Consider the following 72089-nt stretch of genomic DNA (forward strand, 5'->3'; position numbering starts at 1 on the left):
ATTTTAAAATAATCTTATCTGTTTTCAGTGGGTAATCTTTTTATTCCCAAAGTATGACAATATATATTAAGGAAACATCTAAAACATAGGGCCTAGCAAACAGGAACAGCTCGTTATATTTTAATTCCTGCCCTATTTACATTGAGTTATTACTCCCTCAACCGTCATAAATCTCCACCTTGTAAGCTTATCTATGATTCAAGATACCACCTAAGTATTGTAATTCTTATGTAGTTGTGTTTATAATATTGGTCTAGAAACTGGGGTCAAAGTATCTTTTAAGATTAATGTCTTTATCTTGAGATTAAGGTAGAGAAACTGAACTGACTAGTAAATGCTCCTTGTTTCTGTACATTTCCCTCAGAAAAACATTTTCCTTACATTATATTCTTGGTTTCTGACATCACGCCCTATAAATTTTTTTCCAGGCTTGTCTAATTTGAAAAAGTCTCAGTTGTTTCAAAGCTTTCCATCCCTGCCACCAAGCTTGCATGCCAATTTATTTATCTTATTTGTTTTAATTTGTGACCCCGTATTAGTTAACTGAAAAACTAATTCCTCTTCCAGTGAGGTCGACTCACGATTACATCACGTTCTTACTTCCAGTCGCACCGTCCACATTCAGTTAGTCATCCACAGGGACATTAGTCAGGCCCCAGTCAGGAGACACAATCCACTCTGATCACACTATTGGAAAAGTTAAGGAATTGTTAACTAGGAATTGGAGAACTGAAAAGGCAAAAAGGCGTACATTATGGCACTATAGAAGTAGTGACTGCAGGAAATAGGGCTGAAGGAAGACTAGCAAGAGGTTTGTATTATTAGCAATTGGAGGAGATGCCTGGCAGCACAGGGATTCGGAGCTCTCGAGTCAGGGGCCTGAACGTCACCTGCTCAACGGAAAGGCCAGTCCAGCCTTCTGAGGAGCTGGAGCTGGCTGGCTGGTAGCTACCAAAAGGAAATGGGGTAAGACTGATTCTGGAAGCATGAGGAAACTGCAAACTGAAATTACCTGCTATTGCTATAACAAAAGACCCTGCCAGGCTGAAGCGGCCCAGCTGGGGTGATGGGTGCTACAGGAAAACGGAGCCAACAGACAGGACAAGGGCCTTCTCTACGTCTCCGGTTTCTCACCACAGCCCCTGCTTCGTGGAACCTAACAGGTGGAAAACAAGGAACATATTTTTCAGAAGCCTAATCCTGCATCATAAAACAGAATCTTGAAGAGCAGGTTTGAAAATAAGAGACAATAAGACAAGAGGTTCTGAAATATTTAGAGACATGTGAGAATTTCGTTGTTGTATAAAAGTATACAGTATGGATGCTTCTTATAACAGCACATCTGAACTTTATTACCTTCTTAACAAAAGCAGTAATGGAATAGAAAAGACTTTTATCTGATGAATTCAGTTGTCCTTCATAAATAAACCATGATTACTCCAAAGTCTGATTGAAAATCTATTCAGAAGCTGTTCAAGAGGGATAGAAATAAATATTTAATCAGCAAAAGACAAATTCCAGTTTAAAAAATACACATAGTCATAGAACTAAAATGATCTAACTTATTGATAGATTTCACTCTAAATAAGAAAAATAATATACGTCAATATTTACATCAAGTCATGAATTTCTATAGATTTATTGTGTATAGGTGTTTTTAGCTATTAAAATCTAGGATATTTAAGTTATAAAAATGTATAAAGGAACAGCACTTTAGGAAATTATTATTATTATGTCACAGTTATAAAACTTTATTAAGAAATATATCAAATGTTCAAACTATGAAAGAAATTTGCATATATTTCTACATATATCTTATAGTATTATAATTGTATATTTATTTTTGCATAATTAAATGCTCTTGGAATAGAGAGTACACAGAAATTCATATATGCAGTTCATAAATTGACAATGAGTAAAAATAAATTGAAAATTTGAGACTATCTTTGTAATAAAACCAGAATCTAAATCAGTTTAATTCAAGCATACTTATAAAGAAATATTATTAAAATTTAATCTTATTTGGAAAACTATGAGCATGTTATCTTTCAGGCGCCGCACCTAAAATCATTTAGAATTTATATCTCCCCATCTTCTGTATATTAAAATTGACTTAATGCATCCTACTGCATTTTGTTGCTTTTGATACTTATCCCTTTTCTCATCTCAGATGAACACAAGTTTCTTAAGATTTTAAACAGAATTCTTTTTTTCTCAAGAGTGAACATTTCTCATTATCTATTGCAGTCTTTCAGATCACTGAGAAAAGGAATAGACTTACTAAAATTCTGGAGCAGGTATCCAAACAAACCCGAAAGCTTATTTTAAAAAGTTGTAATAAAGGATTTTAAATAGTAATTGTTGTACTGAATGACAATGCTTTCATCATTTAAATTCAGCTAGACCCCACACAGGTGCCAGGTAGCATGAGAGATTAATAACTTGTACACCAGCATATTTTATTCATGGTTATAGCCACTACACTTTCAAAATCTCAAATTCAGAGACTATAAATCTCTAAAGATGTGATAAATGCAAAAGGTGTAGAAAATAGGCCAGAGTTCTAGAATGAGGTTTTGACATTCACACGTGCTACTGCGGCATCACATACGGGAAGCCATATGTCATCCTTCTTTTACAGAGTGAAGACTTCTTTTCAACATATAATTATTTATATGTGTTAAATAAATAATGCCCTCTTCTACTTCACAGGCTGATATTCTCTTGCTCTTTGAATGGGGAGTTTATAAATGGCGTATCTCTATTCACACATAGCTTATTAAGGAAAGAGGGGTAGAATCATTCCCTCTTCCACAAGAAGCTTGGGTCTAAACTCCAACGCTGTAGATTCCCACATAGATCTTATTCTCGTCCCTGGGGCCTTACACCAGCAATCACAAGGATCTGGAAACACCCAGTGTAGCTAAAAGAATGCGCTGTATTATCTGTTGTGCCAGTAATGGCAACCAAAACTAAGCCTAGGTAGCGAGAGTAGAATTGCACTATTGTCTTTTTGCTGCAGGGCATACTTCCATGTGGTTCTTTCTTGGGAAAGCTCTACCCAGCCAATCCTACTTATACTTTAGGGTTTAATAGTGGACTTTGAATTTGAGTTTTATTTTTTAGAGTATAGAAATAGCTCACTGGAAGAGATGGAAATAGTGATAAATAGAATAATCCTTTTGTATAACTGCTGTGGAGGCTCTACCTAAAAGCTAGGGACTATCATCCACTCCAATCTCTAATATACAACATATTTCAAGACATATATTTATTTACCATGGAGGAAATTTATCAGAGACCGCTTTAGAGCATGAATGGAAAACTTGGGCATGCCAACTCAGGTTTCATGAGGTCCACTGTCCACTATTTCCTCAGTGCACTTCTCTATGTTTGGCAGTAAGCTAGCTGTCAGATTACCTAGCATGGCCTTGGCTGAGACAACTGGAGGAACTCCGTTCAATTGCATGTGCCTCCATCTACAACAGCCTAGGCCAGACATGTCTGGTAGCTCTGGTGAAGAACAAAAGTGAGCAGGCCAAATTTTGCTAAAGAGAAGGCAGAAATACATGTGTAGTTTTTAAATTTCTATCACGTTTGCTGAGACCCCATTGGACAAAGTGAATCACATGGCCAAGATGAGTGTCAGAGTAGAAGGAGACTATAACATTATAGGTCAAAGGGTGCAGATATAGGGAGGTCATTAATTCAGCTAATTCCCACAATTATTCTACCATTACTGGTGATTTTGATTTTTCTACACAAATAATGCATACAATCAGTTCAAAATTGTCCTAAAATAGGACTTCACTGTTTCTACTACTACTGTCTTTTCCATATGAAAATAGTACCTGCAGATGCCACAGCAAAAGTATTCTGAGTATCAGACTAAGACCAAGAAAACATTAATTTACTTTTCTACAGATTAAGATTAAACTTCCCAGCCTTTTGAGCATGAAGAGACATGCACTTACAACAACAGAGGTTGACTTTAATGACTATCTTCCTCAGCTAGAAGAGAAAGATCTGCAGCTACTTTGAGTAGTATAAAGGGTGCTGTGGCACAGCACTTATCAGAGCCACTGAATTCACTGACTGTCCTATCTACCCATAACATGGAACATATAGAGATATTTCATAAACTATTTTTAGTGTTTAACCTCTAAAGATGTAAAATTATAAGTAGACATACTTGACATATTTGAAAGAATTGGGAAATTCACAAATCAGTATAAATTGAGACGAGTAGAATGCTGTGAATGTATCAGTTGTTCAGTGATCAAACTAGGAAAGAGAAGTGGTATAAATGTTGGGAGAGAGATTGTTTGAAAAAAGTTCTTCTCACTGTATATTCCTGATTTTAAAAATAATTCAAATGGATGAAAATAAAGCAGTAAAGATCAGGAGTGTGTATATTGTGTTAAGTAAAATCTATTTTTAATCTTAATGTATCTGTTTCTTTTATGTTTTTAATGCTGCTACTGTAAAATGTAAACTTACATATGCAGGTTACATTATATTTGATTGAACACCAATCTATATATTTAGAGATAATTTCTCCTAGTTCTTATGATATCAGTTTTAAACACAGATAAGTTTATCATGCTGAATATTTTGGTAATATACAGATAAAGACTATCTCTTTGACCAAACTTTAGTTAGGCTCCTCTGAGCCTTATTCTTGACTAGGCTCTAACTTTGATCTTTCATGTCTATCTTTGATCTTGGCAAGCTCAATTAGCAAGATTCTTGCTAAGTTATCCCCCTACCCTTGATATTTGATCAAGTTCTGCATCCTCCACTCTTAATGTCTAAGTCCTTGGACTGCCTTTAGCAAGAATCATGTTAAGCCAATTCAACAAGATTATCTCGAACCTTGATGTCTCCTTTTTAGTAATTTTCCATTTGCTCTCCTCATTGGCTATAAATCCCCAGATATCTTTGCTACATTTGTAATTGAACTTAGCTCTTTCATTTACTGCAATAATAATAATAAAATCTATCCTATTACCTTTTACTAGTGTCCAATTCTGTTTCTTTTTGACAATAGCTAACATAGAATAACATAGTTTTATGCGGAGGAGGATTAGTAAGATTACTAAAGAAATCTTGGGCACATTTGTTTTTGAACATCTATTATATTAAACATTCAGTGTCTGGCTAGTTTAATGAAACCAATAGATCAGCTACTTGCCAAAGTTTAGTAGTATTGAGAGCATTGTGACTATATATAAAATGCATCAAATACCGTACTACTAAATACCACCTTAAAAGTTCATTTGTCTTCTGTAAGAGAGAATGTGAGAATTATAATGTAGGGTGTAAACCATGTGTACTAGGTCTTTATTGCTACTGTAACAAATTACCACAAATATGGCAGCTTGAACACAAACTTATTATCTGAAAGTTCTGCAGTTCAGAAGACTGAAATGAGTGGTGGCAAAAATGAGAGTGTTGGCCACGCTTTGTTCCTTTCTAGCGGATCTGGAAATAAACCATTTCTTTGTCCTTCCAGCATCTGCAGGACATATTCCTTGACTTATGGTCTGCTTTATACATCTTCAAAGCCAGCAGTGTCAGACAGAGTCTGTCTCATGCTTCATTCTTTCTGGTTTTGTTTTCTGATTCCCTTCTACTTTGTAAGGACCTAGTTAATCAGGATAATGTTCTCAAGATCAGCTGATTAGAAACTTCTACCCTTTCTGCAAACTTAATTCCCTTTTCCTATGTAATATACCATATTCACAGGTCTCAGGAATTAGGAGATAGACATGTATCATGGTCATTATTCTGCCTATCACACTATTATAATTTTATAAATCCATGACAATAAGAAATCATTTTATCAAAAAGAAACCTGCACTCAAATTTTTATTGCAGCATAATTCATAATTGCAGAGATGTGGAATCAACCCAAGTTTCCATCAATTCATGAGTAGATGTAACAAAATATGGTATATGTATGCCATGGAGTACTTCTCAGCCATAAAAAGGTATTAATTAATGCATTTTGCAACAATTTGGATGGAACTGGAGACCATTATCCTAAGTGAAGTATCTCAAGAATGGAAAAAAAAAATAAAACACTACATGCACTCACTAATAAACTGGAACTAACCAAAGAGCACACATGTGCACAGAGGGAATTAAAATTCACTGGAAATCAAACAAGGGGGAGGGCAAGGAGTGGATGGGTAGAACATACCCATTGGGTACAATGAATACTATTTGGGTGATGGGCACACCTATAGCTGTTATTCAAGCATTACAAAAGTGATTCATGTAATCAAAAATATTTCTACCACCTTAATATGTTGAAGTAATACTAAAAAAGAGAGACAGCTATAGACAATTAAACATATTAATTGTCTATAATTCCAAAATTATTTTCTTCAAAACAAGTTTATTAAAGTAATTACATGACAAATATCCTGTAACAGCTCTGTAGATAGAGTATGTATGGGGTATAGTGGCATGAGAGAAAAGAGATTACATCTGTTGATGTGGATCAAAATTGGCTGTATCAAGTGTAGGTTTGCTAAAAAATCAACTTGTGAAAGGAAGATTAATTGGAGAAAAGGTATACTAATATATTTAATGTGTATACATGTGAGCTTCAGAATGAAGACCCCAAAGACATGGGGAAAATTGTCCTTTTTCATGCTTAGGGTCAAGAAAGTATGTGCAACTATGTAGAAATTTGATTGCACAAAAAGCGTATGACCTAATGCTGATAGACTGAGTAGGAAAAACTAGCAAGGCCTGTCTGAATAGATTCTTCTTGGCCTCTCTGAGCATGCATTCCTTCCTTCTGTGTGTGGGGCAGGAACCTCTCTAGAATAGGGGTTCTATGCCCTACAGTCAAACAAGGTAGGCCAGATAATTTCTTTATGGCCAGTTATTACACAGAAAGGCACAGGGAAAGTTAGAGTACTATTTTCAGGTTTTAAGTCTGGCTTTGGGGCAAAGGGGTTCTGGCTTCTATGATTCTACGATTATATATCCCAAATGGATTGACAGATTGTGGCATTCTAAAACCATCAGGTGTTATTATTAGTTCTATTTTCAAACTTTGCTTCTATTCTAGTGAATTAATAAGTATTTCCTATGTGAATTGGTCTAACAATAGTATTATATCACTGAACTGAAAAGTGAACAGGAAGCAGAGCGAGGGCAAGTCACTTTTCATATTTTTGGAAAATGTAAAATCTGCATAGTAATCTTTATGATACAGGTTAAATTAAAGAGCCAAAAATGATAGCAGGAATATGGCCCTCTGATTCACTACTGAGCTGCCAGTGACCATTACTCTAATAGGTAGAACCAAATACTAATAGTAGGTCTTAAAAATTGTGAATTAATTAATTTGAAGAAATTGTGGAAGGATAATGTGAGAGAGTATCATGCAAAAATTCAGATTAGGAACATATTTCCATATGTAAATTAATACAGAACACAAAAATAATTTATGAAGGGGACTCACATATAAGAGGCATGAAGGTATCACTTCTTGCAATTATTTATTATTTCACATAAAGGTCCTCAAAATATCTTTCTTGTGTTAGGGCTCAGAAAACAATACCTTAAAATGAAGGCCTCAAAACAGCCTCAGAAGCAAAAGTTTTTCTCTGACCTTCTCCTGACCTCCTGTCTCTGAGGCCCATTCTCCTCAGAGGTTAGCTACAGACCCAGAATTCCTCCTCCCCAAGGTGAGTCATAGAAGCCAGAACCCTTTTGCCCCAAAGCCAGACTTAAAACCTGAAAATAGTACTCTAACTTTCCCTGTGCCTTTCTGTGTAATAACTGGCCATAAAGAAATTATCTGGCCTACCTTGTTTGACTGTAGGGCATAGAACCCCTATTCTAGAGAGGTTCCTGCCCCACACACAGAAGGAAGGAATGCATGCTCAGAGAGGCCAAGAAGAATCTATACAGACAGGCCTTGCTAGTTTTTCCTACTCAGTCTATTAGCATTAGGTCATACGCTTTTTGTGCAATCAAATTTCTACATAGCTGCGCAGATTTTCTTGACCCTAAGCATGAAAAAGGACAATTTTCCCTGTATCTTTGGGGTCTTCATTCTGAAAGCTTCTGTGTATACATGCTAAATAAATTAATATGCTTTTCCTCAAGTAATTTATATCTTAGCAACAATTTTTTAGTGAACTTTCAGAGGGTCAAAGGTCCTCTTAACTCCTACAACACATATATAATCTAATTTTACCCTAATTACCTCTTTACAAACCAAATCACCAATTTGAGGTACTGTGTATTAAGACTTCAACATATGAATTAGTGGGACATCCATAATTTATTCTGTAATGTATAGTTTTTCAAACCAAAGGAGAAAACATTATTGCCCGGGCACAAAGAGGGTGAAATTTCTTAAACTGAGACCACAGCATATAATTCTTACTTCTCATAAAATACACACACACACTGTTGAAGTGAATTCTGGAGAAATAGTCAGTAGCAGGATTGAGAGAAGAATAAAGATCATTGAAATCTTTAGAGACTAATATACTGAATATAAAACTATCTGAAGGTTAGTACCTTGCTAATAATGAGATTTTCTATTGAACTAATGATACTAATACTGTTACTTAGAAAAAAATTTCACTGAACTAAGAGGGAGAAAATCAATTTACTCTAAGAAGGCCAGCCTAAAGTTTGTGTTTTTCAGAAGCACTCCACAGAGCAAGAACAGGAACAGAAGACAAGAACACAGGGAGGCCAACACTGTCAAATGAGATTCTAAAGTTAAAACAAAGAAGAATGTAGATGTGGAAGTTGAGGGCATTTTTCTGTTGATATACAGATACTGCTTTTCACTCTCCCAGGATCTGCAAGATGCCAGTTTCTGCATGTTCCATCTCTATCAAATGCTCAGATTAAAGCTTTGTTGTGCTGAATTTTCTTGCCATCTATCTTTCCAAGGATACTTACAAGCTTTCTTAGGATCTTTATAGGTGTTCCACGGGTTTGATCTACACTTTCCCTATCTATTGCTATTTTAATGACTTTGTAGCACTGTTTCTAGAGGGCCTATTTGTGCTGAAGATCCCCTTTAGTTACACATTCCCTCTTTCTCAACATTCTACTCTTCAAATTAAAGTCCTGCAGGGACTAAGCTGTACTGACACATGCTCTTCAAAGGGAATGAAAAATAAAGGGGCTTGACATAACACTATTGAATCTAAATATCTAGAATAAAGCCATTAATTAACATTGGGTATTAGACATTTTAATGTAAAAATAAACTAGATTTTTAAAAAAATTTAAAGACACTCTATCACTAATGTAAATTAAAAACATTATAATAAAGCAAAAAGATGTAATGTGCTTACCTCTTGTTGGGTTCCTATGACCAAAGTATGTCACCAGATATTGAAAGAAGCAAGTAGAAATAGGTATATAGACCAAGAGCAAGATGCCATGTTCTAAAACTGTTACAATACCCCTCTGGACTTCCCATCTACCTGAGGAAAATGTTGCTGGACATGCTAAAGTCATATCTTCTATTTAGAAAGGAATATCCCATGTATTCTGTCTTGTGTTACTTTTTTCTTCATCTAGACATTCTTCCTGAGTGACCTCATTCCATATCTTGGCTTCAAATGCTATTTGTATGCTAATAACTCCAAAATTATATCTCCATGTCTTCTGCCCATAAATCATGATTTACGTATCCAATTGTCAATCTGACATAAACAGCTGGAAGACTAGTAAACATCTCAAAATTAAAATAAGCAATGGAGAACTGGTGATTATCTTGTCTACATTTATACTCTAAGTATTATTCCTTACAGTAAATGGACAACCATGCATCCAGTTGTCCAATTCAGAAATCTAGGTTATAACTTTTATTCTTCTCTGCCATTCACCCCCATATTTAATTTATTAATGTGTCTATCTCTAAACAACATTACAAATTCAGTCAGATCTTTTCATCTATATTGTAACAGAAAAATTGCACCAGGCCAGTTAAACAAGCAAGGAAAGCTTTATTCAAGACTAGAGGAATAAGGATGTGCTACATTTACTTTCCATAGTTCTAAAAAAGGTCTATGGGACTAGGTCATTTGTGTTTGCTAATTGTTTCTTATCAAAGCAAGCTTCTTAACCTCCCATAGAGAAACAACACTCTTATCTTTCTTGATGATTACATTTCAAAGATGGCTCTCAGCTCCTTAATGATTTACATCTCAAAGGGGCAAAAAGAGAATTCACCACTGTCAGTTTCCTAATTTAGTCAAGCTTAGAAAACGGGCATCTTGGCCAATAGTATGAGCACTCTAACTGAGGTACTCATCACTGCTTGCCTGAACTTCTGAAATGTCTTTGCAAATAGTTTTCCTTCTTCCTCTCTTGCCTTCCTTACTCATCACAGATGAATAAAAATGGGATTTTTTTCTGTATAGAATTTTTTCCTAAGAATAAAATAGATATTTATAATGAATATTTAACCTTATTTAATAAATAGTTGCCAACGTGAGCTTATAATAATATAAATAAAATTATATCAATCCCATGATTAAAATTATCATAACATTTAGAGGAAAATACAAATTGTTAATGCATATTTACTAAGCCAAAATGATCTATTTCTTTGTGTGTTTCTCGGTCACCCACTTTTATTTTTACCTAGAGCATCACAGTATTCCCATGGTTGAGCCTTTAAATTAGCTCTGAGCTTGGTTTGTGGTGCTCTTTTGCCTTGTACCAGTTATTGTTATTCTTTATCTCCTCCAAATCCATCCTTCTATACTCTGTTATGCTCTTCCATGCAACAGTGGACTTGAGCCACTGCAAGCTACATTTCTCTTTTTCCAAGTGGATTTTTATTTTGTTTTTGACAATAACAATTATTATATGGATGCTAGAGGGCTGAAGAAAAGATACACACTGTTACTGTTGCCCTCCTATTCATATCAGTTGTTGCTTCAGAATGATTCTTAACTCTAGTTTTCTGGTAGCAGTTTGACTTTATTCCTCACCCCTAGTTTCTAGCTTATTTTCACACCTGCAAATCCAGCTTCTTCTCTACTTGCCATAGGCAGCATTTCTAGGAATGGTCTCTATCCTATGTTAAATAGTGACTGCTCCCAAATATATAGAAGTCCTAACCCTTGGTGTCCGTGTGGTCTTATTTAGAAATACAATACTTCCAGGTATAAGATGAAAGTTAACGTACGGTCACACTGGAACAGGGAGGGACCTTAGTACAATTTTACTGGTGTCCTTATAAGAAGAGGAGAGAAGACACAGAGACAGATAGGCGAGGAGGAGAGACTGAACCAGGTGAAGACACAGACAAACAAAGGGAAGATAGCCATGTGATGACACCGGTAGAGATGAGAGTTATGCAACTATGGAGAAGTGGCATCAAGGATTTCCAGTAACACCAGAACTAAGAGAAAGGTATGGCACAGACTCATACTCAGAGCTTTCCGGAAGGAGCTAGCTAACCTTATCAACATTTCAATTTTGGACTTCTTATCTCTACAATTGTAAGAGAATAAATTTCTGTTGTTTTAAATCATCCAGTTCCAGATACTTCAGTATTTCTGGTACAGCCCTTGGAAACTAACACAGTCCCCATGAGTCTCTGCCTCATAATTTTAAAACTTATAAATGTGATATATTTTGTGATTAATTATATTATATTTGTAATTACAAAATTTCTAAGACTTCTCATATCATTTAATATATGCTAAACAATGTACTTATTGTCATTGTTAACTTATATCCTGCAATTGTGTCACATCATGTGGCAGAGTTGACCTTAAAAGGGACAGATTATCTGGGTGGACCAGATCTAATCACAGAAATAATCTAATCTAATCACAGAAATCCTAAAAAACAGAGAATTTCCTCTGGCTAGTGACAGAAGAGGATGCCAGGAGAGGAAGGTAGAAAGATTCAAAGAATAAGGATTTGCCCTGCCATTGATAGATTGAGGGGGGCAAGTGATAAGGAATGTGGGGGGCATTTAGAAGTTGAAAGGAGTCCCTAACTGACAGCCATCAAGGAAACGGGCCTCAGACTGGAAGGGAAAGTGTGGCAAAGGGTTACCTTTTATGTCATCTCAACAGAAATTTAGGGCAGGTCAGATTCAGCTTCTGTAACACAGTTAGTTGCTGAAAGATCAATTTCCCTATCAACAACCTGAATGAGCTTGGAAGGCCTCAGAGCTTGGAAGAGACTCTTTCCTGGAACCACTAGATAAGAAGCTGGCCGGACTGCATTTTGATTTTGACTTTATAAGACCCTGAGCAGAATATACGCTGAGCCTGTTCAAACTTCTGACTTACAGGACTGTAAGATAATAAAGAAGTGGTGTTTCAAGCCACTAAGTTGGTGGTAGTTTGTTATGCAGAAAAAGGAAATTAATATACACCCCCCAGAGGTACCAAGAGCAGATATCCTACCCTTAGAGGTCTGAGTCCTAGCTCTGAGAGCCCCTTCCTCTGAGCTCCTCTGGTACCAGCATCAGTTGTGCAGTTCTTCCTCCTCAGTGTCTGTCAGCAGTTCTGAGAGTTACCATGTTTTCTTTGTTTCCCTAGCCTTAAGGGCTGTAGTTGCTTGTCAAAATTATATTCTCTTTGTTAGCTCAGTGTTTCCTTTTTGCTTTTACTCTTCACCAATGCCTGTTTAAACAATTCCTTTTCCATTTAACACTTCTTTCTGTTAAAAAATGATTGTGGTTTCTGTGTGCCTGTCTGGATCCAAACTGATACACCCTGATCTTCACATAGTTGGCTTCTTTTTAACAGCCTGTTAAACAAAAATGATATCTAACCTAAAGTAACAACTCAGTCACTCTCTACCATAGGACCTTTTTGAATTATCTTATCATCTTATTCTCTATTGAATATTTTGCTTGTTTTGGAGTTGGTTGATTGGTTTTATATTTCTATCTTCTCATAAAATGAAGGCTATATAGGAGCAGAAATGTTGCTTATTCGAATGCAGCTGCTTTTGTTTATGCATGCTGTAATTAATGGTAGTGTGGCAAAGGGATACCTTTTATTTCATCTCAACAGAAATTTAGGGCAGGTCAGATTCAGCTTCTGTAACACAGTTAGGCTTGCTGAAAGATCAATTTTGATCCCAGAGCAAGACAAAAATGGGGTCAAATGGTGGATCCTGAATTTCTCTAGCTTAGCATTTACCAAAGTATGCTTTGTAGGGGTGAGGAGAAACTTGCTTTTTCCCCCCAAAAGTTTTCTGAAAGACTAACTAACAATTAAGGCAGATTAATAACAGAAATGTTTATTTACCAATACCATGCACATGGGGAGAATCACATAGGGATTACCCAATATCTCAGTGGAGTTTAGATATTTTTATACATGCCTTTTAGAGGGAAGGGGGGAATGAGGAGTATAGGTAGATAAGGGGTTGCTAGGGAGGATCCATTGAGCTAACAAGGATAGGAAGGAAAATCACTTGCCCCCTTTCATCTTTTGATCAGGGCAGTCTGGTTTATGCAGCTAGAGGGAAAGCCCCCTTCCAGCGCCTTTTGATTGTGAATGGCCTTTAATTCAAAATACTCTTTATACCAAGAAGTCATATTTTGGGATAAAATTTCCTGAGCTCCTTCATTCACCCTGTCTGGAACTTCTCCAGAAGTTTCATGCATTAAAGGCTGAGAAGGGACGGAAGCTGGGGAAGGGGTGGCAAAAGCGGAAACTCATCTCCCATAGAAGGAAGTCAATAGACAACGTCTGCAACTGTGAAATCAAGACGTCACAATGGAAGCATGGCATTTAGAGAAATGCCAGGGAAAAAATCAGTTAGAGGAGCTGGAAATGGTTGTTTTTGGACTGCGGGAGATGAACAGAAGGAATAATGGAAGAAGCATAGTTTTATAGCAAACCATATAGAGCTATCTGACTGCCTGAACTTTGTACATCTAGAACATGGATAAAAATCAAACCTTAAACAAGCAAAATAAAAGCAGCCTTATGAATCTCAGTGTTGTTTTTATCTTAAGTCACATTGCTAGAGAAAATACAGAAATCTCAGTTAAATTCAAATTTCAGATAAAAATAAAAAAATTTCTTAGTATAAATTATGTCCCAAATATTACATGGGACATACTTATCTGAATTTCAAATTTAACTGACATTCTGTATTATTGTCTGCTATATCTGGCACCCCTAATCATGAGAATACTGCATCGTTAGATACAAAAAAAAAAGCTGAGTCAGTAGTTGTGTAGAGCTAGATCAGGTTAGTAGTCAAGTAACAAGGGATCTGAAAATGGAGACAAGATCATAGATTAAAATGAGAATAAATAAGTAGAAAAGGACACATATAAGTACATTTCCCCATTCCCCCTTAAACCAGTCTCCTATTCTTGGAAATAGGTCTTCATTAATCTGCTGGAAAATATTTATCTTGTCTTTTAAGAAGTGTAAATTACCATCTCTACTCTTCCTGAGTGGCTAGCGTTTTTGCCAATAATCATGCAAGCTCCTTCCTGTTGGGCTGTCAGGGCATCCAGGAGGCAGCAGTTTTCAAATACAACAGAGGCTGGGCTGTTGGCTTCTAACTGAAGTGCTCCAAATGCTTGTATAGTGACTTCAAACTCTTGTTCTACTACCCTGGAGAGTTTTCAAACTGTCTTTTCAATCTCATGAGTTCCAAATGCCACGCAAGGAGTCCTGAGCACCAAAAAGAACTTAGAATTTTTACATACAAGTGGATTTTTTTACAATATTACATCTAGTATGTTAGCTTGGTACCACTTTATGAGCAAAAGAGCCCAAGTTTGTAATTTGGTTGGTATTTAAAGGGGAATAACTGAGGGTACTCCCTATCAGAGGGTATCAGATAACCAAGTCCACAGGGGCTTGACCAACTAGGTGGGAACCACTTGTATACTTTGTCACCACACACAATAAAAGGACCAGTGTAATGTACAAATGGCATTGGGCTGGAACTCGTGACCTCCAAGTCTGGAGTTTGCTGTGCCTCTTCTTTCTCATTCATACTTCCACGTCTCCAGTGTCCATGTGTCCCTGCCAGTCTATGGGAGCAGAGCAGGTTATGAGAGATTTGATATTAAAGGCCTTTGGTCTAGTTCTGGCAGTGATAGGGCTTGATTTTGTCAGCTAAGCAAGTCAGTCCAGACTTTTGGTCTGTCCATATGTAATCTTTAGTGTCTGGGAACTTAACAAGGAGAGTGAGTAAACCACTACAAGTTGCACAGGAATAGCTTGTGAACCATTTGCAACATCTGGTGATTAGTGTCAGTACCATCTAAGAGGTGTAAGAATGCTGTCTGTGGAATCAAACCACACAGTTGGATCACAATACTGTCCTAGCATATCACCCAGAAAAGATCCAGCATCATCTCTGTTTTCAATGTAGGGGTAAAAATTCCTTTCCAGTGACAATCCTTGAGCAAAAGACAAGTTTCTGAGTTTCCACAGAGGTCTTTCTGTGTCCAGTTCACTCACCAACAGGAGAAAGAAGCAAGGTGTTTCTTCTCTGGTTGTGGATGCTACATCTTGTCACGCATGCATCTTCTGGACTGGTTCCACCAGGGACTCAAACTGGCAGAAAAAAATAATGAGTTCAGGTTCCTTTCCTTTGCATGATCTACATGTTGGCATAACCCCCAATTAGGCTGATTACTCAGTCCGGCCAGGGATTGAAAGACTGGTGCAAAGGGATTCCGGGTCTGTGCCTGATCTGCTGGAAAAACAATAGGGTTGGTAACAGTAAGGCATAGTTTGAAAGAGTCAAAGAGGATGATTAAAGGGAGAATGGGCTAGTTGAGACACTCTCCACTCAGCTTTCAACATGCAGTCCTGGAAGAGGGAGGCTTAAAAGAAGAAATGTTTAAAAAGGACCATTGGGAGGATTTAAAAGAAAAAAAGGAATTTATAGATAAAACACGGGGTTTCTTGATCTGTGATCTTGGGAAAAGGCTGTCTGCTTCCTGAAGACATCTGGATCAGGAGCCTGGGAGCTGACCCTGGCAATCCTTTCTTTCAGGTCACCTGTTAGGGTTGTCCTCCAATTGTCTCAGTGTAGTTTGGCATGGCTCGTGTGAATCCAGGAGGATTTTGCTTATGGAAGCATAGGTAGCTAACAGTACTTTATAAGGGTGTTCCCAGTGAGGAGATGCACATGTCTTCTTGTAAAACTTTGATGTTTACACACTCTCTTGTGTACAGGAGGACGAGGCCTGTCAGTTGGCAGAGGCCATGCTCCCTTCACCTGTCCATGCTGTGCTCCAAGCATTTTAGTTAGTGTTGGTATGTAGCTATTCATGGTATTGAATTGTTCACTTAAATCCCCATAGTGTTGAGTCAGTCCAGGATAGAAGGTATATAGGTGTCAGTAGGCATGGGAGGACAGACCACTATTTCAAAAGCGGTTAAATCATGTCTCCTAATTGGACCATTCTGGATTTTTATAAGGGCCAAAGGTAATGTTTCTGGCCATTTAAGTTCAGTATATTGGCAGACTTTTCTCAAAGTCCTTTGTATTTCTAGATTTTTACATTCCACTTGCTCTAAGGATTGGGGATGATATGAAGCATGAAATTTTAATTAGTACCCCAGAGCCTTTATAAACAAGTGATTAAAAATGAGTCCCTTGATGTGACTTAATCCCTAAAGGAGTACCAAAACAACGGATAATCTCAGTTACTAATTTCTTTACCACTGTTGTAGCATGGGCACACCTACTTGGGTAGTATTTAGTCTATCCACAAACCATGTAAACAATAACCAAGCAGTAAGAAAAGCCTAAACCTGGAGGTAAATATATAAAATCAATCTGGAGTGTTAAAAAGGGATAATCTCAGCCTTTGGGGGCCAGTTTTCTCCAGAGATTTGGTGAGATTTACAAGTAGTGCACTGGGAAATGATTTGGTCAGAGATATTATAGATTCTGGGGTAGTACCAACTATATATATATATATATATATATATATATATATATATATACACTTTTTTCTTAATTATCTCCCATTGGTACATATCTCCCATGTGATAAAAGTGCAAGTAAAAAAGTTTAAAAGAAAAGGGGTCATAGGGACCCTTTTTGGCCCAATATACAATCTATCTGGTATTATAGGTCCAATAGCAATAGAAGTATCAGCAGAAATTAAGAAATAAGATTTCTAAATTGTGTCAACTATATGGCAGACTCCAAAGGCATTTTTGGAGTCTGTCTAAATAGTGGCTTTTTTTCCTTTTGCCAATGTGCAAGTCTAGTGAGGGCTATAACAAAATTGACTCAAGGAATTTTGGAGTGAGCTTGAGTATCCTGAGATATTTCATGTAGTAAGTGAGTAACAGATATCTGTCTGTACTCACTGGAGTTTAGACCTAGAGGCTTTATGGCCTCATTCAGGTAGAGTCTTTAAAAGAATGAGTCTAAGAGAGCAACTTATTTGCAGAATAAAAGATTATTAACATACTGAACAAGAGCGGGTCTTTGGGTAAATGTTATAGTGTCTAAATCAGCTTAGAGAATGAAAGAATGTTGAAAGAGACTCACTGTATCTCTGAGTATTCAGGTCCACATTAACTCTATAGGTGAATATAAAGAGAAATTGTGAATCAGAATACAACAGAAATGAAAAGAAAGTTGAGCAGAGGTCAATTACTATATTCTTAAAGTCACATGAACTAAAAAGTATTTGAGTTAGTTTCTATCTTCTTGATAAAATATTTGATTTAAAGACTTATTATTTTTAAGCTAATTAGAGCTCTTTTTATATAATTTGGTAGCAAAATATCACACACAAATGACATATATAAACACATACACATATAGATATACAGACAGAAGAAGTTCTAATAGCTATTTGAAAAATTTTTATTTACTGGTTCTTAAATATTACTATTTTCTTTTATTCAGACTATCAATCATTTATTTACCTATTTTATTGCTTTAAGCAATTATTGGCTAAGCAACAATTTTCCATAAGATTTTGCCACTTCAGTAAGTGTTTGTTGCTTCTAAGGCCTAATATTTATACATGTATTTATTAGTAGTCATAGCTAGAAAGCAGAGTACTCAGTTCTTCAGAAATTAAGGATCTTATTTTTACCTTAAATCTTAACTTTGGCTCTCATATCTCCATGATCAAGTTGGACAATGCTTTTTTCTTACCCAAGAGCACAAGAAAAAGAAACAAAGAGATAGAACACAGAAATCTCTGTGAATTTTTGAAAGCTGGAGTTTGCACCCCTTGTACTATTGCCATTTACTGTGAGTTACTGTTGGACCTTGTCAGACATTTGAGGCCTGTAACTTGAATCTAAGCTAATTAGTGATCAGATCCAATCTGATGCCAGACCTAGTTTAGTTTCTGTCGTGACTTCTGAACCCAGTTAGGATTTTAAAATTGCTCAAATAAACTCAGGAAGCTCAAAACACAAATCTGTGACATTTGGGAATCTGAGAGAGAACTTACATCAGGCATCAGGTCCGATGGGTACCTTGTGTGGATTTTCAGTGCTCCTAAAGGTCTCTGGGAGCTCTGTTTCAGAATACACTTTTGATAAAAATTAAATTTAGCAGAGTTTAATTGAGCAAAGAGCAATCACAAATTGGGCAACTTAACTAGAACAGGTTCAGAGAGACTAATGTTGTAGCGTGGTAAAGAATGTTCATGGACAGAGAAGAGAAAGTGACATACCAAAAATGTAAATCAGTTATAGAAATATCTGAATTGGTTACTACTCAGCATTTGCCTTACTTAAATGCAGTTTGAACAATTGGCTACTTTTGATTGGCCAAAAGTCCATGATTGGCAAAGAGGAAGGAGTAGAAAGAAGTGAAGATGAATGAAGCAAACTTTAGCTGGGAAAAATAGCTGACATTTTTGCTCTTGAACTTTTAAACTAAAGAAACCAATAAACCTTAATCAAGGTTATAACTCAATGAAAGAAGCAAGAGGTATCTTTAAAGAAGTGAGAAACAATTTTTGCAAGATCTAGAGAAGCACAGGAAACAACTCAAAGAAAGAAAATTCTCAATAGCCATAAATGAGGTGTAGCCCACAATTGTGTGCAGTCATATTTTCTAGGATCCCAGTTTTTCAGCTGACCATTAACACATAAATGCCGAAAAGCCCCATATGTCTCTACAAAATACAGGAAAGCAAAGGCTGTGTACAGAAGGGAAGAGAATCAATGAATGGAGAAATTTATACAAATATCAAAACCAGAACTGCCCATGAATCAAACCTAGGCTGCTGCGGTGAAAGCACAAAAATTTAATTATTAGGCTATGAGGCAAATTGGCCTATGCCATTATTCCCACAGACGCAATATTCAAAGGATTTTTTTTTTATCTTTCTTTTAGAACAAATAGTCACTCTTCAATTTTGTTAAGAGAATTTTTAAGGCTATCCACAACATAATGTGTCTTCTTAAAATCTATTTTTTTTATTAAACTAATAAAGCAATTATTTTGAATAATAGACCTCTAAAATTTATTTTTAAGAAAATTTAGAGGTCAGATGTGGTGGCTCATGCCTGTAATCCTAGCATTCTGGGAGATCAAGGTGAGCAGATAATTTGAGCTCAGGAGTTCGAGACAAACCTGAGCAAAAGTGAGATCCCTTCTCTACTAAAAATAGAAAGAAATTAGCTGAAAAACTAAAAATATAGAACAAAGTAGCCGGGCATAGTGGGGCATGCCTGCAGTCCGACCTATTCAGAGGGCTGAGGCAGAAGGATTGCTTGAGCCCAGGAGTTTGAGGTTGCTGTGAGCTAGGCTGTTGCCATGGCACTCTAGCCCGGACAACAGAGTGAGACTCTGTCTAAAAAAGGAAAAAAAAAAAATTAGAAATCCTTTAATTTAAATGATCCATCTTTTGGCCATTACTCTCAATGGTATATTAATTCCAAAAGTGACTCAGTCAAATACCTCTTTATAGAAAGCCCAGGTGATAATTTTTCAGGTTTAGCCTAAAGAGGGCACAGAGAAGGCAATTTCCAAGATTCCCAAAAGTTTACTCTCAAAATTATACAAAGTCCTTTTAAGACAAAGACTCAAATCCCAGCACACTACAAAGAGTGTGCTGCTTAGAGTCTGAAGTGTCTCAGACTCAGTCTTTTCACATTGACTGCTTGATGTGTTCCACAAAAACATGTCCTCTGGATAGTAGAGACTGAGGAGAGAATCTCCCCTCAGTCACTTGACAGCTCAGGGACATGACACAGGACAAGAAGGAAACTTTTACCGGAAATTCAGCACTTGGCCCCCAGGCCACGTCAGAACAATAAGGAAAAGTGGTTTGAGGAGAAGGGAAGAGAAGTTTATTAATTTGCCAGCAAAGAGAATGTGGGCAGACTCCTGTCTCAAGGTACCAACCTCCTGCTTCTGAGCAGAAGTACAGAGCTTTCAAAGGTTCTTATTAATCTCATCTTAGGCTAGAACAATCTCATGACCTCTGCCCAGATTAATCCCATTTTGAAGCTAAGATGATCTTGTGACCTTCACCCAGACAATTTCCTTGAGACACCTCCTGTGGCACAAAGAACAAAGACATTCCCCTGCCCCTCTCGACCACTGGCCTGAGACAGGGATGTCCAGATCCTAGTTCTCCAAAAGGAGTGAGGGATGTTTTAAAGAGACATAAAACGTTTTTGCTAGTTTTTCAAGCCATTTCTTCTGTTCCATATTCCCCCTTGTCTATGGGAGAAAGGGCGACTACTCTGTTATGAAACCTTATACAGCTTTGTTTTCAGGGCCCTGCAGCAATGTTTGCCTTCATAGACACCAGTCCAGTCAGTACCATGTAACTGGCTATTCTGCAGGGCTGGCTCAAACATCAGGCTTATGAGGTGCTGGACTTGTGGTCTATCCTATGGTAACCTTCTTTATGAGAAAAATGACACGAAAGACAATTGGCAAAAGAAATAATGACAAACAATAACAACAATAAAAGCTATTTCTGAGAGGAGATGGAATCAAACAATATGAATATTCATACCACAAAGTACCAAAACATATACCAATACCAGAGTTGATCATGAGACTAGTTGCTCACAAGACCAGTCACTCACAAAAACTTTTCATTGATTATTTTACATTTCGAAAAGACATTGATCTTTTACTGTCTGCTCAACTGGACCCTACAAAGAGAATAACCAGGACTCTGACTGGTAAATAAAGTATCTTACCATGCTGCCACCTGGTCTGAGTTCCAATTTCCTCACCATGGCTTTCAGGAGAGCAGAGCAGCTTGTTATTTTTTTGTTGTTGTTGTTGTTTTTTGTTTTTTTTTTTTTAGATTCCTTTTTATTTTATTTTTTTATTTCAGCATATTATGGGGGTACAAATGTTAAGGTTACGTGTATTGCCCACACACTCCCCTTCCCTTCTCCAGTCAGAGCTTCAAATGTGACCATCCCCCAACCATTGAACATCTCTCTCATTGTGTTTGTATATACCCATCCCCTCCACCCCCCTCCCACCCGCCCGATACGTTATAAGCGTTATTCCTATATGTCCAGTTAGGTGTTGATCTGTTAATACCAGTTTGCTGGTGATTACATGTGGTGCTTGTTTTTCCATTCTTGAGATACTTCACTTAGTAGAATGGGTTCCAGCTCTAACCAGGAAAACACAAGAGATGCTATATCACCATTGTTTCTTATAGCTGAGTAGTACTCCATGGTATACATCTACCACATTTTATTAATCCACTCATGAATTGATGGGCACTTGGGTTGTTTCCACAGCTTTGCAATTTTGAATTTTACTGCTGTAAATATTCGAGTGCAGGTGTCTTTTTTGTAGAGTGCCATCTGACCTTTTGGCTAGATACCCAGTAGTGGAATTGCTACATCAAATGGTGGATCTATTTGTATCACTTTAAAGTATCTCCATATTGCTTTCCACAGAGGTTGAACTAGTTTGCAGTCCCACCAGCATTGGAGGAGTGTTCCTATCTCTCCGCATCCACGCCAACATTTATTATTTAGGGACTTTTTGATAAAGGCTATTTTTACTGGAGATAAATGATCACTCATTGCAGTTTTGATTTGCATTTCCCTGATGATTAGAGATATTGAGTACTTTTTCATATGTTTTTTGTCCATTATTCTGTCTTCTTTTGAAAAATTTCTGTTCATGTCCTTTGCCCACTTTTTGATAGGGTTGTTTGAGTTTTCCTTGCTGATTTCCTGAGTTTTAAATAATTTCTAGTTATCAGCCCTTTATCGGATGTGTAGCTTGTGAAAATGTTCTCCCATTCTATGAGTTGTCTGTTTGCTCTCTTGACAGTTTCTTTGGCTGTGCAGAAGCTTTTTAATTTGATCAGGTCCCATTTGTTTATTTTTGTTGCTGTTGTGATTGCCTTTGGGGTCTTCTTCATACATTCTTTGCCTAAGCCATGTCTAGAAGAGTATTTCCAACGTTTTCCTCTAGAATTCTAATAGTTTCACATCTAATTTTCAAGTCTGTTACCCAGTGTGAGATGATTTTTGTGAGAGATTAAAGGTATGGGTCCTGTTTCAGTCTTCTGCATGTGGCTATCCTGTTTACCCAGCACCATTTATTGAAAAGGGATTCTTTTCCCCAGTGTATATTTTGTCTGACTTGTCAGAGATTAGTTGGCTATCTGAGGATGATTTTATATCTGGGTTCTCTGTTCTGTTCCACTGGTCAATGTCCCTGTTCTTGTGCCATTCTAAAGCTGTTTTAAGTACTATAGCCTTTTAGTATAGTTTGAAGTCTGGTAAATTAATACGTCCTATTTTGTTTTCATTGCCTAGGATTGATTTTGCTATACAGGCTCTTCTCTGGTTCCATACAAAATGTAAATTATTTTTTCTATATCTGTGAAAAATGATGGTGTTATATTAATAGGGATTGCATTGACCCTGTAGGTCACTTTGGGTAGTATAGACATTTTAACAAAGTTGATTCTTTGTCTTTTATTACTTTTGTTGATTTAAAAACTAAGTTATCTGTAAACAGCACCACCACGCAAGCTTTCTTTTGGCTTCTGTTTGCTTGAAATATTGTTCTCCACCCTTTACCTTTAACTTCATCCTTGCCAGTTAGATGTGTTTCCTGAAGGCAGCAGACACTTGGCTTGTATTTGTTTATTAATTTGGCCCGCCTATGTCTCCATAGTGGGGAATTCAAGCCATTCACATTTATTGAGATAACAGATAGGTGGGGCAGATTTCTGTTCATTATCTTGGCTTGAACTTTGTTGCTTTGTTTTATCTCTCCAGCCATTTTAGTGTCTGAGCTTTGATCTTTAGCTTTATGTAGATTTACATTCATGAGTGTTTATTGTGCTTATCTGTGGATAACACTGTTTTGAGTACTTCTTGAAGGGCTGGTCTTGTCTTGGTGAATTCCCTCAGTCTTTGCTTATCTGAGAATGTCTTGATTTCTCCTTCATATACAAAACTTAGTTTTGCAAGGAATAAGATTCTACACTGGGCATTATTTTGTTTCAGAAGAGTGAGAAAGGGGCCCCAGTCTCTTCTTGCTTGTAATGTTTCAGTAGAGAAGTTTGGGGTTATTCGGATTGGCTTTCCTTTGTATGTTACTTGCTTCTTTTGTGTTATGGCTCATAGAAGGGCCTCTTTAATTGAAATTTTGGTCAGCCTGAATGACTGCATGTCGTGACATCTTCCTGTTTGCCTTGAATCTCCCAGGGATCCTTTGAGCTTCTTGAACTTGTATATTGAGATTTTTAGCAAGGCCTCGGAAATTTTCCTCTATCATATCTTCGAATAGCTTATCCAACCCTTGAGTGTTTTCTTTTTCCCTTCTAGTAACCCTATAACCCTCACATTAGGTTTCTTCACATAATCCCACATCTCTTGTAGGCTTTGCTCTTTTCTCTTGTTTCTCTGCTCTATCTCTGTGACTGATTTATTTAATTGGAAGGTGCTATCTTCAATCTCTGAGATTCTTTCTTCTGTTTGATCTATCCTGTTCTTGAGGCTTTCTACTGTGTTTTGTAGTTCCCTGGATTGATTCTTCATTTCTAGTTCAGTTTGATTTTTCTTTATTATTTCAATTTCTTCAGTGAATTTTTCTTCCAGGTCCTAGAATATTTTTGTGTTTTGTGTTGGTTGGTCATCTAGTTTTTCTTGCAAGTCATTGAATTTTCTTATGATCCATGTTCGAAATTCTTCTGTCATTTTAGTGGTCTTATTTTGGTTGTTGTCCATTTCTAAGGATCTGGTACTCCTCTGTGGGGCTGTGCTTTCCATTTTGTTCTTTATATTTCCAGAGTTCCTTCAGTGATTTCTTCCCATCTGTATCAGTTGTTGCTTCTTTTATATTTTCGTTTGTGTATTGACACGCTTTGTTTAGTCTCTGAGCCAGTAGGTAATGTTTGTGGGTGAGAGTCGACCACGTCCTGTATGATGAGTCAGTAGATGCCATAAAAGGGTGTGCAGAATGTCCTCCCTGTCAGTAGGTGGCACTTGCTCGGAGGAATAGGCTACGCTGCTGTTTTTGTGACCTGTGACCAGCTATTGTTCCTCTAGAGAGGCACTCTAGAGCCTCAGGTGGTGAGTGGGGCCCTGGCACTTTCAGGTGTGTCTTTATTCTCCACCTCAGTGAGGGCTGGTCTAGGACTGAGTCTGGGTGGTGCTGGGTTGAGTAAGCCTGCCCTCAAGCACTGCAAATGCTGTTAGCAGGGGTCAAAGTTCTGTTCTCTTCTTCTGGGAAAATCTGTTAGGGAGGGGCTGGAATGACCCCACTCAATCAGAAAGTCTGCATGTGGGTTTGGGGCTGTCTGAGACCTGTAGTCTGGAGCAGGCCTCACTCCTTTCCACCCTCCTCAACTCTAGGATTCTCCTGGACCTCTGCCAGCAGGCCAGACCTCATGTTACTGGGTCTACCCCGGCTGTGATGTGGGCCAGGAGGTTCCCTGCACAGAGTCACCACCTGGGCTGGGCACAAGGCCTTCCCTTGGGAGGAGCGATGCCCTCAAGCATGCTGATCTGTCCCTGAAGGCACACACACCTTAGTTGGCTTGTTCACAAACATCCCTTCTATGCCCCAGGCAATGAGAGACCTGGGTGCATGGGATCTGTTCTGCGGTTCTGACCTCTGGGTCCTGGAATTCATTCCCTGATCCTACCAGGGAGAGGAGTGCCAGTCCTAATTCACCCATGGGGAGTCCAAACTGGGTCAATGTCTCTCAGCCTCAGGGTCTGCCCCATTCTTCTGAAATCACCAGGTAAGCGGCACCTGGGAGGGCTGGTGGGTAGGGAGCTCACCATCTGAGTTCCCCTCAGTCAGCTGTAGGGCCCCAAAAGGGAAGGTCCTGTTCCCTGGAGATGCTTCTGGCTGGCGGCTATATTGTGTCTCTTTTTGTTCCCCACAGATATGGAAGGGGGAGGGGAGAATGAAGCAATATGGCATCTGCAGGGTGGCTTGGGTCTGTGCACATGGAGGTGCCCCAAGGGACCTCCCCTTGGGGGCCTGGTGTTGTGTCCACTACAGACTTACCACTCATTGGCAGTGGCCGTCTCTAGGCTGGTGTCTGCAGCTCTCTCCACCCACTGGGGAGCCCACCAGCAGTCTGAGATGCAAGGGAGGGAAAAGTTAACCACTTTACCTACCCTTGCCACTGGTCTCCAAGCTCCTCGGGGGTCTCTTCTTCCAGTTCTCCTCCACAACCTCCTTCCGTGGAGTCTCCTGTAGTCTCCGGTACCCCTCCTTCCGACCCTCGTCTGATGTATGCTCACTGCTTGCTTCTTTCTTCTAATTTCTTCTAGAAACTGTCTTTTTTGCAGAGACACTCTGTCTGGCAGTGTCTCTCCTCTGCCATCTTGCTCCCCGCCCCCAGAGCAGCTTTGAGATCCCATCAACTATGCCAAACTGTAGAGGTGAGGGGAAACTTGCCCTTTCCCCAAAAAGTTTGCTCAAAGATCAACTCTCAATTATGGTAGATTGATAACAGAAATATTTATTTACCAGTACCATGCGCATGGGGAGAATCACATAATGATTACCCAATATATCAGGGAAGTTCAGATATTTTTATACATGCCTTTTAGAAGGGAGGGGGAAATGAGGAGTGTTTGTAGATAAGGGATTGCTAGAGAGGATAAGTGGATAGGGAAATAGTAAATTAACCTGAGAGAGAGGTATTATTTTTCAAATAATTGGGCTAGATCTGCTTGCAGTCTTGATCTTCTTTCCTGAAATATATTGAGATAACAGGGAGAGAAAGTGAAGTCTGTTGCCCCCTTTCATCTTTTGATCATGGCAGTCTGGTTTATGCAGATAGAGGGAAGCCCACTTCGAGTGCCTTTTGATTTTGAATGGCCTTTAATTCAAAATATACTTTATACCAAGAGGTCATATTTTAGGGTGAAATTTCCTGAGCTTCTTCAGTTTTTAATAATAGTTTAAGTAATTATGTGTATAATATACTCATTTGGAAATTCAGATGTGCCTTGGTTAGCATATATTAAATGATATAAGAAGTCATAATAGAAATTTTATTAATACAATGCTTTGTCCCTTACTTAAGTCCAAAAACTTATTCAGAAATGTAATTATAGTAGATTCATTGCCCAGTGTGTGTGATAAGTCAATCCATCCAGACACCAGGTTGCAGCAGAGAAAGAGGCTCAATCCCCATTTGAGGAGAGGGGAGGAAACCTCAAATTCACCTCTCAGAGAGTTTGGGGCTAGGGTTTTAAAAGGATGTGGAGAAGTAATCAGCATTGGCATTGTTTAGTAGTACTCAGTAGTCAGCATCAGCATTGTAGTTTAGTAGTCAGTAGTTTAGTAGTCAACATCAGCATTGGCAAAGAGTCCAGGGAAGTCAGAGATGAAAAATCTACATTTTCATGCTGATTAGGTTCCCCTGTGGGGGTCTTCTAAATGGTTGGTATCAGCCTTTCCTCTGGGATTCAGCATCTGAACATGATCTGAAGCAATTCTTAAACAAAGGACTTATGAGTTTACCATCAGAAGTCTTATCTATAGGGAAAATGAGAATGCAAATGGTCAGAATCTAATGCTACATGATTTTTGGTTACAAGGATGTGAGTCAAAGTACAGATTGATTAATGCTTAATTATAACTATATTTTATCCAGAATTCTTGTTAGTCCTGTAAGGGTAGTTATAAAACTAGAACCTATTTTTTTATGTAAAACCTTGGATTGGGGAGAAGAATAATACATCATTATTAATAACTTCCCCAATTTTGTATATGTACAAGTGATATTGGTAGGCAGAACAGGATGTATAATAGACCATGGATCAGAGAAACTACATAATTGCTAAAAAGATAATTCTATCCAAAGCAATTTAATTTGAAGTTTTTTTTAACTTTAATTTAATAAGCTCGATAACTATAAAGTCTTCATTTCTCTTTGAATTGCATAGACACAGCCTTAACTGACTCTTTATATAATCATCATCAAGTAATTATATTCCAGCTGGATGCTTTGTGACTCTCCTTTGACCACAAATTAGTTTGCACAAAATGACACAAGCCATATTGTGTGGCATCTTTTATTACTGCCAGTCACTGACATGTAGCTGAGAACAATGAATATATTTTGAATAAGAATTGTGCTATTATCTGGAAGGCCAAATGCAAACCTCACTAACCACAAATGTCTACGTGATTATTTTAGATTTTTTTTTTCTGAATTCCCTATCCCTCTCCATAGTAATGTAACTAATTACTGTCAATACCCTTACATGTATTACAAGTTCATAAGATGTTTTTCTTCCCATTTGTTTCCCTTCTCAATGAAGTAGAGGTTACATATGAAGTATTAATAATTAAATTAATTGCTCGAGGCTGTGGATCCTCATACTGAGCCCTTTTCTTACCTCCAATGGCAAGAGGCAAATGTGAGTACTTTACAAAGCAACAGGGAATAAAGGAAACAAGTAATGTTCCTTGAGATTATCAGAGGTAAAAAGACACAAAACCTCCACTCAGCTTTTCAAAACAATATTTTATGAAAAGCTCTATTTTTCTTGCATGGAAAAGCAATTCAGTGAGCAATTCTTTTATAAATGCAAATTCTTAGTTATACAGTTCCACATAGTAAAAACAAATTAGCCACCTTCCTAATAACTATTCACATACCATTTCATGAAAAAAGAAAATAAGAGCAATTATTATTTCTAAATATTTTCTCAAATTGAAAAAAAATAATAAATAAACTAAAACAATACTTGACAATGTAGGAATATGCACATAGCAAGTGCTAACAGCAGAGCAAGAAAATAAGTAAATGAAAAACTTTTTAGAACTATTATATTGACGTTAGACTGAAAAGTTTTATACCAATTATTTTCCTGTGTGATGGTATAAAATAAAAATATAGAATTTTTAACCTAAATATAAATTCTGTTTTTTATATAAATATATATTCAGTTAAGCCTATTGAAAAAATTGGTAGAAATAAAGGACATTCATAATTTAAAATCAAACAAATTAAATAATGCTAACATATTAGAAAATTCAGAAGCCAACCTTAAAATCAGATGGTCATAACATTAGTTTTTACATTTTAAGCTAAGAAAAAAATATTATTGAACACATGACAAAGATTTGCATTAGCATTATATCTGATGTAGTCACATAGAAATTAAAAGTTAGAAAGAGTAAATGTCATATGGAATCAAAACATAAAGAATTCTGTTGCTTCAATGTGGATAATATTTCACTGTTGTTCTCAATGTCTCCAAAATCAAAACATAAAGACTATACTCTCAATATTCAATATATTTTTGAAATTTTGCATGGACTTTACTAGACTGAGTTTCAAAAATACTAATGGACCTTTTATAGATTTATATTAAATAAGTTACCTCTTTAAGTATCTCTTTTCATTTTTTTCTTACAAATTATTTTTCAAACTTCAAGTTATGATATAACAGAATATATTGAGCAAGACTGTACTTCACTTTTCTCTTTTCAAATTGAAATTTTCTTTTTCACTTCTTATATGGAAGTGATCTATATATTTTAATTATTTTATTTTTCTTTTTCTTATTTTTAAAATATTTGTTCTTTTCATTCCTTGATACTATGACTCTTCTATGCTCTCTCAATCTCTTGATTTTTCTCCCTAATTTTCCTAAAAATGAATCACTTTTCTAGTCATATAATGAGACTACTTAATTTTAAGTTCTGTCACTGAATTAATAAAAGAATACAAGTAAAAGAATGCTGAAATTCCATGCCATAGAATTAGAAAGAGAGCTATTCTTCTCTGCAACATTTTGGACCTCCTGATGTTCAGAGAGTAAAGATTTAAGCAGACAATAAAGGAGTTAATTGCAATAGTCAAGATGGGAAGTGATTAAAACACTTAATGGAACCATTCCGTGATTCCATTCATTGTCACAGCACTGCTATGTCTTGCAAGGATCATCAATGCACAATAAAAATGCTTGAATCAATATTTTATTTTTCTTTGCTTCCAATTTTAATTGTCTAAAATATAACCACATTATGATTTTTAATGTGTAGCATACATATAACGTCTTGCCTTCAAAATCATCTCCCCAGTGATTACTCCTTTTTTCCATGTGTACCTCCATCTGACCACTGTATGAGTCCATGGTTAATCAATAAAGAAAGAAAGACATTTTATCAAGAAATACAGTTTACAAGGGAAAGGAATAAAAAGGATCATTTGATAAAAAAGCTGAATGTACTGAGGGGAAAGGTCATGCAAATAAACTAAGAAAAGAGCTACATAGCCCTGTGTTAATTCTGTTCAGAAGAATTTCAGGTAAAACAGACATTTTAAAGTCCTATGGAGATGATGTTGGGTTTTTATTTCATCTTTCTTAATCGTAACCTGAATGTATACCTGACATTTTGTGTGTCAGAGACAGAGTCCCTGTACTTCACAGTACATGAAAGGTCTGCTCCCTCGTCTCAGCTCTTGTCCTAGTGTGAGGTGGGGAGAGCTGATGAGACTTTTTCCTGCAGGAGTATCCAAACACTCCAGAGGTGAAACATGAGGAAAAATGAAATTTCTTCCTCTTCTTATAAAGAAGAAAAAGGCATCTGTCTCCCTGTGTTCCTGAAAGGGTGTCCTTATTCCAGCCCTCTCCCACACCCAGGCAATCCCAACATCTTCATTTTTCTGACCTGAAAATGGTTTCAACTTCTGGAGCTTCTTTGTTTTGGCATTTAAATTCATAGAGAAATACTGTCAGCCTGTCCCAAGTGCCTGGGACCTCACCTAGGGAAAGTCCAGGCTATAAAAATTTGACTCTCTGGGAGAGATAAGAAAAGTTTGATAATCCATATTGATCAGAACAATCAATTTTAGAATAAAAATAGCTACAAATATAATTCTAATGATATAGGAAATGCTTATAAGAGAACTGAAAGTGAGTATTCTCTACCTTGATAGCATATACATTTCTGTGGATTAAGAAGGTAGAACTTTTTACAGGAAGACTGAGAAAAATAAGAAAGTTTTATTTCTTCACATGGTCAATTCAATTCAATGAAAAACTGTGGTCAAATTCCTGTGACAGGCACTATGGCCAATTTTCAGGGGTATAAAATACAGCATTTGCCTTCCAGATGAGTATAATTTCATAGTGTCCTTGAAGCCAAAACCCCCCCCAAAAAACACTAACATAAGGTTGAATATACATATTTTAACAGGAATAGATTTATAAAACTGCATTTTTAATGTTAATAGGAGGAAGACATAACATCAATTTGTAACAACTTGAAAATATTATGCAAGTGATATTTGACATTGAAATTAAAGACCTAGTCAATTTCAGAAAGGCAACATTTCCAAAAGGAGAGCAGTCTAGACACAGAAAACTACACAGATAAACTGTACATGTAATTATATATGAGACAATTCACATCACCTGATGTTGATCCTTATTTATGGTCCAATTAAGCACTTATTTTTCATTTATTCACTCAACAAATATATATATGTGTGTGTATATATATATGTATATATATATATATATATATATATATGTTTACCATGTAACAGGGATCATTCTAGGTCATTAACCAAAATGGGAAAAAGCATATAATTAAATTTAATTAATTTAGTTAATTAATTATAGTATATATTGTATGGGTACATATTATGAAATAAACTACACTAGGATAAGTGAACTGAGTCTGGGGTGATATATTCTGTGGAATGTTAAGAAGGCTTCTCTCGTAGGGTTACACTAATCATTTGATGAAAATCCAGAATAAAATTATTAAAAAAGTTCTACAAGTAACAAAGAAAAAAGTGTGAAAGTATTTATGTTAATAACACTAGAGACTCAATATTTATTACTGTAGAAGTGAAGAGAGAAAGCTTCTCCTCCGCTCTCTGAAGGTTTGCTGAAAATGAATTGATAATAGGCAGATTAATATGAGATAAAGGCATACAAATTTATCAACATTGTGAACTAAAATAAAATATTAAGCTCAGCCCCCCACTGGCTGACTAAATGGACCCCCATATGGCCAAAGGAATATTCTAAAACTAAATTGCCTGCCAGGAGAAAGGAGGTCAGACATGCCTTATCATGCCCCCCTCCCTTCTTGGGGACATCCTTTGTAACCCATTAACAGGCCTGACAGCATTCAAGACAAACCTAAAGGTCTTCAATTAATACAACAAATCTATGCCTGGTGGCTTATCGCTGATAAACAGCTCCTATGTTAAAACAGTACAAGCCTTTAGACAAAGCTTCATGTCTTTCAGCAATTACAAGCCAAAGAATCTTTAAATCCACCTATAACCTATAAGCCCCCACTTTGTGATGGTCCACATTTTCAGGCCAAAGCAATGTATGTCTCCCAGATACTGATTTATGACTTTACTTGTAACTCCTGTCTCCCTGAAATGTATAAAAGCAAACTATAACCCAGCCACGAGTCACCTTGCTCAAGGCTTCTTGGGTGTGGCTCCGGGTCATGGTCCACAAATTTGGCTCAGAGTAAATCTCCTTAAAATTATTTTATAGAGTTTGGCTTTTTTTTCTGTTGACAACATACATATGTCAACTCCCATGTCAATATGGACATGGGAGTCCTGAAAATATGAGACTCAATGAAGAGTCAGATGACAGAAGCCTTTTAATTATTATGGGGATGAGCAGAATCTTCCCCTTTCTCCAAAAAGTTCATTGAAAGATCAACTCACAATTAAGGCAGATTAATAAGAGAATGAGATTTATTTCCCATGTGCACTGGGAGAATCACTGAGTGATTACCTAATATCCCATTGAGGTCCAGAAATTTTTATACCCTCCTTTTAGAGGAGAAGAGGAGATAAGGAACATAGGTAATTCAGTTTAGTGGTGATAAATGGTTGCTGGGTAGGATGGCTGCAAAGGGGGAACAGATTGGCAAATTAACTTGCGAGAGAGATTATGTTTAAAACGATTTGGGCCAGTTCTGGTTGCATTCTTGATCTTCTTTCCTGCAATATATTGAGATAACAGGGAGGAAAAGGGAAGTTGATTTTCCTTTTGAGGGGTCTGTCTGGTTAAGCAGATAGAGGGAAAGACCCTTCCAAGGGCCTGTTGATCTCTAAGGGTCTTTAATTCAAAATACTTTTTGTACCAAACAGTCACATTTTGGGTTGAAATTTCCTAAGCTCCTTCCTGGTAGAGGGAATAGAGGCTTGGAGAGTGGTGAGAGGTTATGGGAGGGAGAGCCGGGGAAGGAATGGTGAGCAAAGGCTGCCATGCAGAGGAAGTCTCCCAGACAGCAGCCCGCAAAGAGCACAGATGGTAGCCTGCAGTAAAAGTTTCTTTGTCAGACCTTTGAAGTGTCAGACTTTTAGTCTTTTTTTTCCTGTGAGTTAATCTTCCCTAGATCCAGATAAGGAAGATAAGAGGGTCTCAGAGAAAGCCTGTTTGCATTCATTGATTACTTCACCAATGTAGATTTTTTCTACAGATGCAAATCTCCCCCACAAGAGGACAGCTTTACAGAGCTAATCCTCTGTTGCAGTCCCTCTGAATAGCCATCTTTAAATACATTACAAAAGTATATTTGGGGATGGCATATTTTGGTTTCCTTCACTAGTAAGATGTTTTGCCAAAAATAGTGGGAAAAGCCATCTTTTGAACAAACATGATATGCATGCTAATGAATCTATACTTAAAACAGATAGTGATAGTCTCTTTTTAACTAAAGCTTTACTGAAATATAACTCAAATATCATACAATTTACCCATTTAAAATGTATAATTCAATTTCTTTGGTATTCCCCAGAGTTGTACATTTATTATTGCAATCAAATATAGGACATTTTCATTATCTTCAAAATAAATCGTGCACCCCTTGACCATCAGCTCTCAACCCCCCTCGAGCCCCCATCCTCCTCTGCCTTAGGCAAACACTAATCTACAATCTGTCTTTATAGAATTGCCCATTCTGGATTTTTTTATATAAATGGAATTATACAATAAGCTGTCCTTTTCAATTGGCTTCTTTCACTTAGCAGTTTTTAAGGTTTATTTATATAGTAGCATGAATTGGTACTTTATTTCTCTTTATTGCTAAATAATATCCTATTGTGTGGATATACTACATTTTGTTTTTCTATTATCCAGTTAATAGGTATTAGTATTATTTCGCTATTATATATAGTGCTGATATAAATATTCATTACAAGTTTCTATGTGAGCACATATTTTAATTACTCGGGTATATACCTAAGAGTGGAACTGCTAGATCATGTGGTAATTCTGTTTTACATTTTAAGAAACCGTTGGACTATTTTTCAAAGTGTCTATACCACTTTATGTGACTAGAGCAGTATATGAGGATCTCAATTCCTCCATATCTTCAAGATGTATAATTATCTGGATATGTATAATTATTTTTATTATGACTATAATCTAGTGGGTATGGACTAGTTTCTTGATATGTATCTGCCTATTGCCCAGTGATGTTGAGCATCTTTTCATGTGCTTATTAGCTATTATCTTCTTTGGAAAAATGTCTTTTTCAATCCTTTGATCAATTTTTTATATTTAGTTTTAATTTAATTTTGTTTCATTTGAAAACATTTAATATGAGATCTACCCTTCTGACAAAATTTTAAGTGTATAATACATTATTGTGAACCCTAGGTGCAGTGTTATAGAGCAGATCTTTAAGGTTTATTCATCTTATTTGACTGAAAATTTATACTCATTAATTAGTCATTCTCAATTTCTCCCTCCTACAACCTCCTAGAAACCACCAATCCGCTTTCTTATTCTATGAATTTGACTAGTTTAGATACCTCATATAAGTGGAATCATTCAGTATTTGTCTTTCTGTGACCGGCTTATTTCACTTATAATGTTCTCAAGGTTCATCCATGTTGTCATGTATTATAGGATTTTCTTCTTTTTAAATTCTGAATAGTATTCCTTTATATGTACATACCCCATTTCTTTTTTATCCATCACTACATCGGTGGACATTTAGATTGTTACACATCTTGGCTATTGTGAATAGTGCTGCAATGAACACAGGAGTGCTATTATCTCTTTAAGAGTCTAATGTCAATTCAATGGAATAAATATTCAGAAGTGGGATTAGTGCATCATTTGATAGATCTATGAGTGTGTTTCATTTTTAAATATTGTTTTCAAAGTGGCTAAACCATTATACATTCCCATAAGCAGTGTGCAAGAGTTCTAATATGACCACATTCTCACTAACACTTGTCATTTGATTTTTTATAATAATGGTCACCTGACCGGTGTGAGGTAATATCTCATTGACATATTGATTTGCATTTCCTTGATGAAATGCAAGGTGATGCTGACCATCTTTCTATATGCTTGTTGGCCATTTGTATGTCTTCTTTGGATAAATCTATTCAAGTCCTTTGCCTCTTTTTAAATCAGATTGTTTAATTTTTTATTTATATATTCACTATTTTTTTTTTTGCTATTGAGTTGTAGGAGTTTGTTATACACTTTAGAAATTAATTCCTTTTCAGATACATAATTTGCAAATATTTTCTCCTATTCCATACATAGCACTTTTACTCTGTTGACTGTTTTCTTAAAGCTGTGCAGAAACTTTTTAGTTTGATGTCATTTCATTTGTTTCTGTTTTTATTGCCTATGTTTTGTTGCCATATCCAGGATTGCCAAGATCAATGTCATGAAGATTTTCCCTGTTTTATTCTAGGAGTTTTACAATATGGGCTTTTACCTTTATTTCTTTAATCTGTTTTGAGTTGATTTTTGTGTATGATGTAAGATAAAAGTCCAATTTCATTGTTTTACATATGGATACCCAGTTGTCTCACCCCATTTGTTGATGAGACTGTCTTTTTCCTATTGTATATTCTTGGTTTCTTGTCAAAGATCAGTTGACTGTTTATGTGTACATTTATTTCTTTAGTCTCTATTCTGTTCCATTGGTCTACATGTTTGCCTTTATGGTATTACATTACTGTTTTGATTAGTTTGGCTTTTTAGTATATTGTGAAATCAGGAAGTGTGTTGCTTTTATCTTTGTTTTTTTTACTCAAGATTGATTTGACTATTTGTGGTCTTTTGTGGTTCTTTATGAATTTAAAAATTACAATTCTACTTCTCTGAAAATGCCATTGGAATTTTGACAGCGATTGTATTGAATCTATAGATCACTTTTGGTAGTGTAACTATTTTAACAATATTCAATATTACAATCCATTAACATTGAATGTCTTCCCATTTGTGCCTTCATTTCTTTCATCAATGTTTTGCAGTTTTTAGTATACGAGTATCTCACCTCCTCAGTCAAGTTTATTTCTAGGTATTTTATTCTTTTTGGTGTAATTGTAAATGGAAATGTTTCCCTAATTTCTTTTTCAAACAGTTCATTGTTAGTGTACAGAAACTTAAAAGATCTTTGTATATTACTTTTGTATCCTGCAACTTTATTTAATAATTTAACAGTTTTAGCCACATAGTATTCAATTATGTGGAACTACCATACTATTCCTAAACATTTTCTTATTGGCAAATATTTAGGTTGATTTCAATATTTTTTCAATCAATAAATACTGCAACAAATATTATTGTCCATATCATTTTTATAAGTGTAGGTGTATCTATAGGAAAAATTCCTAAATGTTGAATTAGTAGGTCAGAGTGTATGTGCATTTTTAATTTAAATATTATTTAAAAATGAAAGAAGCATATTTTAGGTCATTAAAATATTATTCATCAACTATGTGGAGCAAAATAAATACAAATTATTCTTTTGTACTTATTCATATTTCTTGTTATTTTCTATTCCCAATGAATATGTTTCTGGTATAAAGTTTTCCAGCAATATTCAAGTTTTTAAAAGTTACATTTAAAATATTTGTCTAAGATATCAATTTCCGTATGAAGCTAGGTGACCACATCTATGTACTGGATCATATCACAACAATTTATCATCTCAGAGAATCATTTTTTCTGACCTAAGTTCCAATATTAGCCTTTGACTTTTATTTAAGGATTTTTAGAAGAGGCTGTTAACAAATACAACAGTCAAAATCCTCTAAATACATTCACTTCTGGGAGAGAAGAAGAACAAGAAAATAATTACTATCTTCAAGATTTGGCATTTTCCTTCTTTTTTCTTTGTTATTTTTTCTCTTTGACAGCTAGGAAACTCAACTTCAAATTTTATATTCAGTCCTAGCAACTGGTACCAAAACAAGATAACTTTGTTAAGCCTAAAAGTAGCCTGTGGCTTCAAATATTAATATTTCTTTATTTTTCCATTATCTACCTTTATTATTGTGACTTCTAATTCACATATGTGTGTCATGTGTGCTGTAGCTAAAGTCTGAGGAAATATTCTATATAATTGTTTTGCAGAAAAAATAAGACATCAATTCCCAAATTGGTATTAATATTACAAACTGTTTTAAATTAAAAAAGGTTCATGGTCATCTACATTCAAGGAAAATGAAAGCATAGTTTTGCCTCCTTTAAGAGAAATGAAGCCTGAGCTCTCAGAAATTCTTAGAGAAATTTGTTCACATGTATTTAATGTAGCACTTGTCAAATGTGTTTGACAATTATTAACATTCTTTTGAAATATTGTTCCTTGGGACACATGTGCTAATATCAGAAAATGAAATACGCTAGACCATTCCATAATACTCATTTTGAACCTACTCTGTCTCAGGCACTGAGCAAACAAATGTGCAAATAAGATTTGTCCTCAAGGCTTCACAGTCTTTTCAAATTCAAAGGCAAACTATTTGATAGATTTGACAAGTGATAAGAACTCAATCAAAACCCAAATAAACCAAAATAATTTCTTGTTTATTAAATCATATTCCTTGACATTAAATCTCTGTGTGCTATTTGCCAATTTTTGCTTTGTGATATTTTTCTTTATATTTTTCCAAATTATTATCATTATTTAGTGGAACATGAATCACTGTCATTTAATTATAATCATGCAAGAAGAATCTCAGTAATAAAGCTTGAGTATATATTTTCTTCTGCCTGGTTATAGAGGAAGAATAGCTTGGATGTCAAACATACTGTATAAGGAGATGAAAAGCACTATCATTTGGGACCACTCATTGGCTAAAATTTTAAATTGACCTTGGCAATGACCACGGAATGCTCCTAAAGAAAGATTTTAAAATGTGTTTTATATTTTTCTGGCTAATATAACAGATGAACCATAATTACCAGGATAAAAAAAATAAGTTAAATTTTCTTAGAGAAAACAGTCATGACTTTTATAAGAATTAATATTAATGAATGAAATGATAATTTCACTACCCTGTAAGGACAAATCATTAACAGGCAATTCAGATAAGGTCTTGTTTCTAGGCAGGAACATAAAGCAGGCATTGAGCATATCAATACTTGTTGGTTTATTCTAATACTGGGAAAAGAGGGAAAAAAACAGTCTCAAAAAGCCAGAGAACAACAGTGAGGGCATTTTAAAGATAGGGAAGGACTGGTATGGGAAGAACAGAGTGAAACGATTTTGGAGTGGAAAAATTGCCAGAAAAAAACACTTTATGGTTTTGTAGTTAAGTTACAGAAAAGAAAACACCAAGGTAATTGACATCAAGTTTCCAGTTATGTGATTATATGGATGATTGTACCTTGCTGTTCATCATTTTCACAAGTTTCAGTATAAGAAGAAATGGACTTTGATAGGAGAAAGAGAAAGTAAGTTTTTATTGAAGGCAGAATGAATTGATAGCAGGCATTAAAACTTGATATGTATTGCAAGGGACAGTGTGTAACTAAGGGTGGCTTAGACTACATGTGATAGAGTTTAGAGAAAGAAAAACTACTTTGGATTGAAACAAGCAAGGAAGAAATTTATGGAACCTTGAATGTGACCTGAATTATGTAATAAAAGCTTATCTGAGAGTGCCACTGAAATCAGAATTAGAGAATAAACTAAATATAAAAAATATTTAATCATTATACTAATATTTATTTATAATTATTTTCTTTTTTTTCTCATTTGCTTGGTCTTTATTTACACAAGGATTTTGAAGGCATTGTGATGGTTGGTTGATTTGATTTTTCAAATGTAGCTTCCCAATCTCTCAGAAAAAAAAGTGCTTTTTTAAAAACGTAAATAGATTTAGGGGTACAAGTGGTTTTTTGTTACATGAATGAATTGCATAGTGGAGAAATCTAGCCTTTTAAGATACCTAAGCTTTTAGGATACCAGGCTCACACCTGTAATACTAGCACTCTGGGAGGTGAAGGTGGGCGGATTGTTTGAGCTCAGGAGTTTGAGACCAGCCTGAGCAAGAGTGAGACCCTGTCTCTACTAAAAAGATAGAAAGAAATTAGCTGGACAACTAAAATATATATGTGTGTGTGTGTGTGTGTGAGAGAGAGAGAGAGAGAGAGAGAGAGAGAGAGATACCTGTCACCTGAATAGTGTACATTGTACTCAATAGGTAAATTTTTATCTAGCAACCCCTTCTTGCTTTGCCATTTCGGAGTCTCCAATGTCCATTAAGTCATTCTTTATGACCACGTGTACCCATTGCTTAGCTTCAACTTACAAGTGATACACACAATATCTGTTTTTCCATTCCTGAGATACTTCACTTAGGATAATGGCCTTCAGTTCCATCCAAGTTGTGGCAAAAGACATTATTACATTCTCTTTTATGGCTGAGTAGTATTCCATGGTGTATATATCCCACCTTTTCTTCATTTACTCATCAGTTGATGAGCACTTAAATTAATTCCATAGCTTTGCAATTGTGAATTTTGCTGTAATAAACACACAAGTGCATATGTCTTTTTGATGAATGGCTTCTTTTTCTTTGGGTAGACACACAGTAGTGGGATTGCTGAATTGAATGACAAGTCTACTTTTAGTTGTCTGAGGAATCTCCATACTGTTTTCCACAGAGGTTATATTAATTTGCATTCCCACCAACAGTGTATAAGTTGTCCTCTTTTACCCCATCTGTGTTGACATCTATTGTTCTTTGACTTTTTAATAGGGTAATTCTGATGGGGTAAGGTGGTATCTCACTATGGTTTTAATTTTCATTTCCATGATGATTAGTGATGTTGAATATTTTTTTCATATGTTCATTGGACGTTTATATATCGCCCTTTGAAAAATGTCTGTTCATGTATTTTGCCTAAATTTCAATGGGATTTTTTTTCTTGCTTGTTTGCACTCCTTGTAGATCTGGATATTAATTCTTTGTTAGATGTATAGTTCAGGAATATTTTTTTCTCCCACTCTGTAGGTTGTCTATTTACTCTGCCAATTATTTTCTTTGCTGTGCACAAACCTTTTAGTTTAAGTCCTATTTATATATTTTTGTTTTTGTTGTATTTGCATTTGAGGTCTTAGTCAAAAATTCTTTGCCTATGCCAATGTTCAGAAGAGTTTTTCCTGTGTTTTCTTCTAGAATTTTTATGGTGTCAGGTCTTACATTTAAGTCTTTAATCCATCTTGAGTTAATTTTTATGTATGGCGAAAGATAGGAATCCAGTTTCATCCTTCTGCGTGTGGCTCTTTAATTTTCCTGGCACCATTTATTGAAGAGGGCATCCTTTTCCCAGGTCATGTTTTTGTCTACTTTGTTAAAGATCAATTGGTTTTAGGTATATGGTTTTATTTCTGTGTTATCAATTATCTTTCATTGTTCTATGTGTCTACTTTTAAACCAGTACCATGATGTTTTGGTGACTATAGCCTTGTAGTATAATTTGAAGTCAGATAATGTGATCCCTCCAAACATATTCTTTTTGCTTAGGATTGCTTTGGCTATTTGGGTCTTTTTGATTCCATATGAAATTTAAGATTGTTTTTTATGATTTTGTGAAAAATAATGTTGATATTTTGATGGGAATTGCATGGCATCTGTAAATCACTTTGGGAGTATGGACATTTTAACAATATTGATTCTTCCAATCCATGAGCACGGGATGGATTTTGCTTGTGTCATCTATGATTTCTTTCATCAGAGTTTTCATTTATAATTTCTATATCTTAATAACCTTGAGCAATTTTTATGAGTTAGGCACTATTTTAAATGCTTTACATGCGTTAATTCTTTTTTTCTCACAACAAAGTTCTGGGGTTAGTCAGGCCCTAATATTATCATTACTTTTCAAATGTGAAAAATTAAAAAGGTCAGTTTTAAATCTTAGTTTAGCCTCTGAAACCACGGCCTTAACCATTCACACTGTGTTCTCTTTCCTCAAATCTTATGTACTCACATCCATATAATAAGTTAGATGTGCTAATTTCAACATGTAGGGTGGTTTTCTTGATGATTTCCTCTGTGAGAATGCCTTTGTCATTTAATAAACATAATTACTTTCAATACAGAAAGACATATTTTTTTCTGCTTTTTAAAAGTATATCTGTATAAAAGTTCTTTAGTGATTAAAAAGCAACTGAAGCTGAATTGAAACTATTAGTTTTACAGCAAAGGCAGTAACTTATAATGACAAGTGAAGAAGTGACATGAGCATTTATTTTTTTCTTTAGCATTTCTCCTATCCCATATACATACATACATACATACATATATATATATATATAGTTTTGGTTCTAAGTGTGCATACGTGTGTATGTGTATATTATATATACATATATAGTATGTATTCAGTAACTATATATCCACAATTATTATGGATGTTTTGCTTTTTTCTTGTTTTAGTTATTTTTTAAACATAGAGTCATGTCTTCCATGGTCATTCATCTTTCAGTTGTCATTAAAATTTAAATATTTTAATCCCTTAATGTTCAGTTAATACTCAGTGTTCAGAAAGAAAATTATCTTAGAATCAATATTGTACCTAGTGTTGTAAATGAATGCACAGTGAGACTGCATTTCTTGACTATTTGATACTGGTGCATTTTACATTTGGCCTCAACAGATACTATCTTGTCTGCATATCTTGATATGGCTATCTGATTTTGCCTTTTAGTCTTAGCACTTTTGTGCTGCTACAACAGAATACCTGAGACTGGGTAATTTATAAAGGACAAAAATTTATTGGCTCATGTTTCTGGAGACCGGAAAGTTGAAGAACGCAGAGCCAGCATCTGGCAAGGTCCTTCTTACTGCACCATCCCATGGCAGAAGGTGGAAGGGCAAGAGAGGGTGAAAATGAGAGAGGGCAACGGGGGCCTGAAATCGTTTATAACAAACCCACATCTGGGATAACGGATGCACTCCCATGATAAGGACGTTAATCCATTCATGATGGCAGAGCCCTAATGGCATCTCTCATTAGGCTCCACCTTCCAACACTGTTGCATTGGGGATTAAGTTTCCAACACATAAACTTTGGGAGTCATATTCAAGCCATAGCAATCTTCAAGTGCTACAGTTACTTGTTTACTGCAAGTCTAATAGAAGAAAATAGTGCTTCCAAGAAACCATCTGGATCATTATTTCTATCCTTGCCTTAGAGTCACATTTGCCAGTTTCATTTAACAAGAAAATTTTGCACGTGTAAATTACAACAGCTCTGTAATGTAGAAGCCTAGTAGTGAATTTGAAAAATAGATAATTTACACAAACACCATCAATCATGCATATGCATGGAACATTTTGACTTACCATTCTACTACCATTACCAAAGAAAAGTACTTTTCTTATTAAGATCTTCCATTTGGAATCAAATATTTGTCACTTGGGGGACAGTCTTTAAAAAGTGAAACACTCACTTAACACTTCATCCTACTCTGATTGAAAAATTCCCTGGTTAAAAATTAGGTGGTTTGGAAGAGTGCATTGACTTATGCAGATGAAAGGCATCCTAATAGTCTGAAAAGTTAAAATGCTTTTCTAATACCCTTATTCTGCAAATTGGCTCTAGGATGCCCTAGTGACCCCCCCAAAACCCATGTTCAAATGAATCTTTTAACACCTAGTGAGAGAAGGAATAATTTTAGCCACTGAAGAAAATTTAAAGCATAGTCTGCTCTGTTATTTGAATCAGTCTTGGGGACAAACTTGACAATTTTGAAAGTCACATTAACTCAGTAGAAAAACTTACAAAGCAATCCCCTAGTGGTCTAAAGGATTAATGCTCCAATTTCTGCTAAAGTCCAGTCCCTTCTTTTATGGTAAGAAACTCATGGGACTTCAGTTTCTGGGTCAAAATGCACAAGTTCAGTCAGTAACAGTGGATGAAGAGGCATTAGGTAAATAAGGAGAGATGATGACAGAAATTATTGAGTTCTTCCCAGTATCATCTTCAAGATGATATAGAACTTCAAGAAGTTCTATAAAATATTAAGATTTGGTAGCTTAAACATGTCGATACTCTGAAGACTTTTAACTTCTGACCTAGAATATTTTGATACTGTGGGGAAAAAAGCAAGTTTTCCAGTTTTGAAATATCTACAAATGAAACCAGCAGCTCTGTTGATGCCACAGCCTATTAAAGATGCAAATTAAAAATATCAAAAAGCATGGAGATTTGCTTAACCTTTTACCAACTGTAAATCTTTAATCTGATCTTAATATGAACTTCGTTGATTTGCTGTAAGTTTAATAACATATTGAAATTGAGAGGTGTTAGCAGTACCTTTAGTGGTCAAGTATTACATTTTAGAATTGATAGAAAAAGCTTAATTGGAAATCCAGTCAGGAAATCATATTATATTGTGCAACATATATCTGCTTTAGTGAAGACCTGACAAACTGCAAATGCCTCAGAGGAAAAATTCCATTGAATTAAAAGCAAGATTAATGTACTTGGAAATGAATTTGCATTCAACTGTAAAACAAGATCATTATGCCAACTTTTTTTTTTTTTTTTTTTTGGTGTAACCAGTCATTTCTAAGCCTCCTGTTCCTAAATTAGAAGGTTATATAATGCAAAATGAAATTGAGGATGCTTAAGTTAAAACTAAAATTCAGCAGAAAGTTTTATTTATAAACACCAGCTCTCACTTAGTATTTTATTGTTGGGCTACTTTTGAAGTTCTCTTTTGTTTTGTTTTCATTTTATAACATGTGTAAATTAGCCATGGTCCATTAAAAATTAAAAATATATTATGTAGAAAAACAACCATTGCTATAACCTTTAGAATATGAATTTAATTTTCCAATTTCAGAAGGAGCATTAATGAAAGAACTGTTGTAAACCAGCAGATCAAGGGGACTTGGACACCAGAATCCAATCAGCCAAATTAGTTTATTGATACCTGCACAGGGTCTGTCATCACTCCATGCAAGGAGGGGGAAGCAGCCCCGAACAAAGCCTTTGCAGTTTTTTTATATCCCTGAGGGCTGGCAGCTATGCAAGCAAGCAATCACAGAAAATCACAGAAGCAAAACTTTGTGGGTTAGCTGTTAGTTAAGTGAACAACGGAAAGGTACACTAAGGAACCAGGGACTTTTCCTGGAACAGGACCTCTCTATTCTTTTTGAGAACAGGCCTCCTCGACAACCTCCACCTTCCTCTGGGAACTTTTTATATGGTCGGGACCTTTTATTAATAGTTAGAGCAAGACTGACTCCATTTTAGATTTACAGGAGCCATCTTTAGTCTGTCTACTTCAGAACAATGCAATATACAAATGACAAGAAAATAAGGCAATCCTTCATTTATGTAATCTTCTGTTTATTGGACAAAACATGTCATAATTACTTGAAATCATCTGCAGTATCAGAAAGAATAGCTTAAGATCACTTTATCACATGCCAAACCACAGTCTATTTTTGATAGTGTAAATTAGTCACTTCTAAAAATAAGGTCTGATGATTAATTACCTTAGAGAATATCTGCCAGAATTACCAATCTTTCAAACCAGATTTCTTACTGAATTACACCGTGAAATAATTTAGGAACATGCTTCATCACTTCACCTAGTCCAACACAGAATCCTCATGATTTTAAAATAAATCTAATATCTCTGAGGTAAGTTTAGATTTGTGCTAACAAAATAAGTAGGTATGTCCATGGACATATGCAGATATCAAATGTTAATTTGATATCTAAGTCTGACAGTATCTCAAAGATGGTTGGTCATGGTGATTTACATTGTTGGCAAATATAACTTCCACCTTTAAAAAACTCTATTTTGACTCTCCTCCCCAATTCAAAATTACTTTTAGCCTTTTATTTAGTCAAGAAGTCAGCCCTTCCAGTCTCTTTAAGATTTATAGATCATAATATAATAATTAGATTAATGTATCCACAGCCCCAGGTTAATACCTGGTGGCATGAAGGATTAATTTCCTAATGATCACTCAAATTTTAAATTAATTTTATATTCTGATAATTGAGAATTTATTTACTCATATTATCAGATAAAATATTTCATATTTTGGTGATTGTGGGCTTAATGGATTTCTGATTTTCAATTGCTAATGCATTCAATTTGTGACCATTTGTGTGGATTTGCACAGTTCTTTACTATTTGCACTAATAAAGAATTCTGCTGAAATAAAATACTATTTTCTGAAATCCCTCTGAAGGACATTGAATAAATTTCTGCAGGAAAGGCTGTTTTATCTGGAAATTATTTTCTTCCTATACATGGAAATAGATTCAAATGTTCTAGTGGTTTTTCTCCTCTTTATCCCTACATATTTTTTTTCATTTTTCACACAGGATCTGGAACAGTACTTTTTTTAAAATAATAAGTGAATTGTATTAGTTCACTCCACAAATCAAAATTCTTCGAAATGGCTTCTGATTCTGCTTATAATCTCATGCAAAATTCTGAACTCTATGGCCTACAATCATGTTTTTCTTGCCTGGCTTTTAGGCTATATTTTTAGCACTATCTCCTCTAAGTTGTTGAATAAAAATCACAGTGGTCTTTAATATTTACAAAATGTCCAGCTTTATAGAACATTTAGATGTGGTATTTATTTTCTTCACTGGAATTATTGAATTGTCTCTCAATATCCACCTAATCTTGACCTGTTAAATTAATACTTATCCACAGATCTCCTTTCCTTTTCTAATACCACCACCACTACAATCACCATTATCAACATTAATAAAATCCTTCTTCTTAATTCTTCCATGGCATTGTTAAGTTTCTCTGTGGTAAGACAAAAAATAAAAAAAAGAATGGTGTATTTTTTCTTCATGAAATACAGAAATGTATGCAACTCTATTTTTATTTAGATCTTTGCTATGAATTCTAAATTTTTTATAAATTTATCACCATCTGAATATAATGAAGGTAGACAATATGAATAAAAAAGGAAAAAAGCCCACATAGAAACTTAAAGGTATGACTCAAGAACTATAGTGAATATTTCTCCCATCCCCACATGTTAGCTCTATATTACTAAAGGCCTATTCACTGCAGTTACAGTTATACAGTAAATCATGTCCATGTTTCAATAAAACAAAAAACACAGTCTGAAGCCACTGAACAAACATCATAACCAGAATCAGATGTGGCAGAAATGTTGGAATTATCAAACCAGGAATTTTACAAAACTATCATTAATATGCTAAGGTATTTAATGGGAGAGAGTAGACAACATGCAAGAATGATAGATAATGTAAATAGAGGAATGGAAATTCTAAGAAACAATTAAAAAAATGCTAGAGATCAAAACACTGTAACAGAAATAAAGAATGCTGTAAATGGGCTCATCAGTGGACTGGACATAGCTGAGAAAAAAAATCTCTTATCATGAAGATATGGCAATAGAAACTTCCAATATTGAAAAGCAAAAAGAAAAAAAGATGGAAAAATATAAAACAATATTCAAGAACTGTGGGACAACTACAAAATGTGTAAATATGCTGAATGGGAATGCTAGAAGAAAAAAAAAAGAGAGAGAAAGTAACAGAAGTAATATTTAACCAATAATGACTGATAATTTTCTCAAATCAATTAATGTCAGACACCAAACCACAGATCCAAGAAACTCAGAAGACATCAAGCAGGACAATTTTTTAAAAAAGCCAAACAAGCAAACAAACAAACAAAAAATTCAAGGAATAAGTAAAGGCAAAATAAAAGCATTTAGTGTTCTTACTCTTAATTGATTTTACAGATAACTGTTCAAAATAAGAATAGCAACAATAACTATATATATGCTTATGATATATGTGCATTATTCAATGCATAATTGAATATATGTATATACACTTATGTATAATGAAATGAATGATATAAGTGATAGAAAAGAGGAATTTGGAATATTTTGTTATTATAAAATACTTATACTACTCATGAAGTGATATAGTGTTATTTGAAAGTATACTTGAAGTACTTTTAAATGTCTATTGCAAACTCTAGGGAAAACACTAGGAAAAACTTAAAAATAAGTATAATTTATATGTTATGAAAGGAGAGCATAAAGAATAATATAAAATGTTCAAATGAAACCACAAAAGCCAGAAAAAGTTTAGAAAACAAAAATAGAAACAGCAAACAAGGTCAACAAATGGAAAACAATAAAAAAGACAGAAGATAAGACTTCAACTATATCAATAATCACTTTAAATGTCAATGGTCTAATTGTAACAGTTAAATATAGAGATTGTCAGAGTGAATAAAAAAACAAGACTCAACAGTGTATTTTCTACAAGAAAACAGCATGAATCATGAAGACATATTAGTAATAGATTCAAAATAAAGGAAGGGAGAAAGATATATCATGCTAACTAATCAAAAGAAGGTGGGAGTAAGCTCTTTTAAGTTCAGAAAGTACATATTTCGCAAGGAAAGTCTTTACAGATAAAGAGGAGTTTTATATGCTAATAAAGGATTCAATACTCCAAGAAGATGTACAACCCTTAATGTGTATGTGTCTCAGAAGAGATATTCAAACACTGATAGAATTGCAAGGAGAAATAGGCTAATCCACTATTACAGGTGGAGTCTTAAACACCTCTCTAGGGAAAATGGACAGATCCAACAGAAAGAAAATTAGTAAAGACATAGTTGAATTCAATAGCACCATCAATCAAGTGGATATAATAGACATCTATACAGCATTTTATCCAACAAAAGCAGATTATATATTCTTCTCAAGCTCACGTGGAGCACTCACCAAGGCAGACCACACTGTGGGCCATAAAACATGTATTTACAAATTTCGAAGAATAGAAGTTACACAATGTCTACTTTTGGGCCACAATGAAATAAACTAGAAATAAATAGCAGAAAGATAAATGAAAATTCACAAAATACTTGGAGATTAAACAATATATTTCTAAATAAAATGTGAGGCTAAGGAGGAAATCTCAACCAATATTTTAAAATATTTGGAACTAAATGAAAATGAAAACACAGTTTAACAAAATTTGTGGGATTAAACAAAAGAAGTGCTCAGGTGAATTAATAGCATTGAATGCATATACTAGAAGTGAAAGATCTAAACTCAGTAATATAAGCCTTCCCTTTAGGAAACTAGAAAAGGAAGAACAAAATAAATCAAAGTAAGCAATAAAAAGAAATAAAAATTAGAGCAGAAACTCAAATCAAAACCACAATGACATATCACTTAACTCCAGTGAGAATGGCTTTTATCAAAAAGTCCCAAAATAACAAATGTTGGCATGGATGCTAAGAGATAAGAACACTCATACACTGCTGGGAGGGCTGCAAACTAGTACAACCTCTATGGAAAGTGGCATAGAGATACCTCAAAGAACTAAAAGTGGAACTACCATTTGATCCAGCAATCTCACTACTATTTATTCAATGGGAAAAAAAGGCATTCTATAAAAAAAGACATCTTCACCCAAATGTTTATAGTAGCACAATTCACAATTGCAAATATGTGGAAACAACCAAGTGCATAACAACATATGAGTGGATTAATAAATTATGGTTTATGTATACCATGGAGTACTACTCAAGTATAAAAAAACATGGTGAACTACCTCTTGTATTATCCTGGATAAAACTGGAGCCCATTCTTCTAAGTGAAGTATAAGAATGGAAAAACAAGCACCACAAGTACTCACCATCAAATTGGTATTAATTGATCAACACTCATGTGCACATATAGTAGTAACATTCATCGGGTGTCTGACGAATGAAAAGGAGGAGGAGGGGAGGGATATATTCTTACTTCACAGAACTTCCAGTACAGTGTTGAAAACAGTGGTGTGAGGAGACATCTTGCCTTCTTCCTGATCCTAGCAGGAAACTAAGTGAGAACAATTTGAAAAAGAACAAAGAGGCTTAAACTCCATGATTTCAAGATTTCCTGTATGGCTATAAAAATCCATATAATTTAATTATGCTACAAACATAAATGTATATTACAAATATATTCACACCTAACGGGTGTGGTGCATGCTGTCTGGGGTATGGGCATGCTTGTAGCTCTGACTCAGGTGGTGCAAAGGCAGTATATGTAACCAAAGCGTTTGTACCCCCCTAATATTCTGAAATTAAACAAAATTATAATAAAATAAATAAAAATTAAAGCAGAAATCAACAAAAGTGAGAAGAGGAAATCAATAAAGAAAATCAGTAAAATCAAAATCCTGTTCTTTGAAAAGATTAATAAAATGGATAGGTCTTTTGCCAGGATAAGAAAAATAAAAGAGAGAAGAGGCAACTGACTAATATTAAATATGAAAGATGGGCTATCACTACAGGTATCATGGATAGTAAAAGAATAATATAGAGATAAAATGAGCAAGTCTATGCTCACAATTCTGATATACAATTTGTAATAGACCAATTCCTTAAAAGACACAGTTTTCAAAAATTAACATAAGAAGAAATAGACAATCTGAATATTCTTATATCTATTAAAGAAATTAAATCAATAATTAATACACTTCTAAAACAGAAAGCACCAAATCATGATATGTTCATTACTGAATTATGCCAAACATTTAAGAAGGAAATATTACCAATTCTCTAAAAGCTCTCCCCAAAACTAGAAGCAGAGAGAATAGCTCCTAACTCATTCTATGAGTGCAGCATCACCCTAATACCCAAACCAAACATTGCAAGAAAAGAAAATTACAGACCAATATCTCTCATGAAATTAGTCTAAAAAAGTCTCAACAAAATATTAGCAAACTGAATACAACAATGTGTGAAAAAAATTATATACTACAACCAAATGGGATTCATTTCAGGTATGCAAGGCTGATTCAGTTATTGGAAATTACTTAATGTAACTCATCAGATCAATAGGTTAAAGAAGAAAAATCACATTATCATATTAATAGATACAGAAAAAGTTATTTGATAAAATCCAACACCTATTCATAATAAAAATTCAGCAAACTAAGAATAGAGGAGAAGTTCCTGAAATTGATAAAGAACATCTACAAAAATCTACAGCTAACATTATGCTTCATGGTAAGAAATGAGAAGCTTTCCTCCTAGGATCAGGAAGAAGGCAAGATGCCCCCTCACACCACTGTTTTCAACACTGTACTGGAAGTTCTGTGAAGTAAGATAATAAAAGAAAAGAAAAAATAGATTGGGCAAGGAAAAATAAAACTGTCTTTGTTCACAAATGACATGATCATCTATGTAGAAAATCCAAAAGAATCAACAATAGGCTGGGCACGGTGGCTCACGCCTGTAATCCTAGCACTCTGGGAGGCTAAAGAGGGGAGGTAATTTGAGCTCAGGGGTTTGAGACCAGACTGAGCAAGAGCAAGATCCCGTCTCTACTAAAAATAGAAAGAAAGTAGCTGGACAACTAAAAATATATATAGGAAAAAATTAGCTGGGCATGGTGGCGCATACCTGTAGCCCCAGCTACTCAGGAGGCTGAGGCAGAAGGATTGCTTGAGCCCAGGAGTTTGAGGTTGCTGGGAGCTAGGCTGACGCCACGGCACTCTAGCTGGGGCAACAGAGTGAGACTCTGTGAGGAAAAAAAAAAAAAAAGAATCAATAGCAACAAAAAATCTTCTGGAACTAATAAGTAAATATAGCAAAGTTGAAGGAAACAAGGTTAGTATAGAAAAAAAGCCAATCTCTTTCCTATATACCAGCAAAAAACAAGTGACATTTGAAATAAAAACACATTCCTATGTACATTAGTGCCCACAAAATGAAATATGCAGATCTAAAGCTAACAAAATATTTAATATGTATAAGATCTATATGAGGAAAACTATATCACCTTGATGAAAGAAATCAAAGAAGAACACAATAAATGGAGAGTTATTCTATTTTTATGGATAGGAAGACTCATTTATCGAGATGTCAGTTCTTCCCAACTTGATTCATATGTGTAATGCAATACCAATCAAAATTTCAGCAAGTTATTTTATAGATATCAATAAACTGTTTTTAAAGCATATATGGAGAGCCAAAAGACCTAGAATAGCCAACTCAATATTGAAAAAGAACAAAGTCCAAGTGCTGACAATAACCAACCTGAGAACTTACTAAAAAGCTATGAAAATCAAGACAATTTGGTAAAAAAATAAAATAAAACAAATAGATAAATGAAACAGAATATAAAGCCCAGAAATAGACCCACATAAACATTAGCAACTGATCTTTTACAGAAGTGAACAGGATAGTCTGTTGAGCAAAGATAGTCTTTCTATCAATTGGTGTTGGAACTACTGGACAACCACATGCAAATATATATATATATATATATATATATATATATATATATATATATATACACAGATTTTACACCCTTCAGAAAAATTAACTCAAAACGTATCATAGACCTAAATGTAAATACAAAACTGTAAAACTTGTATAAGATAGAACAGAAGGTTATCTAGGTGACCTTGCATGTGGCAATGTCTTTTTGTATGCAACACTAAAGGCATGATCCATGAAAGAAATAATTGATAAGCTATGCTTTATTACAATTAAAAAAACTTCTGATTTGCCAAAAACATTGTGATGAGAATGAGAAAACATGCTATAGATTGAAGGAAAACATTTGCAAAGACTTGTCTGATAATGACTATTACCCAAGATATACAAAGAATTCTTAAAACTCAATAGTAAAGAAATGAACAACCCCATTAAAAAATGAGCAAATGTTCTGAACAGACACTGCACCAAAGAAGATATATAGATGATACATAAGCACATAAAAAGATGTTCATCATTATAGGTCATTAAGGAATTGCAAATTAAAGCAACAAGACTACAAATCTATTAGAATGGCCCAAATCCAAATCATTGACAACATAAAATGATTATAAGAATGTGGAACAACTGGATATTTCATTCATTGTTTGTGGGAATGCAAAATGGTACAGCCACTTTGGAAGACATTTTGGCAGTTTCTTACAAAACTGAATATACTGTTACCATCCAATCCAGCAATTATACTTCTTAGTATTTACCCAAGTGAATCAAAAATCCATGTCCTAACAAAAACATGCACACAGATGCTTATAGAAACTTTAATCATAAATGCTAAAACTTGGAAGCAACTTAGATGTCCTTCATTAAGTGAATGGATAAACTGTGGTATATACATAAAATGGAATATTATTCAGCACTAAAAAATGTGAGCTATCAAACCATGAAAAAAACATGAGTAAAACTTAAATACATATTATTAAGTGAAAGAAGCCAATCTTAAAAGGTTGCATGATGCCAACTGCATCACATTCTGGAAGAGACAAAACTACAGAGACAGTACAAAAATCAGCAGTTGCTATTATGGGTTATGGCTTAGGGAGCAATGAATAGATAGAACACAGAGGATATTTAGGACAGTGAAACTATACTGTATGATACTACAATGCTGTATACATGTCTTTATGCTAAACTTGTTAAAGCTTATGGAATATATAATACAACACCAACAGTGAGCCGTAATGTAAACTATAGACATTGGGTGATATGGATGTGTCGATGTAGGTTCATTCACTATAACAAATGTTCACTCCGGTGGGTGGGTAGGAGTCTATAGTGTGAGAGGTTGTCCATGTATATGGGGACAGGAATTCTATGGAAATTCTCTGTATTTTGCCTAATTTTGCTGTGAACCTAAAAAATAAAAAAAGAAACTTCACCACAATGCCCTTTAAAGAAGAATGACAAAAAAGTACTTTCTAAGTATTTCATTTAATAAAGAGCAGCATGTGGATAATGTCAGCAAGATTCTCCCTAATCTGTGAAATATGTAAAGACAAAGAAAATAAAGGCATGCAAGAGTTACTGAAGCAGATACTGAAAAAGGTAGTTCAAGTGGGTATAAAGATGGTAAAAAAATGGTGAAATTATATATAGCAACTGAATAATAGAAATATAAATGAATTAGTTAATTCATCTCCTAGCAAGCTGTTTAACCTGAAAAATGTTACTTAATTTTGTAGCCTCATAGGTAAAATAAAGGGATGAACTAAATGATCTCCAAGCACCTCTCAGGCCCTAAAACTATAAAATCTTAAACAAGTGTCCCTAAAACCCTACTAAGTTCTCAGGGCTGTGACATATGGTGAAAATGTAAGAAGCAAAAGTATAAGATAAATATGGGAAGATAGTTCACAGAACACAGATTTTAAAGGAAACAAGATATGTGAAGGCTAGGTTGAAAGAAAGAGGATGAAAGAGAGAAAGGCTTAGAAAAAAGATGAAATAATGCCCTTAGACAATGATAAATGGAAAGGCAGATTGAGACAAGGCACAAAGAGAAAAGGGAAAGAAGAAAAATTAGAGAACAGTTCTGTTAAAGGTCAATTTAACCTTCACATAAAAGTTTAACTCAATTTCCTGAATACATTTTGAGGTCAGTAATGTCTTATTAACTTAGTTTTCTCTGACTGCAGCTAGAATCTAAATGTGATTCTTATGAGTGCAGAGCATGGAAAGGTCTGTAACTGGCTCACAGGTCTTTGAAGGCTTAAGGTCACACTCAGCCAGCAATTGCCAGCAATCTCATCAGACTTGGGGGACAACCACACACCTGAAGTCCAGTGTCTCTGGTACATTGGAATCCTTGGTATACTCTGAGGAAGCCCCTCATTGATAACAATTCACCTTTACTTCCAGCTCCACAGATAGGATACTTCAGGGATTGCAACTGTGGTTTACATGAAGGCTTTCTAGCCTAGAAATTAATATCCAAGTTAAAATTATGACTCAGTTGTTTATTAGCGTGCAACTTTTTCCGAGTCACCCAGCTTCCTAGAACCAAAGTTTCCACATCTGTGAAAAGAAGTTATATCTCATGTGATTTTGCAAGGATTTAGAAAAGATGTAAGTGTGAAAGTACTTTACTGTTCAACTTTGGTTTACTTCATCAATCATCTCAGTTTCTCAGGTGCTAGCAACTATGACCATTCCACTCAATGTTAAATGTAGCCTGCCCAGGAAAGATAAGAATGAACATTAATTCAGTGTTTTGTCGGTAGCTGGCATATGTAACACACTCCACATGGATTCATTCTCACAATTCGATGATGTGGTTCCTATTGCTAGTCCTAGTTTATTAAAAAGGTTAAATAAGGAGTTTATGAATGAGGACCTGAGGTGCAGATGGTTTATGTAATAAAATGTCCAACATCAAACTACTAGTACAAATTGATGCCATCAGGATTTCACTGAGGCAGTCCAACTTCATAGATTTTTTACTTACTTGTAATTGTATATGTAATCCCAATGTTCTGTAAGAAGGACAATTATTTTACTTATTTTTTCAAAATGTTGTTCAATCATTCTCCAAGTCCTGTATTCTTAAAACATTGATATTTTATGTTAAAAACATAGTCAAAAGATAAAAATTGGTCCCCTTATGATTTAAATTGGTTTAAGTGATCAAATGACTTATGTAAATAAAAGGGAACTACTGAAAATGAGATTAGTTTCTGGGTCACCTGTCACAGATATATACATAGCATGGAGATTATCCAATTGGAGTCTTCCCATAGAAGCCTCATTTTCACGGGAAGTCACTCTTTTAGCAATGAATTGATTTAGGCAGCCATATTCATGATTGTACAAGAAATTTATAAATGTATTAGTATCTGAAATTACACCTGTAATTCTAACTTTATTTCTTGGGCTGAAATCTGCTTTCCCTAAAAGCGAATGAATTTGGAGAGGTACAGCGCCACATATGCCTACATATGACTGAATTCCCTTCGGCGACTTTGCCAATAGCAGGTTTTGAAGGAGTGATAAGCCACGCAAAGCAGGGTGCTAGGCACTGCAGGAGACGGATGAACATGCATCATTCATGGGTACAAAGCCCAGGAGATGGAGACTGATGACAGCAACAATGCACATCCCTTCTTCCCGGTGGTGCTGGTGGCCTGCCTTGCCCTCACTGCTTTTTTACCCACACCAGGAGATGACAGGTTCAATGTAAATTGAAGGGTTTTAGAAAAATTCTAAAATAAACCTCAAACACTTATTTAGAGAATTCAAGTAATTTAAGTAAGGTGTGACAATGGATGAAAAACTGGCTGTTAAAAGTGGTATCATTCCCCTATCAGAGCTATTGAAAGAGATTACTTTCATCTCTGGAAACTACATCCTCAAATTGAGTCCTGGAATCAGCGTTGTCAAATTCAAGTTTACCAGTTCATTTCCAAATGCAGGATAACATGATACAGACATAACTCAACTGGGTTTCAAGACGAAGCCCTTCAGTTATACTCATCGTTTTAGGAGCTTTGGTAGCCGTGTGTGTGTGTATAAAATTTCTATATGTAAATGTATATATATAAAAATGTAAAGATATTACTCGAGGGGGGAGGGTGGCATGGGCAATATAAGTAACCTTAACACTTGTACCCCTATAATATGCTAAAATAAAATAAAAATTAAAATTAAAAAATGATATTACTGAAGGGTTAAATTTTTATTCTGTTTTCTTAGTTTGACTGAAAAAAGATATTCTTTCCATTTCCTCTAGTTTTCATATTTTATCCCACCATTTAAGACTACCTTCTGGTCACAGTGCAAATCTATTTGGTAATTTTGATAATTTTCCAAATAAGAACATATTATATAGAATATATGTATTCTGTATTAACTCAACCAGGCACTCAGGAAAACTACCTCAAAATTGCCTATCTTGAAAAGCTATACAATCTGTAGCAAATGTTCTGTCAATTTTATACCTTGCAAAAAATGAAATGAGCACTGACACAAAGGTGGCAAGATGAAAAACGATAGAAAAACCACACCATTGTGTGGTTCTTTTCATAATAGCATCAACTCTAGTTATGTACAATGCAATTATATTCACTGTAAGTTGTTGACCTTCATATCTTTTTCTTTTTATCATGAGTGAAAGCCTTGTCCGACAGCCAAATGTTCTAGCTGTTGTCCTCTGCTTTAAAGCTCTGTGGAGTGACGGTCGCATTCGTGGAGCTGCAGCTCTGTGAGGTGCCCTGCCCGCCAACGTCCACGGCGACCCATAAATGGCCGTGGCAACAGATGAATGCCTGCACATAATGAAGGTAAATTTGGACAATTTAACTGACACTATTTCTTAAAATTGATCTAAAAAGGAAGTGCCTGTTACACCGATAAATAGTATTTGGTCTAGAGGAGGTGAAATTCGATACTGACATAGCCAATCAAATAATTTGATTTCCTGCTGCACATCAAGCAGAGTGCCAAGCACTAGCAACAACTGAGAAAGAAAGTTATCTGACCACAGACAGTTTTAGTTTCACAGAAAGAAACAGATAGTAAAAACAAATATAAAAGTGTATTTCTAGGTATTTTTACTATTTTATCTTTACATTTCTTCTATGAACTGTGCCTTTTTTAAGAGGTACTAGAGCAAAACTGCTTTTTCTTAGCTAAGTAGCAACAGCTTTTTGTTTCTTCTAAGTTGTGTTTCAAGTGTTAAAAATAAAATGTAAGCATTTTAACAAATTATTAATTAAAAAAAACTTTATACCCCTCCTAAAATGCCATATTTTTTCCTGGACCATTCATTTTAATGACATAAGCTCATTCAATTTTGAGGTGCAATTTACATGCAATAAGACATGCAGGATATAAGCATAAAAGTTCAATAGGCATTGACAAACACACGCCCCCACCAAAATCACCATCATTTTGTGTCATCCTGAAATGTTCTCTTATATTTCTTCAGAAGTCCAAGAAACCACTAGTCTGTTTTGTGTGTTTTTATGTGTGTGTGTGTGTGGTTTTTTTTGTTTTTTTTTTTGTCACTGCAGATTGGTTCTACTTTCCTAAAATTACATATAAATGGAATCATCCAGGGGGGTACTTACTTGTGATTTTTTACTTAGAATAATGTTTTGGAGATTCAGGTGAATCAGTAGTTCATTCCTAATGATTTTTGGGCAGTCGACCAAGTTTTGATATGACACAATCTGTTTATTATTTTACCTACTGATGCACACTTGGAATGTTTCCAATTTCTGGCCATTATAAACAAAGCTGTCATTAACATTCTGTGCAAGTCCTTGTATCAACATATTTTTGAATTTTCTGTGTTAAATAACTAGGAGTAGAATTGACGGACTGTATGTTAGGTGTGTGCTTACAAGAAATTGTCATGGTGTTTTCTAAAGTTATTGTGATCTTTTATATTTCCAAAAACAGTTAATGAAAATGTCAATAATAGATATTTTCAGTCTTTTAATGTTAAATATTCTAGTGGGTATATGAGGGCTGTCTGGAAAGTATCCAGCCATGTAATATGTTCTTGTTATATTAACAATGGCTGGATACTTACCAGACAGCTTTTGTATATCTAATTGTAGTTAATATCTCATTGTGGTTTTATAGCAGTATCTCGTGTGGTTTTAATTTGCACCTTAACTAATGAGAAATGATTGAATATATTTTCGATTGCTTACTGAGCATTCATATATCTTGTTCTGTGAAATATCTTTTCAAATATTTTGCCTATTTTTTCATTGAATTTGTTCTTCTCTTATTATTCAGTTGTAAGATACATGTATATATTTTTAAAAGATATTTGCCAGCTCCAAGGTCACAAGCATGATAGCAGGTAGAGGACCACTTATGCACAGTTGACCTTATAATTTTGTCTGCTTTTTCCAATATGATCCCCATGGGTTTCTCTGAAGTCTCATTAATCAGCATGTGAAGATCTTGTCTCTCCTTTTCCAAAAAAACATATCTCTGTGAGTATAATTATGCCACCATCCCATCTTTATCAGGAAAACTGTCAAGAACTGTGCATGATCTGAGATCTTACACTAATTCCCAGCTATCAAGTTATCACATAGTTTCATGGATTCTGGCAGTAAAAACAGGACTCCAGGGTCTGAGTCAAAGAACTTTGTTACTCGGGGAAATATTATTAGCAGTGACCAGAGTATCAGATTTTTCCTAAACTCCAGTACCCAGTAGAAAACATGACGAGAGCTAGTTGATAGTTATACATGCAGTAGGCTGCAGTACATGCGAGGGAGACTGATACTAGGTACCTCGGATCTTTTATAATGTGAGTTACCATGTCTGCCCTTTGCTCCAGAGGAACACAGTATCTTTATCAGAACTAGGGAGTAAGTAAAGCAGCTTTGTGCTCCAGAGGGAGACGCTACCTATTTTCCAAGGCCATTTGCTGTTCAAACATTCCTTAAAAGATAGAGAAAAAGGCAGTCAGTGCTTCTGTTTCTGCTATGTAAGAACATGTGAGAGACCCATGGAGAATTGTTTCTCAACATAAAATTGTATGAATAATAATAAAGCAAAATTTTAAATCAGAATGAAGACTAGCATAGTCTATTTATTAGATCTTAAATCTAAAATGGCATGATGGTAATAACAGCATTCATTCAAAATATATATTGTTTAACTACAGTGTGCTGAGCATTGTTACAAATGCATAGAGTTGCAATCGATATATACATATATATATATACATACATATATATATATATATATATATATATATTTTTTTTTTTTTTTTTTGAGACAGGGTCTCACTCTGTCATCCTGGCTAGAGTGCAGTGGTGTCATCATAGCTCACAACAAGCTCCAACTCCTAGGCCCAAATGATCTTCCTGCCTCAGCCTCCCAGATAGCTGAGACTGCAGCATGCACCACCATGCTCGACTAATTTTTTTATTTTTGTAGAGACAGGGTCTTGCTCTTGCTCAGGTTGGTCTCAAACTCTCATCTCAAAATATCCTTCCACCTCAGCCTCCCAAACTACAATTGATAGTTGGAAAAAAATTATTATTGTCTTTAGACACAGCCAAGAGGATTGGATCTCTTAGTGGTCCCCACATATCACAAATATAAATAAATATATTAAAGAAGAAATGATTGACTTTCTTCTTAGAATCTTAAGCTCAGCTCTAATACACAAAATATTTATAACCCTAAATAGCTGCTCCCATCAGTAACATTGATTAGATCTCAGTGAAATTCTTCTTCCTACTTCTTACCCTATATCCTCAAGTAAAAGGGTGACTATTACAAACTCTATGAAAGTGTTTGAATTATGTTGCTGTTAATTTGGAAAATACACACTGTTTCAAAATGTGGGGAGGATTGATGGGAAGAATTTCTTTCATAAGAAAAAACACTAATTAAGGCACTTACTCTTACACAACTAAAAAGTCACCTCCCAGTAGTGGTAGACATCTTTTATTCTTCCTTTTCCTATTCTCCTCTTCTCCTCCTCCTCCTCCTCCTTCTCTCTGTGTTTTATTTATGGTTCCAGAGGGTGTTTACAAGTTAACTTGACCTTTTCAACAATTTCACCTGACACTGAGGAACATATGTAACAGTAAGTCATAATCTTCATTCATATATTTTAGAAAAAATATGTATGAGACATTATGTCAACTTTTATATTGTCAACTAAAGAGATATTGAAATAGCTTTGTTAATATTTTTATTTTTATAAATAGTCAATAAGATTTAATTAAACTTTCAAAAGTAAGTAAAACAATTCAATTCAAATTGTTTACTTGGAAGCTGGAAATACTATAATTATATATTGACTTTTAATATTATTATGTTTTTTTAAATTTTAGAATAAAATGATTTTAAAAACATTAATTTTTAACATTTTGATTTTAACATTAACTTGATTTTGCCTATTTGTTCAAATAATTAAATATTGTTATACTTTAAAGAGAATTACATTTAATTTTTTTATTTTTACATCATCACTGTCAATTGAACATAAATTATGTATAATCTTTATTATTCCAGAATAATTTCTGACATTATTAAAATAAAAGAAAGAAAAAAATTTCACATAATAGAATATAAATGTTTATGACTTATTTATATCTTTATTATTCATTCAAATAACACTAGATACAGCAAAACACCCACATGTGTACAAGAAATATTAAATTCAGGCTTCTTTGATATTTTTAACTTTAAATCATATATATATAAATAAGTTTACATGTAGATTTATAAAGCTATAATTTTTTTTTTTTTTTGAGACAGGGTCTCACTCTTTCACCCTGGCTAGAGTACAGTGGTGTCATCATAGCTCACTGCAGCTCAAACTCCTGGGCTCAAGGGATCCTCCTGCCTCAGCCTCTCAAGTAGCTGGGACTACAGGTGTGCATCACCATGCCCACTATTTTTTTCTATTTTTAGTAGAGATAGGGGTCTTGCTCTTGCTCAGGCTGGTCTTAAACTCCTGATCTCAAGTGATCCTCCCACCTTGGCATCCCAGAGTGCTAGGATTACAGGTGTGAGTCACTGCACCCAAGCATAAAACTATAATTTTTAAAGAAAGATGATAGAAGATATTTCATTTACAAGTTTGTTAACTTTGTTTATAAATGTAACATCTTTGGACATATCTTCTATGTGTCTCCATTTTTATTCTTGCCAATAACTTTGCAAAATGTAGTTGTTGGCTTGCTGATTTTAGCATTTCCTCCCTTCTAAGAAGAAAAGCATAATATGTGCCCATGAGAAGAGACTTGAAAGAGTTTGATTTCATAGCTTCTTCTAGTTTCATGATGCTGAATGAAGGACATGAATGACGGACAAGGTTGATAGTGCATGAGTAAGTAGAGAGCATCACCCGAATGTTTATTGCAGCACAATTCACTATTGCACGGTCGTGGAAACTACCCAACTGCCCTTCAATTCAGTTGGGTAGATAATTACAATGGAATATTACTCAATCCTAAGAAATGACAGTGAGCTAGCACCTTTTATGCTATCCTGGATTAAGCTTAAGCCCATTATCCAAAGTGAGGCGACACAAGACATGGAAAATGGGCCCCACATCTACTTGCCATCAAATTGGTACTGACTGATTAAAACTATGGTTTTCAAATGGTGGCAGTGCTCACCAGGGATTCAGGGGAGGGGGACCCAATCTTAGGGATTTGGCAAGCATTTTGGAGGGGAAGGGCATAACTGTAACCCTTCTTAGGGAGAGGCAAGAATATACAATGTAACCAAAATGTCAAAAAAACAAAAGAACCCCCAAAAAACAAGCAAACAAAAGAGGAAAAAAACAAAAACTTTTTATCGTGTGGTGGGCAGGCGGAGGGGGGAGGAGGAAAGGGGTGTATGCTTACATGGCGTGTGGGGTGCACACCACCCGGGGATTGGACACATGGGGGGAGGGAGGGGGGCAGGGGCAATGTTTGTAACCCTAGAAATATCTGTATCTCCATAATATGATGAAATAAAAGAAAAAAAAAAGCAGAGAGCATCACAAACATTGGCTGTGCAAAGTTAAGCAAGGATTTTATTAGTAATATATACCAGTGAGCTATACTGTTCTAAATAATAAAGCAAGAACAAGTTCTGGTAGGGTGGCTTAAATATGGGGTGGAGGGAAGACAATAACACCAATAAATCCTTCTCTATGTAGAGATGTCATGTATGAGAAAACTAAGAAATATTAATGGACAAAAATCTCCAAGAATCAAAGAAAGATGAAACTTTTCAAATTAAATTAGTCAGAATGCATAAAAGATAATAGTAAAATTTATAATGTCAAAGAAAAACAAAGAAATAGAAGATCACTTTTAAAGAAACAAAATGAGATTTAACTAAAACTTCCTAACATCTCCAGATATAGTAAAATGATGAGTTAATATTTATGAATCATTGCAGAAAAAACTTTGAGTGTTAAATGTGGTATCACTCATATGTAATAGCAAAAGAAAAATATTATCATGACTAATGAGCCTTAATAGATATCCTAGCCAAAATTTGGCCCCCAATATTACAACAACAAACAAAATAAATTGTGATTATTTTAGAGATGTGGAAAAACAAGGATTTTCAAATATCTTATTAAAGCTTCCTCCTTTCTAAAAATAGCAATTTAAAAAATGACTAGATTGAAAATATAGAAAATATATAGCCATAATAAACCAAAATGATGTAGACTGTATCTACAAAATAAAAGAGAAATAGATCAAAGCAACATGAAAGAATGCTAATTTATTCTCCTCTTATCACTTTTGTTTTATTATGTAAAAATTTTGTTTTCTCTTGTATTTCACTTGCTGAAAAATATTAAATACAGTATTGGCTTATTATGCATTACATGCACACCTGTTTTTGTTTTTTTACTATTTGTTTCCATTGGAGGGAAAAAAAGAAATTTCTGTGTTTTCATAGACAAGCCAAAAGGCAGAATTCCAGGAATATATTTTTCTCTAGCTATTGTTCCTTTTTTCCTATTCTCAAACTGTATGCCATCTTCATCAGCACCAGGACAAATCAGCCACCCACCCACGTATCTGTTTAATACCATGAGGCACATGCTACCAAATGCTCTTCTGGACACTTAACGTTTGCTTGGTTTAGGTACAAACTTACATTTCCTTAACCCAAATATGTTTACCTGCAATAAGGCAGTAGAGAAAATTTCCTTGCATGCCTTCTAGAGTTCTTGTAATAATATTTGTGATTGTAGTTTACTCTATAAGCTAAAAAAACAGCTAATAATAGGGTCTCCTAATAATACCAGTTCCAATTTCATGGTATGTATTAAAAACAATCTCTTTGTATATTAAATCTATCTTCCTAAATTCTTAAGAACTATTTAATTATTTATTTATTTTACTCCCAAAATGTCATTCATGGAAATATCCCATCTCCTAAAGAACTTGGAGTCAGTTATAGATTCTTTAATAAATAGTTTCTATTTAAATTTAGGTTTAGCCTTTAATCATCCAGAGAGAAGATATGAACCCTTGGGGAAAATTTTAAAAGAAAGAAAATGGATAGTGATATATACACATGGGAAAATAAAGTAAGGGGAAAAGATAGGAGTGTAAGGGAGGGAAGGGAAGAAAGGCAGGTGATTATCACTGATCTTCAGTCAGATTGTTCATCTACGAGATTATAGACCAAAGATATAAAAAGTCACCAAAATTCAGAAACACTCTAACCTGCCCCACAAACTACTCTAGTTTCAGAAGAGCAATAGTTTTTGCGTGCTTCATCTGGGAGCAATTTGCCTAGCTTACTGTTTTTATATTCTTAATAACCCATAATTCCTTCTGAGTGGTATCTCATAAACACACTATGTAAATAATTAATTGGGTGTTGCACCACTGTTATTCTACATAGTCTATTAGTATTCATTGATTCTATAAAAAGTCCATTTTGGTTTCCTTTATCACATACACCCTTGTATGTTTCTATTTAGTTCATTTAGCATCCTGATATTATTCATTCTCAGCAGACCTCGTTTTGAATAAATGCTGCAGCAACAGCAAAACGTCTCCACCTTACTTTACCTTGAGGAAACAAAGTGACATACGAACCATTGGGTTCAATATTAGTCTTCCTCAGTTTGAACTAACATTGTTGGGGTTTATATTTAGAGGCTATCTACCATGCCATCTAATAGATTACACATATATGTATGTATACATATGCATACACACTCACATATATGTATGTAAGCAAAATATGATTAAGCATAATAATACAGCAGGCACTGCTATGAATGTCTGAGATATAGATATGAACAAATCAGGCATTTATCTTATTCTCATGAGCTAATTAGGAATCCAGTGGAAATGACAAATTATACTCAAGAATAAATGAATATATATAAAGGCATAAAATTGTGGAAGCTAAAATAAAAAAGTTGCATTAGAAAAGTTGGCCAAGAGAAACCTTTAGGAAGAGATATACTTGAGAAGCAATATACTTAATGAAAAGCTCTTTCTAATTTTTACAATATGACGAGTAGGAGGATATATGTAGTGGATCTGTGGGCGATGGAAACTTAGGAGTAAGTAGGAAGAGGAATCTTGGCTGATTATCTGATTTAGATAATCCTAAAGGTAGTAAAAACCCAATTAGTATTAAAAATATAGTTATCCCATGGTGTATGGTCATAAAATAGGAAAATAAGCCATTGCTAATGGATACCTAGAATGAAGAATCCATTAAAGACAAGATTCTGGGGAACAAGTGTTCATTGCCATAGAGAATAAAGGGTACCAGGAATTCACTCTGACCATGTGTCAGAGTGCCCACTGGTAAAAGATAAACACAGCCTTGAACATATTGTAAACTGAAGCCTTGAGACATCTATATCTGTGCAAAAACAAACAAACAAAACTATCTCTTGTAACTGCAGGGCTGATTCACCAAAACTCAAATCCATAATTTGTTCTTATTGATGGGTGAATGTCATCAATTTGCACTCCCAGTTTTACCAGATGTTTACTGTAACAGCTAGTATATGACCTAGGAAAGAGGGAGAAAGAACGGTGTTCTTAAAATCAGAATCATGTGTTTGAGAAGCTGAGAAGGTATGCATAGCCATTCACTCCAACTCATCCTCTTATCCCTTAGTAGAAAGCATTTATCACCTAGGTTGATCAGGCTGTTTTTGCCTTTCTAGGAAATCTTTTAAAACCTATGCTTAGGTGTCTACTCAAGAGACTTAGATTTAATTGGTTTAGACTGTGACTTTGGCGTCAATACTTTTAAAAAGCTTCACAGATAATTATAATGTGCAGCCAGGGTTGAGATTCACTGACTCAGAGGGTTTGTGTTTATTTGTTGGTTGGTTTTTGTTTTTCCTTAATAAGAGAACTGGAATAGCTGGGAGTGGTTTTAATTGCTTGCTTGGTTGACTGAAAGAAACCTTGGCACCAAGTAAATTAAGTTGAGATGTCAAACATCCTTTGATATTGGTAAACGATCCAAAGAGTATGGGGGATGAGAATTCCAGAGTGATTTTAAAACCTGTGACATGTCCAACCATTATTCCAATATGTAACTTTTTGTAACTCTTGCATTATCTCTTTGCAAAATGGATTAATAACCTTACTTTTCTCATATGATTACTGTGAGACTTAAATAAGTTAATATTATTAAAATAGTAAGAAAATTACCTTATACATACCTACATATTTACATAGACAGTCTTTTAAATGTTATCAATAACCATGCTGATGCTCCCATAACAATAAGGATGACAAGCCCCAAGACAAAAAGTGACTGACTCTTTACCAAGACCACACGAAATATATTGGAAGAGGGTGACAACATATTGAGAAATATTTTAGGCCAAAAATTTCAATAAATATGAAAGTAAATCCCAAGATGTTATAAGTAAAGTAGTAACACAACTGCAAGGGGTATGGTTGGAACAATTACTGTAATAAACAGTAGAGACAGTACTGCAAATTAAAATTATGATCTTCACTGATTTTTGTTTTGAGATAATTGCTCAGGTAGTCAAAATAAAATAGATATCTTATAAGGTTGTACTGATTTATGGAAAACAAAATCAGGTATGAGGATTAGACCTGGCTTTGAGCCATGGCGGCAGAGAATCCTGGCTCCTTACCCAATTCCCAGATCCAATAGCAGTCTGTTCACAGATACAGAATGATTTGAAGAATGGTAACTAATGGCTATTTACCAGTTTCACTTTGAACTATGGAAAAAAAAATGCCTTGATCTTTTCTGAATATTGACACTAATTTCTGGAGAGCTAAAGGCCACTACTTGTTACTTTCTAGGTTAAAATAAAGGATTATGACAGTGGGTTCAATAGACTACCAAACACTCCTGCTTTAACAATTCCCAAATATGTTTGGGAATAGTTATTCCTGTAAAGTGGAGAGTTCGTCCTGCTGGCTTTCTGATGCCTTCAAATAGTTGTATTTGTAAATAAAAGGGTAAGAGGGAGATTCTAGAGTGGTTGACACAAATAGTTTTGGAGAAAAAGTACATAAAATTACCTTTCGGCATGAATATAGAGTATGAGAATATTTATCTATTTGAATAACTACTGAAAATTTCTCAATAAAGAGAGACAACATGATTCTGTAGACCCCAGTCAGCCTTTTTCCGTAGCTATCTCAGTTTTGCTCAGTGAAGACATTAATGACATGAATATAATGACATGAATATGATGACAGAGCTAGAGACTGCATGAGCTGATAGGCATGCACTTCCTTATCTAAGGTAAAACTAGTTATCATTTCAAGGTTATCATTTTAAAGGTACCTAAATTTCCAGTAGCAGTGAACAAAGCAAAGCAGGTAATAAGATATCATATTCTCTACAAAGAAGTGGCAGATTGATCACTTTGGATCTGTTCCATCATGAAGAGGCTTTTCAATTGCATCATGTTAAATAGGAGACACTTTATATATTATCATTGTATCCCATTTAACAGCACTACTTAAAAAGAGAATACCTCTGCAGTAAATGAAATAAGGCAATAGCTCATGCCCATGGAATGCACTGTTTATTTCATGATCCAATTTACTCAAGTGAGGCTATCTCTGAAAAAGGTGGGGTGTTCCATTTAAGATTCCTTCCAGGTTTGGGGTGCCATCCTACAGGATGAATTGCATACTCTGGACAAACTGGTGCTGCTTTTTCCGCATCTCAAACACCTGGGTACATAACACAAAAGGTAGAAATGTAGGTGATAACATTTCATGATTTTCTATAATGATTCCTTTCCCAAATTACTGCCTCCTGTCCCAGTATCCAGGGGTACTCTTGTGTTAAATGTTTTATTAATTAGGAAAGTAATACTTCCTACTGGAGATAATAGTGTTTCTAGTAATTTAGAAGGTGAGATCCTACCTGGTACTTTTGGCCATCTTATCTCTTTAACATGCATGTCAAAAGAAGAGAGGAGGGAGTTAGTGTTGCCTCAGGAGACGAGTCTGACTAAAATCAGAGATAGGATATGACTGAAACATCAGCAGTAAGAAGTATGGATAAAACGAAAAGGACCCGCTCAGGTCTGTCTTTATTCTGCCAACAAGCAATGTAAAAATTTATGGAAATACTCCTTATCCATAAAGAAAGCATAACAACAAGTTCTCAATTATCTCAGCAATAAAAGTGTGAGTAACTGCACTAAGTGAACAACTCAGGCAGGCCACCTGGGTGTTACTTGAGAACAAAGAGGATGTAGAAGGGTGTGAGAAGTTTAGGACCATAAAGAAAGCCTGTAGCCTTGTGATTGACTACAGAAATGAGGACTTTTCCACACTCATTGATCACCTTCTCTTTAGTTTCATGTATATATTGCACATTTAAGGTAACTTCTTTTCTATCCTTCTTTAAATGGGATCGAAACAGATATAGAAAAGTAGGAAATGTCACCAAGAAATCTAGCGCATGGAACAGGACACAGTATTTGCTGATACCTTAGGTATTTTTCCTTTGAAAGAGGAAGGTGGAAAACACATGTTGGATCTAGTGTAGCAATATGTCATGGACAATACATTTGATTTTTATTTCAGAAGTTTCATTATGGGAAGAAGGATATATTTAGATTTGGGGAGTGAAAACAAAATGAAATAAACTGCATTTTATTATAATTTTTACTATGGGTTCAAAAACATCTATACTTTCTGAACTTTACAGCAATTTTCTAAAGAATGAGTACTGGTGGAAGACAAGTGCTACCATCTGTAAGTACTACAACAGCCAGGAAGTCCATTTGTTTGTCCTAACCACACCCCCATGTTGACATGCCTACATAAATTCAAGAGAGCTACAAACATGCAAACAACAGACTCAATCTGTTGATCCTGCTCAGGATTTATAATCTAGAGTAAGTAATTTAAAGAAGCAGGCTCTGGGCACTGTTCCTTCCAGTGGAAATACACTAGCAGCATAACCAGTGTACAGTAATGGCAGTCAGGAGTGGCCAAGATGCCCTTGCACCTGCAGAGGTAGGACTTTCTACTGAGTGGGTTTTTAAATGACTTTGTCTGTTTTCCTGGCACCTAGAACCCCTAAATTTTGGCCCATTTTTTGATCATATAGTTTATTTTCCCAGTTATCCTGAAATTTGTCCAATAGCTTCTAATAAAACATTTATATGCTTAAATTAATTGGAGTCAACATAAGAGGTTTACTACAAGACCGTCACTCAATATAAATGTATATAAGGTTGAAATAAATTCTGGTGTTGGTAAAGGCATTTATAAACATGCAACCTAATAAGAATGTAAAATACTTACACTGAGATCAACTTTAGAGATCATATACTAGGCCTGTTTCCTTTTTTCTGAAGATAAAGTTGAAGCTTAGAAGTGATGAAATTAACTAACAATAACATGTTGAGCATTTACAATATAGTAAGCAGACACCCAGCTAAGTCCTTTGAACACATCATCTGGTTTAATCCTTAAAAATATGTTGAGGAAGGTACTATTTTTATATGAAATTTTGATTTATTTTGGATTGGGCATTTTTAATTATTATATTTTATTTTCTTTGTTGGTTTAGCTGTAACTATTCATTGTGTTTTTTTAGTAGTTGCATTAGAATTTATGCTATACATCTTTAACTTCTCAGTCTTTGATCAAATGATATTATAGTACTTCATGTAAAATATGAGAACCTTACCTCATGTGAACGTTGAGCTTTTCACTTTGTTTTTAAGCTTTGTTAGGTGGGACAATACCATACTTCCATTTCTCCTCTCCTGGCCTTTGTGCTGTTGTTGTTACACATTTATACACACACATACACATACACATATATATGTTATAAATCCCATATTGCATTATTATTATTTTTACATTAAAATTAATGATCTTTGAAATATATTTAAATAGAAAAAGAACCATATTATTTATGTATTTAATATTTCTGGTGTTCTTCATTACTTTTTTGTAGAACACTCCCATCTTGTATCATTTTATTTCTGTAGGATTGCATTAAACGTTTCTTGTTCTTGGGATTAAAATTAATAATTCTTTTAGTTTTCTATGTCTAAAAAAGTTCCTGTCTTTGTTTTTGAAAGACACCTTAATTGGCATAGAATTCCGGACTGACATACTTTGAAAATATTGATCCACTATTGTATATTAAAGAACTAAACCTTGATCAAAGAGAGCTCTAGCCTTTGCCCTCCACTGCTGGAAGGGAATATCTAAACCCTTGGGATATCCTGCTGATAACAGTGTCTTTGTTTAGCTGCAGGTCTTGGGCCATCCCCCATAGTGTAACAGTGTTATTTATGGTGGGAGCTTCGGGTCATGCAGTCCTCAGCTTGACCTCTGAAGTGGCCGTAAAGTAAGCCATGTGGGTAGTTAACCATGTCCCCATCACCAAGTCCCAATAAAGTCTCTAGATACCAAGATGTGGGGAACTTTCTTCATTAGCAGTACTCACTCAGCATGTATTGTCTCACATCATTTACAGGAAAACTAGTGCTGCCTGCAAATCTTCCTGGAAAGGACACTTCCATGTGTGGAACTTTCGTGCACTCTGCCCGGGCACGTTTCTTCCCTGGTTAATTTTAATCTGTTTTGTTACAATATACCATGACTGTGTTAAGTGTAACAGCTTTCAGTGACTTTTGTGAGTCCTTCTAGTAAATTATAAAAACTGAGGGATAACTTGAGAACCCCTGTGCTTGTAATTGGTGTCAGAAGTGAGGAGAGCAGGTGGAATATTTCCAAACATTACAATTGTCTTCTGATTACATTGTTTCTTATGGAAACTTACTGTCATTCTTTTTTCAATTTTATTTCAGGATATTATGGGGGTGCAAACATTTTGGTTATATGTTATGACTTTGCCACATCCCAGCCATGATTTGAGGCGTGCCCTTTCCCCCATACAATGCTCACCGCATTGGCCTAGGCTAAGAATTTTTGAAGAAGACCCCAAAGCAATCACAGCAGCAACAAAAATAAATAAATGGGGCCTGATTAAATTAAAAAGCTTTTTCACAGACAAGGAAACTTGCTGTCATTCTTATCTTTCTTCTTCTGTATGTCTTATGTGTTTTTCCTTTGGCTGCTTTTAAGATTTTCTCTTCTTCACTGGTTATAAGCAGTATGATTACGTATTTTTATTGTATGTCCCTTGTGTTTGGTTTCATTAACTTTTTTGACATGCAGGTTTATAGTTTCAACAAGTTTGGATTGTTTTTAGCCATATTTTAATAAAATATATTTTTCTTCTCCCGTTATTCAAGGACAACAATTGGATATTTTAGGTCATGTGGAATCGGCCTATAAATAACTGATATTCTGTTAAATTTTTAATAGTATCTTTCCTTTACATATTTAATTTTGGATTATTTTTGCAATTATTTCTTTAAATTCACTACTCTTTTTGTATTCAATGTCTAATCTGCTGCTAATTCCATCCTGTGTAATTTTCATCACATAAATTGCAGTTTTCTACCTTCTTGAACATACACAATACACTTATGTAACTGTTTTATGTCCTTATTAACTAACTCAACCATCTCTTCCATTTCTGGACCCATTTTAATTGGTTATGTTTCCTCCTTAAGTTTTAATTTCTGCTTTTTTGTGTAACTAGTAATTTTTGATTCAATGCCAGACATTGTAATTTATCTAGTTGGTTGCTGGGTACTTTGCATTCTTATAAACATACTTTGTACTCTGGGATGAAGCTTTGTTACTTAGAATTTATTTGATTCTTTCACTTCTTATTTTTAAGCTTTGTTAGGTAGGGCAAGAGTAGTGTTTAGTGCAGGATGATGTTACCCCAGTACTGAGACAAAAATATTCTGAATAGTCTGCCATACGGCCCAAGAATTACGGGAATTTCCACTGTGCTAGTGGTAACAGGAACTAGTCTATGTCCTTTATAATACAAGGAAGATCCTTATCCTTTTGAACACTCATACAAGACACTCTGTAGATTTCCATAACTTTCTCTCTGTGAAGCTCTCTTTTTTCCAGTACTCTGTTAATCCTACCAGCTTTTGCTTCCCAAACATTAATCTTCATTTCCCTGACTCAGGAAGGCTGCTCATAGGCTCCTGTCCCTGTGCCACAGCCTGGAACCTCTCTCGAAGTAGTAAGTGTGGAGTACTCACCTTGTTTTATTCCTGTCTCTCAGGGACTACTATCTTTTGATGCTTAACATCTAGTATACTAAAAAATAGATTTAATACATATTGCATGGTTTTTTAGTTGTTTTAGGTGGGAGGGTAAATCCAGTCCTTGTTACACCATTTTGACCAGATTCAGAAGTCTACAATTTTATTTATATATTTTGTGTGCAATTTTGTACATATTTTAATGATGAGGCACCAATAAATTCAATAGCTATTCAAGACTACAGGACTAGAAAAGCGCTATGAAAGATTCCAATCCAGGGTATGTTACTTGCATCCAAATTTTTAAATATTTTTCAGACAATGCAATAAATTTTAGAGACTTTATTAAAGTCATTTTTTTTAATTTTAGGATATTATGAGGGTACAAACATTTTGGTTACATTTAATGACTTTGCCTCACCCAAGTGAGGATTAGAGGCATGCCCTATCCCATACATGCTCACTGTGTCCATTAGGTGTGAGTTTCCCCCCCCAACCCCTAATCCCTAGAAAATATTACTACCATGTAAGCACCATAGTATTGATCAGTGGGTACAAATTTTATGGTGAGTACATGTGGAGCCTATTCTTCCAATCTTGTGATACCTCACTTCAGATAATGGGCTTAAGCTTAATCCACGTCTTTGCAATAGTGAATTGTGTTGTCATAAACATTCGGGTGCAAGTGTCTTTATAATAGAATGACTTATGCTCTTTTGGGTAGATGCCTAAAAATGCTATTGCTAGATTGAATGGAATTTCTATTTTGAGTTCTTTGAGGTATCTCCAAATTCTTTTCCACAGAGGTTGCACTAATTTGCAGTCCCACCAGCAGTGTAAAAGTGTTCCTATCTCTCCACATCCTTGCCAGCATTTGTTGTTTTGGAATTTTTTGATTGAGGCCAATCACACTAGTGTTAGGTGATATCTCATTGTGGTTTGATTTGCATTTCTCTAAGGATTAGAGATATTGAGCATTGTTTTATATGTTTGCTGTCCATTACTTTGTCTTCTTTTGAGAAGTCTCTGTTCATTTCCTTTGCCCATTTATTGATGGGGTTGTTTGATTTTTTTCTTGTTGATTTTTTTAAGTTCTAGATAGATTCTTATTATCAGCCCTTTATCGGATGTGTAAAGAGCAAATGTTTTCTCCCATTCTGTAGGCTGTCTATTCACTCTAATGATAGTTTCCTTGGCTGTGCAAAAGCTTTTCAATTTGATCAGATCCCATTTATTTATTTTTGTTGCTGCTGTGATTGCTTTGAGGGTCTTCTTCCAAAATTCTTTGCCTAGGCCAATGTCTGAAAAGGTCTGCCCAACATTTTCTTCTAGAATTTTTAAGGTTTCATGCCTTAAGTTTAAGTCTGTTATCTATCTTGAATTGATTTTTTGTGAGAGGCGGGCATCCAGTTTCATTCTTCTGCATGTACCTATCCAGTTTTCCCAACACCATTTATTGAAAAGAGATTCTTTTCCCCAGTGTATA

The sequence above is a fragment of the Microcebus murinus genome, chromosome 3 (assembly GCF_040939455.1).
Source record: "Microcebus murinus isolate Inina chromosome 3, M.murinus_Inina_mat1.0, whole genome shotgun sequence".
Taxonomy (NCBI): Eukaryota; Metazoa; Chordata; class Mammalia; order Primates; family Cheirogaleidae; genus Microcebus; species Microcebus murinus.